Source organism: Populus alba, chromosome 12, assembly GCF_005239225.2.
Source record: "Populus alba chromosome 12, ASM523922v2, whole genome shotgun sequence".
NCBI lineage: Eukaryota > Viridiplantae > Streptophyta > Magnoliopsida > Malpighiales > Salicaceae > Populus > Populus alba.
This window is the reverse complement of record NC_133295.1, coordinates 4,224,242-4,296,330: the sequence shown is the minus strand read 5'-3', so window position 1 is coordinate 4,296,330 and position 72,089 is coordinate 4,224,242. Positions and strand designations below refer to the sequence as shown.

Below are 72,089 nucleotides of genomic sequence, written 5' to 3'. Positions count from 1 at the left end.
TATTTTTTCCCTATGAAGTGGATGCTTCTCTTTTGGAGAGGCTGTACTTTTGTTTTTATTTATTTATTTATTTTATGGGCAGGGCTCTTAGTTCATGAGCTCAGTATGCTGTAATTGGATTTTTCTGTGACCATATATTATCCAATTACCAGCATAAAATCCAGCTGTGCTTTTCTGGGCCTATATTTCTGACTGACATGCATATTGTTCCAAGCCCGTTATGTCGTGTTACAAATAAATCTATCTTCCCTTCCGTGGTCCTTAGATCTTAAAAACCCAGTACTCATTAGATAGGTGGCCCGTCCCTATCGAATTGTTTTTTAACGTAAAGACAAATAAACAAATGTTGTTATTAAAGAAAAAAAAATCATAATCATTGTTTTTAAATTAAGCTTCAATTCTGAAAGAAATCCTAATAATTTTACTGAAGTTGTATTAAAAAAAACATAAAAACCTTAAAAATACAGGTTAAAATGAAAAAGGTTTCAAAGGACTAAAGATGCTAAAAACATGCCTTGGCACAATACTAAAAAACTTGAAAATTTGTTCAAGGTATCTTTGAACTTGAAGTTTTAATTATGTTTTAATTAAGAAAAGTGAATTTGAGTTTTTCAAATTAAGCATTTTTGATGCCACATTGCAAGAAACTCTTGGAAATGGACCCAGATGTGCTTTTTCATAAGGCAAAGTTTTTCACTAATCCCTTTTAATTATCTTATGATAGAATGGATAAATACAAAAATAATATAAACATGTTTAGTTGAAGAAATAGAAGCAAAATAAATATTTCTAATATAAATATTTATTTTTAAATGATAGCCAAACGTTACTTTAAAAAAGACCAAAAATATATGATACTTGTTCAATTTTAAAATTTTTATGTGGAGGTTTTAGGTTTATATTTTTAAAAAAGAGATGTCATGATTTCTTATAATATATCACGTAGTCCAAAATTGATTGGATTCTACATTAGGTTATACCAAAAAATAAAAATAATCATTTTCTTTTTTAAATTTTCACCAAGTGTATAGAAATCGCAAATGGAGACACCCATTTTCTCTCATGCCTTCCACATAACCATGCACCATGTAATGTTAGCAGTTTCTTTCTTTTGTTTGTTTCTTTCTACGATGGTAGTGATTGTCGTTTCGTCTGCTGAGTAAAAGCTTCAAGAAATGCTCATGCTTTAGAGCTTCCTTACATTTTAAAATTAATATATTAAAACAATTTAAAAATAAATAAATATTTTTTTTTAATATTTTTAAAACACAAAAATAAAACAGCATTTTAGGACACACTCATATTTAATGATCTTATCTACTTTAGGATCGATAATTAAAGATTCTTAAATGGAAACCTCACATGGGACGATGTGTGCTTTCTTATGTGGTCCGATCTCATTGGATTTTTGTAGCGCGGAATTAGAATGGAAAAGGAGAACCAACTTGGTTTCTTCGTCATGGTTGCATTAGGACATGATCCTCAATTCACGTTTGGTTTCTTCGTCATGGTTGCATTATCCTCAATTTTATCAATATTTCTCAAAGATTAGACATGTTCTAATTTCTCTTCCTTCCGAGAGACTCGCTTCTCGTGGACATTGGTAATTACAACTTGATCATCATAATTTTTATTTTTATTTTTTTATTCAAATTTTTTTACAAATTTATAGTGTATTATAGAGAATTATATAAGATATAAAAACACACGAGAACATGTATGGATGAAAATTTTAAGAATTGAAGTTATTGAATAATTAAACTAATGTTTTTTAGTTCTTAAAATGATTTTTATAAGTTAATATTAAAAATAAAAAATCTAAATAAAAATTATTTTAATATATTTCAAATTAAAAAATATTTTTTAAAAATACTATACACCACAATATCAAACAAATTAAATTCATCTATGTGCTCCTTGATCACTGAAATTAAGAGCAACCTACTATTGTTGTTTTCTATACAGATAACATATGGTTTAATTATGGAGAAAAATAATGATATTAATAATGGAGGACTATGAGAATATCTTTTAATGCAAGAAAAATATTGAAGAACTATATTATTATTAACAAGAGAAAATGCTAAGAGCATACCCAAAAATATTTGAAATGATTTCTTGCATGATTTAAGGAATTTTCTCCGATCTCGTGAGATGAAATTAAAAAATAAAACTAGAACTACATCATTATTATTAACAAGAAAAAATGCTAAGAGCATACCAGAAAATATACTATTAACCTTTGTTAAATATGGTAACCATCAAATGATCACTTATTATAGTTAATTATCTTCTAACTTTGATAACTTTAATTCGAATTCGAGCCATTTAGAGTTTCGCACAAATTATTTTTAAAGTAATTTTTATTTATAAATATATTAAAATAATATATATTTTTATTTTTTAAAATTTATTTTAGACATTAATATATTAAAAAATAATTTAAAAATATAAAAAAATAATATAAAATTTAAAAATATTATTAAACTGTAATGCCAAATAGAATCTTTATCAGAGGCAGTATAACATCATTTGTTTTTAAGAAAAAACACAACCTTTGTATTAGATTAAAAAAATTGAAAATATATTTTTAGGAATAATGTATTCAGAATCTAAAGAACATAACAAAAAAAATTTTAACCAACTTACCAGCTTTTTATGTGGTCTCAAGTTCAAGCCTTGGAGTTGCTCATATGATGGCCACTGGAGGCTTACATGGTCGTTAACTTCAGGGTTCGTGGGATTAGTGCCCTTTAAATTTCATGATGCAATCACCCTCACTGTACAACATACACTTGCGAGCAGTCTCAACTCTCAATCATAGTTTTTTTTTTTTTTTTTTTTCTACAGAAAAAACCACTAAAGTCATCAATGTAAAGCTGTCAACTGTACAGTTATTTGAGCATCACAATTGCGAATATGACGAGTACCCAGCTACAATCATCACCGAGTACGGGGGATTGTTTTTTACGCAACCTAGGAAACAGCATATTTAATTTTTTTTTCTTTTATTTTCATTCACATAAGACCTAAATACTTCCAAGTCATCCACAAATTTCATAGATTAATATTTTGATTAAAAAAATAAGAGTAAATAAAATTTATTTTTATATGTTCTTCAAAGGTTTTTTTTTTTTTTAAATTCACTGTTTTTTAAATAAAAAATATCAATAATACAATTTTTTTTTATATACAACCATTATTTAAAATATATTTTTAATATTTTGATATTTAGTTAGTGTCATGATTTTATTTATTTTTATTATAAACATTATATAAAAGATTTTTTTTTTGGAGTTAGCAAGCACAGCTTGTTCATCATAATTTCTATTTGAATGGAATAAAATTAAAATTTTATAACTAAATGATCACCAATATAAAATATTAAGATAATAATTATAAATTATGGTTTTGATTTTTTTTACTTTAAATATTTATAATCTTGATGTTTATATAATTATAATTATTAAGGAAAACAAATCCTCTTCATTCTTGATAAATAAACATATTTTTTTTTTCAAAGAAGCTACAAAAGAAAAGAGAAACTAGAAGTGGAAAATGAAAATTATTTTTTATTCCTAGACAAATCCTAAAATTCCCTGCCAACCCTTCACCAAACCTTCCAAAATAAAGTTAGGAGATTCATTAAAATACACCGTATCAATTTGTCCTTACCTAACTCAATTCCAAATTTACATTTCCATTCGTAACATTTTATGAAATAAAGCAATCAATCATAACATTTTATGACAAATAATTCTTAGAATCATGATGTGACATTATAGCTTAGAATTTCAAAGTCATTAAATCATACAAGAAATCATTTCAAACTTTTAAAAAACATATGGTTTTTTTTTAAAATATTTTTTATTTATAAATATATTAAAAAAATTATTTTTTTATTTTTAAAAAACTATTTCTAATATCAATATATTAAAATAATCCGAAAACATAAAAAAAATATTAAATTTAAATAAAAAAATAAAAAAAAAATTAATTTTTTTTAAGTACAAAAATAAATAATAAATATCTTATTGTACCTGGAAAAAAAAAAAAGGATTATCCTAAAAAAACCCCTTTAGAAAATCTAATCATAAATCTTACACGTTACGATCTAGACTACTTCCCATCTACTTGAACATGCTATTAACTTGTGCTGCTCCTCGCCCTTCTCACCACCCTTTTCTTTACTCGAGCATGTCTTCTTCAACCTTCAAGATTACTGAAGCAAGTCAGAATTTTATAATCATGTGACTTATTTTGATGTCTCACTCACGAAACTCTGATTCCGGTTATAATTTCCTTGTTGGAGAGCATATTATATACTACATGTTTGCATGTAAGTATCTTCGTTTTAATCATCTTTTTGAATCAGAACTTGAGCGGTGAGGAAAAAAAACAAATAATTCTAGTTTTTTTTATAGTTTAAAAGATTTGAAGTTGCTATTTGGTGTTTTTTAGTTATTAAAAACCTTAATTAGTATTTAGAGTCTAAATAAAAAGACTAATTATGTATAAAAAAAAATAATATCACCCTTAACACGTCCTACCTAAGATAAGTTGTATTGTTTATTTATTTTATTATTACTAAGTCTCTGATGGTTTTTTTTTTTTTAATCATTTATCTGTTTATTAGTTAAAATAAATCCATCATCACAGTAAGGAGAACTATAACTTTGTAATCAATCTTAACTATTTCAAAACAAAAACATATTTTTTTGGATTTGTTTTTTTTTTAATATCATAATATGTCTTACGTATTCATAATCCTTGATATTAAAAATAAACAAATTAATTTTTTGATGTTTTTAAAATTTAGACCAAGTCCCCATGTCTTCAAGAAACTTGTTATTAAATCTATGATATGTGCAAAATAATTTTTTTTAAATTTTTTTTGTTGGTATGCTAAATTATGCAATATTTTTTTCCTTTTGTGTTTTTTATTTTTTATTTATTAAAAATACAAACATGATTTTTGTTTGGAGTAATTTGGCTATATGCAATTTGAAAACATAAATATATTTTTTTAAATAATAAGTTTGTTTTTTGATGTTTTCATGGAGACTATGGATGGCAATTAAGGAATTGCTGCTTACATAGTTGACTCTAATGATGGAGATTATAGACTTAATTGGTCAAGGAAGGCAATTAAGGAATTGTTGATTACATAGTCGGTTCAAATAATGGGGCTAAGTAGATGGTAACCAAGTGAATTTGATGGTATGTTTATGTTCTAGAGTTAAAAACAAATCTTTTATTTTTCACGTATACGACAATAAAAAGTCTATTCTTTTTCTTATATTAAAAAATTGCATTAATAGTAAAGAACAGTAAGAAGATGAAAGAAAGGAAAAATCATTTAGTACGTGATGCAATCCAATAATAATGCAATGACGAGAGCTTGGAATTGAAAATTTTATTTATTATGTGATCTCAAAATTTTAATTAAAATACATATAAATTGGTTCAAAATATTTATATTAATAAAAAAAAACTATGAAATTATTGATGAGCACATTATAAAAAAATATCTAAATTTGAGTTAAGAGAAATGTTTATATCTAAGTTTTAAATGGTGTTTCATTATATTTTTAATTTTTTTATTTAGAATTAATTTTTTTATATATTTTTAAATTATTTTAATATACTATTATTAAAAAATAAAAAATATTATTTTAATGTATTAAAAAAAACATTATAAAAAAAAAACCATTTTCACACTCCAATCATGAAGGTCTAAGCTAGCGTACGTTTGTGGGTTGGTAACGAGGTAGCTACTATTAACAAGGAAAAGCTAATAAATAAATAAATATTGTTGAAAAACAAACAAGGCCCGACCAAAGCGGTACGGTTTGCATTTAAACTTTTTTTGAAGCAACTATGATATCCTCGTGTTTTGCACCCTAACTATTTTATTTTCTTAAAAAAAGAATTATGAGTCTAAAGCAAAATAATAAATTCATTAAACAAATAAGTTGAGAAATATACCCTTGTTTACAGTTCTACCAAATTTCACAATATAATGGACGGAGGGGGAGCTTGATTCATTCGTTTCAAGGAAAAAACAACACGCTAAATTCAGGAAATGGACAACGAAGAGGCAATTCTTCGTTGCACTCTTATTTTTTCCAATAATAATCTGCACTCATATGCTACTAATTTTATTTTCATTCAATTACGGGGAAAACGAAGAGGCAATTCTTGTACCAAGATGATAATACCATGGGAATACCAAGTTCTAATTAGGCAGAGAGCTTATCAAGGTCCCTCAAGCAAAGACAAGGGCCAATAATCACAATAATCAACCAGAAAACAAGAATGGTGGTGATCTCTTATGGCTTCCAGAGAATGGTCGTGTCTGCAATCATGGAGGTGACAACATAAGGATCCATATTGGAAGCAGGCCTTCTGTCTTCGAAGTAACCTTTCCCAGCTTTCTCTGTATCCCTGCCAACTCTAACTGAAGCTCCACGATTCGCCACACCCTATTCAACGAAGGTAACAGAGCGATTGAGTACTTGAATTTTGAAAGATGAGTGCTGCAAATAACCCACAATGAAGAAAAATTCTTACCCAAGAGAAGGTGTTGATGTCAGCTGTTTCATGGCGACCAGTCAGACGACGCTCATTGCCTTCTCCGTAAGCAGCAATGTGTTCCTTGTGCTTCAATTTAAGATTTCCAATGGCCTTCTTGATAACATCAAACCCTCCATCACTCCTCATGGACTTGGTACTGAAATTAACACGGCAATCTTTTATTAGATACTCTATTGAAATGTGAGGAAAAAAGTAGCAGAAAAAGTCCTTCGCTTTGGTTTGTTTTTCACTGCAGTGCCAAGGTAATATTCACAACCACTTACCTGTAGTTTGTGTGGGCACCAGCTCCATTCCAGTCTCCCTGGCAAGACAAGGCACTCAACAAAGTTAAGAAGACGTGCAAATGCTTAGCAATAAGATGCTTAATCCTCTACTTTTGCATCAGAAAAGAAAAAAGATTTCAGATACAAAATCTAACCGCGATAGGTTTTGGGTCAAAGGAAACGACCACTCCAGCAATCTCTGTGATCCTCTGTTGTCATAAAACCACACAGCATCAGTAACAGCATGTTTGGTTAAAACTTCATATTTATTACAGAATGGTGCAGATCGTTGAGAAGAAAGCTCAAAGTACCTCAAGAATGTAACGGGCAACCCACAACTCATCTCCAGCTGAGATGCCAACAGAGGGGCCAACTTGGAATTCCCACTGTTTAAGCAAGAAATTTCATGTGTTCAGAAAAACAGACAGGAGTACAAATAATGTAAGTCAGCTTGGACAGCTAAAAAGAATCAAGTAAAATCTGTATTTACTTGGCCAGGCATCACTTCCCCGTTGATACCAGAAATGTTGATTCCAGCATAAAGGCATGCCTTGTAGTGGGAGTCAACAACATCACGGCCAAAAGCCTTATCAGCACCAGCACCACAGTAGTAAGGACCCTGATATAACAAGCAAATAATTCAATTCATATTAATTGAAGACAAATCCCTTGAGATTAAGAAATTAGGATATGGTGTTTCGTACGAATTAAGGAAAAAAAAAGGTTAAATAATGGTTAATAAAATAGATTTAAAGGAAAAGTAAATCGAGCTAAAAAAAGAAAGAAAGAAATTGATACCTGAGGTCCAGGATAACCACCAACAGGCCACCCAATTGGCCATTTTAAATCTTTTTGCAACAAGGTGTACTCTTGCTCTATACCATACCTAAATGTTTATATTAAATTATTTCAAAATAATTAAAACAGAATCCACAAAACCTTTAAAAATGAAGAATATTCTTAATTAAATAAGAAAAGGAGAATATCTGAAAATAACTTTAGTAAATAAAGACAGATAGAGAGATACCAGGGCTCCTCAGCAACAACATCTGGATGGCTGAAAATTTTTGCTGCATTGTATCTCTTATTAGTTGGGATTGGCTCTCCTGCTGGAGTGTAAGCATCACACATCACCTATATATATTTGAAGTCATCAAAAGAATTAATTTCTTAGAAACTCCATTAATGAATGAATCGGACAAATTGACTAGAATAAGTGAAAGGGACTTACTAGGATGTTGTTGCCCCTCCTAAACGGGTCCTTGAATATTGCTTGTGGGCTATTTTCATGACATCACAACAAAAGTAAATCCATGCACCAGAAGGACAAGTGCCATTAAAGCACAAGGGGGAGGGGGAAAGGGGGAGAGAGGGAGAGGGAGAGAGAGAGAGAGAGAGTACTATAAGATGACTTCACTGTCTTCTCCGGGAGCTTGGCCGGTGCTTGAACCGTCATAGTTCCACTTTGGAAGCTTATGAGGATCACTCACTACTCCATTAAGTGTCTGTTTCATGTAAATCAACAAACTTTCACAAGAAAACAACTAAAAGGATCGTAATAGAAACATGAACAGATAAAATATTGGTTACCCTGGCTTTGCTTCTAAGATCCATACCAGATCCACCGATCCTGCAACATAAGTGACATATCAAGATCAAAACTTTGAAAAAACCTCAAAACACAGAGCACCCATTAAAGAGGGTGATATAAACACTTGAGGGATCAAGTTCTTAGATTAAGCAAAACGAAAAGGTGCCCTGTAATGATAGAAATGAAAGAATCCAAAAGAAAGAGCAAAATGAAAACTTTTAGATGCAGTCATAAAGAGAAAGAGAAAAACAGAGGACTTGGAAATAACACTGTTTGCAAAACATTGAAGTACAACAAGAGATCAAAACTCATTGGATTAATTAGGAGACGCAAAAACAAGAGTTCCATAATCAACTAAAGAATTTCAGCAATCCCCAACAAAGGAGAAAGAAGGCAAACGCAGAAAGAGGGGACAACAGAGGACTGAGAAAAGATATCATATGCAGTAAAAGGAAATGGATAAAAGACAGAGAAGAGAGACTGTAAAAAGAGAGAAAGTGGAACTGATTGATACCATATGTATTCTGCAATGATCTTCTCAGTAGTATCAGAGAGGTTCAAGTTGATGAGATCAGACAAGAGAGACATGTTTGCAGCAAGAAGAAGGATAAACAAAGAGCTCGACGGTGAAGGCGTTTTACTATGAATCTAGAGAGAGACTGCTCTGTATAGGGAGGCTCGCAGGTACAGCTGAAGAAGATGCAATCTTATTTATAGAAAGGATTTTTGTGTTGGAAAAAAAAAAAAAAAAAACAAATTCTGATTGGTATTTGAAACTATAAGATAGTTTTTTTTTTTCTTTATAAAATATTTATTGATTTATTTTTTCTTATTTTCCCGTTTCTTTAAGTCCGTTATTTAAAAAATTAATTTGTACTCCTTTTATTTTAATAATGGCAACATATCTTCAAGCCATTGTAAGTCCCTGTATATGAAGAGAGCTTATAGAGAATTTAGATAAGTAATTATAAATTTAAATAATTTAATGACATGAGCTTGTAATTTCAAGAATTCTATGATAATTAAGAAGATTTGGTACAAAAAATTTGATGTTTAAAAAACAATTTAGATTAATACATGATAAAAAATATCATTGTAGCAGTTGCATCACGCTAAAAAAAAAAAAAAAAAACACAACTTGACTACTAAGAATTTGTTTGTTTGCATTATCATACCATGTTTTTTAAAAAAATATATATTTTTTATTGTAAATATTATTTTAATATATTTTTAAATAAAAAATAATTTAAAAAATAACTATTATCAAAACCTAACACTACAAAAAAAAAAAAAATTTATCAATCAATTAACTTTCAAAACAATATTGCAAGTTAGGTGAAGAAGATATCATTTCAGCTATCTCTAAAGAAAAAAAAAACTTATTTTTTTTAGTATTAACAAATTTATCTGAGATTTTGATATTCTTCTAGAGTAATTGGAAATTTGAGTATTGAAAAAAAAAAACGAAATTAATTAAAATAATATTAAAACTTAATTATTGAAAAAAAAACGTAAGAATTGGTGTGGTGGTGGTTAGGTCAAATTGTAAACGGTAGGTAATGACTGAAATGGGTTAGTCTTACTGACACCAACCTTAATGCATCCATTTTTGTTTTATTACTAGTATTTTTTAAAATGTAAATTAAAAGTCAATGAAAACAAGATAAAGATATTTATAATAAAAAACATACATTTTACTATATTTATTGAGTTTATTTATTTAAATAAATAAAAGATAAATTTATATATTAAAAATATATAATTTAGAAGATAAACACAAATAAAACTAACTAAATAAATTCACGTCATAAAAAATATTATGCAAGGCCGAATACATCAATAATATAATTTTAAAAATAAATATTTTTTATTTAAAAAAATAAACTTCATTTATATATATAAAAATATAGATGAATTGGAATAATATCTTAAAAAATAAAATAGAAATAGAACAACTAAAAAAAACTTATATTAAAAAAGATATGCAAAAAACATAACTTAAGTCATGAGACTTGGACAAACCCATAAAATACTTGATGATAATCAAAAAACCAATACTAAAAAAAAAAAACTTATGGAGAACAATAAGATTGTACGAAGCTAAATTCCCAACAAATTAAATGTTAAAAGATGAAATTAGAAAAAAAAAAAAAACAACTACACAAAAGGATCGAAAAAAATAAAGGTGAAAAAAAACATTAATTAGAGGATAAAATTTTTAAAATGGAGGGTTTAATTGAATTGAAGAATAACTTTAATAAAAAAAAATCAAAAGAATGAGGATTAAATTGAAAATAAAAATAAAAATTTTGACTGAATAATGAAATTAAAATAAAAAGATCTTCAACAAAAGTGCTAAGGATAAAATTAGAAATTTTTAAAAAATAAGGACCGAAATGAAAAATCAAGCATATGAGAAAATTGCAATTGAATGACAAAATTGAAAAGAATAAAAATTTCTATAAATAGAAAAATGAACGAAATAATAAATTAATAGAATGAGGATTGAAATTGAAAAGTAAGAAACAAAGAGAACAATGGTGTACCTTATTTATCAAGTGAGAAAAAAGAAGAAGAAAAAATCAAACAACCATCGGTGATAATCTGACCACCCTCAATTGTCACGCGCCACTCTAAATAAAAGAAAGCACGATGGGGCATCTAAGGGAACGACGGAAGGCCAATTATGTTCATCGGGTGGCGTCACACGTGCCACTTGAATAATGCAGACATCGCCTATGCACTCAGACAAATTGAGTACACTCTAACAACTTTAAGCATTAAAAAATATGAAAAGTATCAAAATATTCTCCAGGACCGTGACACACAAAATACTCATATAAAAGTATAAAAATACTCTTATAAAAAAATATCCTTAAATGCTAAGCTTATGTTTTGCCTCTTTCAAGGTTAAAGATGTAATTACACTTTATATTAAAATTTAAAAACCACAAAACACTTTTATCTAGCATCACAATAATATTTTGACTCTAGGAGCAAATATATATTTTTACTGTTAAAAAGCTTATGCAAAGTTAAGAAAGTTTTTGGTAAACATTTCTATATTTTGTTGATTTTGAATGTAAAATAATAGTTTAACTATGAAAAAAATAAAAATGATATTAATACCTCCAGGCTTATTTTTTTTTTTGGATCAAATGAAATAAATATAATTTTATGTAACTCAAGATATATTTTACTATAGATTGGATTACGTTAAAATAATGCCATAAAGGTTTTTTAGGTAATACTTCTCTATGATCTCTTTTATATATATACATGATTATAAATCTTTGTATTCATTAAAAACATGTTAAATATTTGACTTGATATAATAAATGTTTTCTATCATAATAATTCTATCATAATAAAAAAAATGAGAGTGGCAAAATAAACATTTTTTTTAATAGAAATTTATTGATGTTGTTGTTGTTTTTGTTATTATTATGAAAATTCAAATTAAAAAATAAAGTCAGCCATTGAAAAAAAACTAACAATGCACATTCGAAGAAGCTTTCATGAACATAAATTAATTTTTTTATTACTATATATATTCAAACTTTTTTCTTGTAACTCTTTTCTACAAGTCAACCCAAATTTAGCAAAAACCAATTTCTCACCAATAAAGATGGTTACGGTTTGAGTGTATTGGAAGACTTTGTGGTTGTGTAAGACCACTCAATTTCTCTTCTCTTATATATATTTTTTTTTAATACAAACCACTCAAATTTGATCATCACTGTTTATCCATTTTTTTAGTCCTCAAATGCATAATCTTATCCCTGTTCTTCCGAATAAGTGGCTGCTTGTAGACTTTATTACCTCAGCCACAGTATAGGCCTTGCCTGTTACTGCTCTAAATCTTATCTTTTTAATCAAAAGCAACGTATCAAGACGAAAAGTAGACCATAGTTTTTAGATGCGGTCCAATTTAAAGCTTGAGTTTTTACCGGGTTATTAAATTATCTGAATTATTTTTTTTAAAAAAATTTAAACGACATCAATTTAGTAAAAAAACAAAAATCAACAGGTTGTAATTGGGTTTGTAGCTGGGTCTTGTTGAGTCAACTAAGTCAACTAGCCAGGTCACATCGGGTTTTTTTTTCCTGTTTTTTTTTCAATTTGATCCAGTTTCAGCCCCATATTAGCCGGATCCTGAGTCGACCCGTCAAGCCAGGTTTTAAAACTATAAGATAAACTCTGCCTCCTGAGTAGTAATTTTTTTTAAAATGACTTGGAACTTAACAAAGTAGCAATGGAGCTCAGAAAATATAGAGGAAAAAAAAATAATGCATTTATGCTGATTTTGTTCATTTTCCACATATGCTTATAAATATCACATATTTTTTTCTCTGTCTAGTAGATTTTAGAATCAAATAGAGAGAATTTGTATTCTTATGAACCCTTTAATTTCCTATAAACTGCGTTATAACACAATTTGTACCCCTACATTTTTCAGAAGAAAGTATCTTCACATAGTAAGAAAAAAAAACAATCATTTTTAGAGCAAAATCTTCAAAAAAAAAAAAAAAAAAAGGTTCAAATAAAATACAATTTAGGTTACAATCGAGCAATAAGTTAATTTATAGTTGGTCTGGAAATAATGTGTGAATACAATTAAGGGTTAAATTAAATATAAATTGAAAAACAGAAGTTGAAATTGGTCACAACCAAAGTAATTGAAAGATCAAGGATCAAAATGAAAAAAGATAACAAAGTTTGAAAAGTACAATTCATTCAATTAGGGGTTTATTTGAAGAGAAAAATAGAATTTAGGGTAAAATTGGCCAAAATAACACAAAGGGACAAGGACCAAAATAAAAAATGGCAAAAGTTGAGAACCAAATCAAAGTAAATTAAGTGGTCTAATTGAAAGAAATTCAAAGTTAAAAGTCCAATTGGGTTTCAAATTATAATCTTCATGAAAATACTTTGAAATTTATATATTGATGATTTCATTTCAATAATTGAACTTGAATGAATACAATCATTAAAATTTGTAGCCTAATCCTAAGACAAGAAAAATGAATTACAAAAAAATGGTTATGAAGTGAATTTGCAAAGTTCTTGACAACGATCATGTTAATGTTTGTGAACCTTATATAGGCGAGTAGAGGTGTTCAAAATAACCGATTAACTGAGAAAACCTTAAAAAAATTAACCGAAAAAACTGAACAGAAATGAAAAACCGATTAAACTGATTGTCAAAACCATAAATTTTAACAGGTCCGGTTCGGTTTCGGTTTTGAACTAGAAACCGGCACAAACCAAACCGGACCCACTAAAAGCCAAAAGTTACACAAATCTTTGCGGTATAAATACTTAAAATGTAACCTAACCTTAAAAGTTAATATAACCTTTTTGCCTCTCACAACAAGCCGCCGCCTGCCCCAAAAAAATTCTCAATCTTTCTCTCAATTAATTCCCAAATCTTCCTTCCCAGTTTCCCAATCTTCCTTTCCAGTGAGTGGGTTGTTGAACGAGCTTTCAATGCGAAGGTCACAGTTTTCAACATTACATACACATCCAACAATGATCTTCAATGAAAACAGAGTAAAGAAAATAGGAGTTAATAATTGTTTGTCTCCCTTACTTCTGTATATTTATAAGCCTCTGTAACTTGAAAATTTATAGTAGCTTGTACTTGCTATATACACTCCATAAGAGAAGAACAAAGCTACAACAATATCTTTGCGCATCTTTGTCACTTGTATCCTTTTCTTGTTCTTATCTTTCCTCCCTTTTCATTCTTGGCTGTCTTTCTTTTGGTAACTATTCGTGGTAATGGTTGAGATCGATGGGACTTATGACTGTGGAAACCATGGCTGTAAAATCTATCTTCTTTTTGTGTCTGTGTTTTCTTCTTGTCATATGAAAAATCTAGATGATGGGATTAGGTTTCTCGTTTTTTTGGCCAAAAAAATCGGATTTAACTGAACCGGACTGGTTCGGTTTTAATCGGTTTTCGGTTTGGTTCGGTTAATATTTCTCAAAATTAATATAATTTGGTTCAGTTGGTTTTTTAAGTCTAAACCGAACTGAACCGAACTGTGAACACCCCTATGGACGAGTAGTAAAATTAGCTCTGGGATAATTTTATGATAATGATAGTGACATGTTTATCTAAAAAATATATATAAATTATGACAATGAGTGTGCATCTCCTCAACTAAGGACAATGCTATTTGAACAACATGGATAAATTGATTGGAAATATTTTATAACAATCATATAGTTGGAATGATGACATGAAGAACTCTATCATAAGATGAAATCAGTATAGCCAACAATTTTTTTATGATTAAAATCGAGCAACAGTTAAAGGAACCAATTTTTCTAAAATCAAAGCAAACTAGAAGGATACATGAAATTATCATTCTCCAAGTAGTAATTGATGGTGTCAACTCTTTAAAAAGAATGAATAAGGAGAAGGATCTGGGGGTAAATTGTATATAAAGTCAAGTATATGATGATGATGATGATAAACACAATGCAATAAGATCCCAAGTTGTGGGGTGGGGGGGACAAACACTCTAATCAATAATAAAAGGTGAAAAGTCTCTTAAAACAACAACTAGGAAGAATCATAGACAAAAGCAAATTGTCATTTTTCAAGTAGTATAAAAATGAATAGATAATGTATACCAGTAAACTTGAGTAGAACAATGAAAATTAAGTAACTGGAGGACACGAGATAGAAGCAGTGAACTTAAATTGATTAATGGAGAAATTAGATAAAAGAGGATATATATCTTTAAAATGTAAGCATTTATTTATTATTGTGCAATGCTCTTATGATATTCATGTGTGAACCCAACAAGGTTTATTGTAATTTTGAACACAACAAGGCTCTAGCAAATTTGAGCCTAGCTAGATTTTAATAAATTTCAGTCTAACAAGACTTTGGTAGGGTTCATTGTAATTTTAAGTCCAACAAGGCTCTATCAAACTTGAGTCCAGTAAGGTTCATTGTAATTTTTTTTTAGCATAGTAAGACTTAACAAATTTAAGCTTGACAGTTTCCTTGCCATTTGTTTAAGTCAAACTTAGCTCGATTTTAATAAGGTAGGTCACCTATTGATTTGATCAATTTCAAATATTTCACAAGAAGGGTTGCCTATCAATTTAAGCAATTTCAAGATTTATAAGGTAGGTCGCCTCTCGATTTGACTAGTTTAAAATTTAAAAGATGGGTTACCTTTTAATTTGATCATTTCAGGAAAAAAAAATTGGTCGCCTCCCAATTTAAACCTTTAAGAAATGAGATTGATCAGCTTTAAGTTTGACAAAAATTCAAAATTCTGCAACAAAGTCACCTATTAAGTATGCTGATTTTTAAAGTTTGTTGAAAAAATATATCATTTTTTCTTTACAAGTTTACTACATAAATAGTATGAAAAACAATTTTCATAATACTTTGTTATGTAAGAATTGTAAAAAGAGAACAATTATAATACTCCAATTCCTCTTTTCAAAAAGAATATCATCAAAATCATTTTCAGAAAAAATCAATTTAAAAAAAAGAAATTTTAGGAAAAAAACAATCACTTTCAAAGAAATATCTTTGAAGGAAAAAAAAAGGTTTTAAAAGAGGTGCAATTTGGATCATAATAAAGCATAATTTAATTTGCAGCTAGTTAAAAAATAATATGGGAATGCAATTAAAAGTTTAGTTGAAGATAATTTTTTTAAAAAAATTGAAATTGGTCACAATCGAAGAAGGATTAAAATGGAAAATATTACAAAGTTTGGAGTCCAATTCATTTAATTAGGGTCTAATTGAAGAGAGAAAATGGAATAAAAGGTAAAATTGGCCAAAAATGGCATAAATTAGACAATCAAGGACCAAAATAAAAAAGTAACCAAAGTTATGGACCAAATCAAAATGAATAAAGAGTCTAAGTCAAAGAAATTCAAAGTTAAAAATCCAATTAGAATTCAAATTGAGAATCTTTTAAACCATCTACGGTTTTTGCAATTTAAGCTACTTAACTTAGTATTAGGTGTTAATTTAGGGTGCGTATAATTTCAATGTTACTTGTTTTCTTGGCTTATTTTGTTAATGTTTGTGCTAAGTATCTTTGATTATGATAAGTGTGAATATTATTTGCTATATGCATGTTTTTTTTTTTTTTGTACTAAATGATGCATGAATGAATATTTTGAGGTTTGGATTCCTTTATTCTAGGGTTTAATTTGTTTAACTAGGTTTTTCGATTAAAATATTAGTTTGATTTAGTGTTTTTAGGTTAACCTTAACTGTTATTAAAATTAATTTTTTTTAAAAATCAAATTTTCTTTTTGAACTTGATCATTAAGAACAATTCCAGCATTGTTCTTGTGCATACAAGCTCAGGAAGCAAACATGCTTCGAAAGAGGTTCTTGGTGCTCCAAATGTCTGAGCATGGTTAAAGACAACAAAGCAGCACAAGAGGTCCGTGCCCTGAAAAGAGTTCTCCGGTATGCTTTCAAATGATTCTGCTCGAGCATGCTATGGAACCAAGCACGTGGAGGTTGCACATGAAGAATACATGGCTATACAAAGCTTCTTCTTCCCTCTTTTCAGAAGAAAAAGAGAATCCTGACAAAATCGACGAAAGGAAACAGAAGAGATCCAAGTGAATGGAAAAGAAAAAACAAAGGATGAATTTCATTTTCACGTTTCAGGAGAGCAAATGGCGCTGCATTCTGCCATTGCTGCAGTCCTTCAATTTCCTCTGCCGGATTTTGAGGATATTGACGTGCAATAAAACGAGTTCCCGTCCTCAAGTTTAAGATTTTATTGTATCTTGTTCAACCAATTCGATAATGGTTAGGGCCTCAGACTACTGACAAGCTATGTTCTCTACTGAAATGGTTTATTCTCTTTTTCTGAAATTTCCCAACTTAATTTTATATCCTGTTAACATGCTAGGGTCATTCTTGGTTTCGAGGTAAAGAAGAAACCGGTATTTGTCTGATAATAATGAAGCATAAGAAGCTCCGATGACCCAAGCAATAACAGGTTTAAACGAGGACCAGACCTGTGAATATAAACGGTGGCAACGACATCGGATATGGGCTCTCATTAATTAATGAGAAATAAAAGAATATGGAACCAAAAATGGAGCACATAACACTAATATTCTAAAACCCTTGCTTGGAACAATAAATACAATCTGATAGTGTTGTAATCAACAGATTGTTGTCAACCTCGGTAACAGTGGAATCAATTCTATGACAAAATCATGCTGATTTGTTAAATCTAAGACAAAAATATAACTGGAAATAATCACAAGAGATTTCCATAAACTATCAGCATCCACCAGCCCCTCTCACTAAAAGTCTTCCTTGGCCTGGATCTGAAGAGTATTTGATGGATGAAAGCCACGCGAAAAATCTGATGCAGTCCAGTAAGGCCGTTGAGGTAAAAGAAAAGAGGGATCGGCCTGACGCACAGCACTCAATCATTGATTCATCAGCACCGATGCTGCGATCCTCTTCAAGGATTCACATGCCTTGAGCAGATCAGAATCTGAATGAGCGGCAGATACAAACAATCTGATTCCCACAGGCAAACGACATTTATCAAGTGTTGATCTCTTTGTGGTTACAACAAATACAGAGTCTTCCTTCAATGCCTGAAAAATTCACAACGGTGGAGACACATGATGAGAGCAAGATGGAAAAACCTAACTGTAATTATAATGGAACCATATAACTCATTCATTCCTTACCCGATCAGCGATAGCTTCAAGGAGTTTAAGGTCATCTTTAGTAGAACCTGTGGACTTTTCTAGTTTGAGAAAAACAATAGGCGATTTAGGATTGCTGGTTATAGAGAGACCCTGTATGTTGGACAATCCTGCAATCACCAAATTAAATTTATAAATTGGAAAATTTGTGCAAAACTGATAACATATAACGTAAGACAAAAAATGTTATTCTGACAACATGATCTCTAGCTCCAAACAAAACCTAACATTCTTGAACCAAACACCAGCATTAGACAATTTCTCAAAACAGAACCTGATTGGTTCTCCAGGTGGCCTATATGCTGCCTAGATTGTAAGCACGAGCTTCTAACTTTTACTTCCAAAAAATTTCATATTACAAATGATTTATATTCATCATAAAGAAATATGCGGCAATTATACAAGTCTACACTGGACAATACCTCTAACTCAACCATAGGAAAAGCAAGTGAAGTTGCAATAAATAAGCAGGACCAAAATATATAATCAGTTTTTCTCAAACTCCAAGTTCAGCCTGATCATGACCAAGAGTGCTCCAACTAATCACATTCTTACACCAACTCATAGTATTATGATGAATTGGGATATGATATTTGGTCTCTGTATCAGTGGTTGAAGTAATTGACATGTTACATGAGGACTGACTCGGATGGCTCAATTTTTCCTGAGAAAAATATTCTGAGGCCAGAATAGACTACTAGAAAGTGAATACAAAGACAAAGGTGCTGTTGCCATTTGTCCAACAAAGAAAGAAAGAATAGTAACACATCAATTAACACAAAAGGAAGACATAAGAATGACAGCAGTGTAATGCAATCAGAATCAACCTTTCCACAAGATGGCAATGTTTTCTTTCAATTTTTCTATTAGAGCAGGATTATCCTCCAGAACATCGATAGCAGTAATTGCAGCGCTTGCAAGATATGGTGGAAGAGAAGCAGAAAACACATATCCAGAACTGCTAAGTCGCTGTCAGAGATCAACAAATAATAAACATTAACACTTTAGAATTGGAAGAGTAATAATTATAATTACCACTACTACTCACTAATACAATGATACTATAGAAGCTGACAATTAATCCAAATTCAATAAAATGATCAAGTTATCAGACACATATTTCCTTACTTGATGATCAACGACTCTGGAACTTCCAGTGCAGAATCCTCCTTCAGTGGCTAATGCATGGCCCATATCTGCAGTAACAATATCTATCTTCTCAATCTGCAAGACCACACAACTATAGATCAGAGAGTTTGAGCCAGTAACAATGAAGAAATGAATCTTTAAAACATACCGGCACCCCATGGTATTCAGTAAGACCTCTCCCAGACCTGCCAAGCACACCAAATGAGTTGCTCTCATCCAACAAAACACGGAAGAGATATTTCTCCTTCAATCTGATGATCTCATTTAAAGGGGCTATTTGGCCAGAGTTCTACAGATTCAGAACAAAAGAATTAATATCCCAGTCAAGCAAGTTCAATTTTCATTAGAAGTATGAGGAAAATAATTCAGTGGTAGAGCAAATAGATAACTACTTGTAACCTCAAGAAATAAATGCAGTTACTAAATTAAAACTTTCAAAGCATAATCATTTTTCAAGAAACTAAATGCATCAGCAATCGAGTCCACTGAATAAAAAAAAGTCAGAAGAGGGAGGAAAACACTGCATTCTCCCATATGGTCTATACTAGCATTGTCAGCTTCAAAACACAGACTCCCAGAAGAAAAGAAAAAGAAAAAGCAAAACCATGCAATCCTCTTTCTTGCTCAATGAAAATGAAGAACAAAGTGAAAGGAACTCCCAGGCTCTGCAATTCATGTTTAAGCGTCAGAGTTATATCTACAAAGTAGCTGCAATATCATGATATGGGATTCCAATGATCCACAACCATCCAACTCTTCCTCGTACAGGAGAGAGACCTGTACAGTAAATCTACTGCTTCTTGACATGGTGAGGCAGATATTAGAAATTAAGGCTCAATCTGAACTATAATTAATGCCGCCCCGCCAAAACCAAGTATTTGATCAGGGTGGTTTAATTCAATATATCGTAGGCACGTATCACTATGCGCAACATAAAAAATGTTTGGTATGATATACCCAGTAATGATTTATAATGTTCCACCATCATTCACTAGAAAATTCAATTCAGCCATTCTGGCGAGGACATTTCCACCTTTCTTAATAGTGATCATGAATATGTTCTGAGTAGCTAAAACAGAGAGTCATGCTATCCCATTTTCATCCATGCATATTATGATGATGCTGACATCTCAGTAGAACAGGAAGAGCACTTGTAGCATAACAATCAGAACAAAAAAGTAAATATCGAGATTCAAAACACAATGGCTGTCACTGGGTTGAGTAAAATCAAGAAATCCAAAAACATGATTTGGTTTTCTTGTGATGATCAAAGGCAATAATCTTTTGGTGCAGGCATTTACAAGTTTTTCTTTAAGTTTTGCTTAACAAATATGTGTATTTGATATGCATGCAGAGCAGAGCAAGATACCTGGTACACAGCTTCAACTACAATATAGCGTCGCAACTCCTTGGCCCGCTTGTTCTCCATTGTAATTTTCTCCAAAGCATTTCGTAGAGATTCCATGTCATTGTGCTTGAAATACACAATAGTGCTTCTGGAAAGATACAGGCCATTCTGTATTCCCCAATGGACTCCCTCATCCCTAATGGAAAATAATATAAGTACAACTTTTATATAGCCATATTTATACTTCCAATGAACAATTTTAACAGAAGGTTTCACTAATGAACCAAAAATTGTAAAATACTGGGATAACTATGCCACAAATAACTACTGCAATCAGATACATGCATATTACAAATCAAAGAAAAATACACAATCAGGGATGAGAAGACTGAGATATTGTTGGGTCATCTATTAGACAAGCATCACTGGTCAAAATCATTTAGCATAGCTTAATAAATTCTTAAAGTTATAAGAACTCAAAGCAATTACCAATTATGTTTATAATCATTTAATATGATAATCAAACCAACATCACTAACATTTCAAGGGAACGGACTAGATGAAAAGAATGAACTTGAGAAAATATGAAAGATTTTCATGGAGTTCACTTACTTGTGTTAACCAGCTGATTTCTACGATGCAGCCACATGGGTAAAACAAATCTTAACAGTTAAGACTAACATACTTACACAACAATTATGTCTCCTTTTTTGCAAAAACATGGAATTGTACTGAACATAGTGGAAAGTCCGTATGAATAGATAATTGAATCTGGAGTTCCCAGAAACTTGGCTATTCTGGTCTCACAATCAAGGTGGACATCTAAGAAAAAGAAAACTTGTCAGAAGGCAAACATTTAAGATAAAAAAGGAAATAATCTTCAACCTGTTTTGTTTAAATTGAGTCTCACCAATTGTTCCATAGAACCCACGAGGACCACAGGAACCAACACCATATTTTTCCAAGGCCGAGGTACTTGAATCCTGAGTTTTTTTTTAAAAAAAACTTGGTTATACATTTTCTAATTTGTGGAAAATATAATCATAAATGGTAAGAAAAAGTGGAACAAATTTTCTCACAATTTGTTTCTCGTGCCCTGTTAGACCAAGATAATTAGCTGAAGCAAAGTTTACAACATCTTTGCCACTGATTATGGTATGTGGCCCAGCAGCACTGCAATAAAAAGTAGCTCATGAAATTACTGTAGAAAACGATTCAGATATCTTCAGAGCAAAGTCATAGTTGGAGCATCAAAGTAGCAACTTCTTCGAGGGGATGCAAGAGGCCATTAATTCAATAACTGACAATAATTGTTTTTCAATACAGCAGAGGGAGGGTATGATAATACATGAAAACACGGATACTTTTGACAAGAATCAAACAAAGGTGTAGAGACAGGAGAAGTATGCTCACCTTTCCAATACTGGTGGCTCATATCGCATCTCCTCTGTAATAGGAGGAATAAGGGATTCAGGAACCCATTCATCACATAGCTCGTCTATTTCCTACAAAAAACACACACTTTTCAGTAATATTATGTTGGCACAGCTTCACACTTCAAAATGGATTCTCAAAACTATAATTTATATATCCAACAAGCTAAACCAGTAAAAAGCACAATTTCATCTGGAAAGCAATATGATGTCACAATAAATCTTAGAATCAGTCTTAAGGAAAAATAAAATAAAATAACGTGGAAGCACTACATGTAGCAGTTTAAAAGGATACATAGAACATGGAAGTCCCTTTGCGCTATCAAGCAATATGCAAGGATATTGAGGACATATATTGACGAATTGATATCTAATAACAGTTTTGTATTCCCGTGTTAGAAGCAGAGCCAAAAAACTTCAGCATATAAAGGTACATGGAACTCTTTTCCATAAAACTTGGACAAAAGCTCAAAATCTGATATTTCAACCTAATGCATTTGCATGTGGCTCCACAAGAAGGAGAAAAGAAACAAAAACATAGCTAACTCTCATGTACAAACATTCCACATGTATTCATCTATCTTTATGTATATGTATGATTTATCATCCTGACAAGATACAAAACTACTAAACAACACAAGGCACATAATGAAAGAAGGCAATTTCTTTCAACTAAGGTACAATAAGAGACAAAAACAAAAGCCACACTAACCTTCTTTGTTAAGGGCCGCTTAGGATGCTTATAACTTTTCTGGGAAAGAAGAAACAGAATGACCACTAAAAGAAGAACCTCCACAAAAAGATGCCCTTTTACAAAGAACAAAAGCCAATATAAACATAAGTTAATTAAAAAATTACGAGGTACAATGACACAGTCAAACTACCAGCATCCACCAGTTTTGGAAGAGATAAAAATCTACCTCCAATATGAACACCAAAAACAACAGCTCTCGCAGATGGAAAATCCAAAGCCGATGTCACCCTCTCCAAAGTGCTATCCAGTAATTGCAAAACATTTGAAGCCATTGTATCCATTGTATGAAATTTCAGATCGCACAAGCTTTTCAACAATAAGTCAAACACAATTCTGATGATTACTCGTACAAAACAACCATGCAATGCAAGTTGTGGATAGCTGTTATGCCCTGTTGGTTTCTCTGGAAACACATCAAGGCACAGAAGCAAACAAAAAAACAGAAAGCAGAATTCAGAAATACCCAATTGAAAAGAATCAAACTTTTTCAAATTAAGGCTTCAAAAAGATCAAATCTTTAGATCATTTAAATTGTGGGTTTTATTCCATAGATATCAATAAAAAAGAAAGGAAAGAAGCGGAGAGAACAGAAGTCTTTTCTCGATCTGTTCTAATTATGATTCTGTATTTCACTTACCTTGATAGATTGAGGTTGTAACGAGAAGACAAGATGAAAGTGAATTTTGAGCTTCTTTGGGCAGTATTGAAGTCCTATCTTCCTTTTTTTTTTTTTTTTTTTTGTGGTGTACACTGTACAGTTTCTATTTTGAATGGGGATTTTGAGATTGAAGAGTCAACTTTGGATGCCTATAGTCATCGATCATACCACACGAAATATCCACGAACCCACCCATCAATCACAATTGAATAATAATAATAATTTTAAGGTTGAAAATAAAAATAAACAATGAGCATAACATTGTTTTCTTCAAAATAATATATTGTATTATAATTACTTCCACCCTGTTTTTGAAAACATCACACTTGACAAAAATAGTTTATAAATTAGCACATTAAAAAAAAAATAAAAAATAGCTCAACTTAAAAAATTGTATTATTCCCGGTAGTGTAATTTAATTGATTGTTGTAATAGTAATATCAAAATTTCAAAGATTACACTATTAAAAAAGTATTTTAATGTAAACCCCAAACCATTCACTTCTCGGCAACAAAATCATAAAATTCAAAAAGATTATTTTAAAAGTATTTTTTATTTAAAAATATATTAAAATAATATTTTTTAAAATTTAATTTTTAATATCAATACATTAAAATAAAAAATAATAAAAAATAATTTAAGACAAAAAAACAAAAAAATATTCAATTTTTTCTAAAAATATTTTTAAAACAAAAATACAAACAAGCTCTAAGTTTTTTTTTAATATTGGGTTACATAATATTTTTTATTTAAAAATATATTAAAATTATAAAAAACATTACAAAATATTAATTTAATATTATTTTAAAACAAATAAATTTCTAAAAAAAATCCAAAAAGGCTTCTAGTTTTATTTTATTTTATCTGGGCTAATGAGAGAGACAGTTCCTCCATTAACAGGACAGGATCACCATAGCCTTATAACATGCTTCACATCTTATTTTTCTGAATTCACATGTAGCCGGACCAGGCCCAGGACCATTACCAGGCCCATTTACAGAGCGAGATGCCCATTAAGTAACCAGCAAGGAAACTCCTCCATCGGTCCATCCATCGAATTTGAATGCGGTGGATGGAGTATTCCCCAAGCTCACACGTGCGAGTATTGAACCGCCGCAGGCTACACGATCCTCAAGCATCTATAAAAGCCAATCACAGATATTTGATTAAACGGGTGGCTCGAGTCAGTTTCCTCTATCTACACAAATTGAATCCATTTCTCTCTCTCTCTCTCTCTCTCTCTCTCAAAGAATCGATCAAACCTTCCATCATCTGCGATTACAATCTCTCCCTATTTCCCAAATTTCTTCCGTTGAAATCAGTTCTTTAATTTTGATTTCCCCCCTAAATTCACCTAGGGTTTATCCGTTTAATTTCTTCTTTTTAAAGGGAAATTTAAGAAGTTAGGGTTTATTTGGTGGTGGTGGATACAGGCAGTAGTAGTGGAGGAGGGGGGTTGTTGTTGATATCAGAGAATATGAGCTTCCAGCCCAGAAATGACGGGGGAGATAATAGTAATGGTAGCAGGTCCAGATTCCCGACCCGACAAACGTGGGTTCCCAGAGGATCTAATCCTTCTCTTCCGCCGACTGGGGATGTAAACCCAAACCCACCTTCGAGTTTCGGCTCTAGAAACAATGGAAATGGTGGGCATTCTAGCCATGGGACTGGAGTAGCTGATTATAGGTATAAGGGTGGTGTGAATGCACCTAGAGGTGGTCAAACTCAAATGGGTCGGGGGAAGGAGAGGGGGGTGGAGACTCGGGAAGTGAAGGACCCGAATTTGCCGCAACTTGCGCAAGAAATTCAGGAGAAGCTTGTGAAGAGTATGGTTGAGTGTATGATTTGTTATGATATGGTTCGGAGGTCTGCGCCTATTTGGTCTTGTTCGAGTTGTTTCTCGATTTTTCACTTGAATTGTATCAAGAAATGGGCTCGTGCGCCGACGTCTGTTGATTTGATTGCGGAGAAGAATCAAGGTTTTAATTGGCGGTGTCCGGGATGTCAATCTGTGCAGCTTACGTCGTTGAAGGATATTCGGTATGTTTGCTTTTGTGGGAAGAGGACGGATCCGCCTTCGGATTTGTATTTGACTCCGCATTCATGTGGGGAACCGTGTGGAAAACAGCTTGAGAAGGAGGTTCCTGGTGCTGATGGGAGTAGGGAGGGTCTTTGTCCGCACAATTGTGTCTTGCAGTGTCACCCTGGGCCATGTCCTCCTTGTAAGGCCTTTGCTCCACCAAGTCTGTGTCCTTGTGGGAAGAAAAGAATCACAACAAGATGTGCTGATCGGAAGTCCGTTCTTACCTGTGGGCAACGATGTGATAAGCTTCTGGAATGTTGGCGTCATCGATGTGAGCATATTTGCCATGTTGGTCCCTGCAATCCTTGTCAGGTATTGGTTAATGCTTCATGTTTCTGCAAGAAGAACACGGAGGCTGTTCTATGTGGGGATATGGCAGTGAAGGGAGAAGTGAAAGCTGAAGATGGTGTTTTTTCTTGCAACTCAGCATGTGGAAAGGTTCTGGGTTGTGGAAATCATATTTGTGGTGAAACTTGTCATCCAGGTGATTGCGGGGATTGTGAGTTTATGCCTGGTAGGGTCAAGTCATGCTATTGTGGAAAAACAAGTTTGCAGGAGGAAAGAAATAGTTGTTTGGATCCAATTCCAACGTGTGCACAAGTATGTGGCAAATCCCTTCCTTGCGGGATGCACCAATGTAAAGAGGCGTGCCATTCAGGGGATTGTGCTCCTTGTTTGGTTTCTGTCACCCAAAAATGCCGCTGCGGATCAACCTCCCGAACTGTGGAGTGTTACAAAACTACTTCAGAGAATGAAAAATTCCTGTGTGATAAGCCTTGTGGTCGAAAGAAGAACTGTGGAAGGCATAGGTGCAGCGAGCGATGCTGCCCTCTTTCCAACTCGAACAATCAGTTCTCTGGGGATTGGGATCCACATTTTTGTCAAATGGCTTGCGGGAAGAAGTTAAGGTGTGGACAGCACTCTTGTGAATCACTGTGTCACAGTGGCCATTGTCCTCCTTGTCTTGAAACAATTTTCACTGATTTGACATGTGCATGTGGGGGAACTTCCATCCCTCCTCCATTGCCGTGCGGCACGCCTTCTCCTTCATGTCAGCTCCCATGCTCAGTTCCTCAGCCATGTGGCCATCCAGCTTCTCATAGCTGCCACTTTGGAGACTGTCCACCTTGTTCGGTGCCTGTAGCTAAAGAGTGTGTTGGTGGGCATGTGATTCTGGGGAACATACCCTGCGGGTCAAGGGATATCAGATGCAACAAACTCTGTGGGAAGACCAGGCAATGTGGTTTGCATGCATGTGGAAGAACTTGTCATTCACCGCCTTGTGATACCTCACCTGGAACTGAAACTGGCTCAAGAGCTTCTTGTGGGCAGACATGCGGTGCCCCTAGGAGAGATTGCCGGCATACTTGCACTGCACTTTGTCATCCTTATGCTCCTTGTCCTGATGTCAGATGTGAGTTCCCTGTCACAATTACTTGCTCTTGTGGCAGGATGACAGCATCTGTTCCTTGTGATGCTGGAGGGAGCAATGGTGGTTATAATGATACTATTTTAGAAGCTTCCATTCTCCACAAGTTGCCAGCACCTCTTCAACCAGTGGAATCATCTGGAAAGAAGATTCCTCTTGGCCAGAGAAAGTTTATGTGTGATGATGATTGTGCCAAGTTGGAGCGGAAAAGGGTTCTTGCAGATGCTTTTGATATCAACCCTCCAAATTTGGAAGCTCTTCATTTTGGTGAGAATTCTTCCGTGATAGAGTTGATCGGTGATCTGTACAGGCGCGATCCAAAATGGGTGCTTGCTGTGGAGGAGAGGTGCAAATATTTGGTTCTTAGCAAGAGCAGAGGAACCACAAGTGGTCTTAAGATTCATGTTTTCTGCCCTATGCTGAAGGATAAAAGAGATGCAGTTAGGCTAATTGCTGAGAGGTGGAAGCTTGCAATTTATTCTTCTGGTTGGGAGCCAAAGCGTTTTATTGTAATCCATGCTACACCAAAATCCAAAACCCCATCTCGTGTGATTGGCATTAAGGGTTCGACAACTTTAAGTGCCTCCCATCCACCAGTTTTTGATGCTCTCGTAGACATGGATCCCAGGCTTGTTGTTTCTTTTCTAGATTTGCCGAGGGAGGCGGATATAAGCTCACTGGTCCTTAGGTTTGGTGGGGAATGCGAACTAGTTTGGTTGAATGATAAGAATGCCCTGGCCGTATTCAATGATCCTGCTCGAGCAGCAACCGCTATGAGGAGGTTGGATCATGGATCAGTATATTATGGAGCTGCGGTGGTTCCTCAAAATAGCGGTGCATCCATGGGATCACCAGCTACCAATGCCTGGGGAACGGCAGGCACTGCAAAGGAAGGGACGATCACAGGTCTGAAGGGAACTTCGTGGAAGAAAGCTGTAGTGCAGGAGTCTGGTTGGAGGGAAGATTCATGGGGTGATGAAGAGTGGTCTGGTGGTGGTTCTGCAGATGTTCAGGCTTCTGCATGGAAAGGGAAAGAACATCCAATCTCCACTTCAATTAACCGATGGAGTGTACTGGACTCCGATAAGGCTGTCAGTTCATCTGCTGCCCCTGTCAGGATCGAGGATCCTGCAAAACGAGTTGCAGAAATTCTTTCCAGTTCAGGTTTGGAATCAAATGTAAGCACTTCGAATATATCAGTGCAAACTGCAATGCAACCTGGAGGGGTTTCAAGTGAAGAAGATTTATCTGAGGTGGTGGATGACTGGGAGAAGGCCTATGATTGAGAACATGCGCGTGGAGTCATCTGATTTTTTGAACATGCTTCCAGGGTATCTTTTGGTCTATACCTATTTCACTTTAAACATTTTGGCGTTTGCAGGAGTATTTTACCCGTTATTTTTTTGAATAGCTATATCATCCACCCCTATCGATACTTGATGGTGGGTGTTTCTTCTTCTTCTTCTTCTTCTTTCCGGCTCTCTACTTGAAATCCCATTAATTTCGGCGGAGACTGGAGAGAGCATACATCTCTGCTGTATGGGAGAATACTTGTTGCTGTAGAACTTTTTCTAAGAATCTAGGAAAAAAACATCGCTGCCTCGTCAGCGGGATATGTTGATATATTTTTGAGAAAGACATTCTATGTGTACAGAGAAAAACTGAGATTTCGCTACTTTTGATTCCAATGAAATATCTGCTCTATTTTGGCAAGACAGGTGTTTCTTCGTTTTCTTTTAAATGATTTGATTTGGTTAGTCTGGTCCGGTTTGTTTGCCTATGTTCAAGAACATGCAATTTTTTTATTTTATTTTCATGCTGTCCCATTGTTGATCTTTGGCATGCTTGTGTCAATCTGTTAAGTTCCCTATGTTGTACAGGGATTAAAAGTTTTTGTTAAGAAACAGGAGTTACTGCTGTTTAGATGTCTCTCTAGCCAGAGAGATTTATCTTCTGGTTTATTGGCAAATACGATGAAGAAGGTCACAGCCCCCTCTGGTTCTATCCCTACTGTTTTTGCGTGCTTGGAACGTCCTGCTTGCTCCCTTTTTCAAATGGAATACTGATATCGCAACAGCTATGCAGAGTTCTCATGGTGATACAGTGTCCCCATTCTATTGAGGTCTGTTTTCTTTTAACTTTATTGTTTATGAACCATTTTGTGTGGAGATAAAATGTATCCCGTTTAATTGTATTGGGATTCTGAACAAGAGGCATCTTCTAAGTTTTGTTTCCAAACGAGATAATTTAATTCTTATTCTTCATATAGATTAGCTGATTATCTGCTCATTATTTCCATTTGGCATCTATTCTGTGCATGTTGAGTGACAAGTGATGATGTTGCTGCATTTTAACTGAACTGCAATCCGTCAGCATGTTAAAAGAAGTCAGTCGAAAGTCGTGTAAATTGCTGTAATGATCGATTATCTAATTCTACTTGAAGCAATCGAGCCTTGTTAAAACAACTAGAATATATATGTTCTTCACTATCTCGAGATCAACAGAAAGCAATTGGTTCAACTGAACTGTATTGAGTTTCCAATTGTTTAGAGGTCCGAAGGCACTCTAAAATGAGCATGAGATTTTGTTACTAGTACAATTTCCTCCTGCTAAAATCCCATTTGAAATAAAAATGCTGGTACTTGGAACCAACAGGAGGAAGCTAGGAAACTCAGTCTCTTGCAGGAACCGAATACTTTCCATGCATCTTATGCAATTTCTCAACTAGCTCTACCCAAGTATTGACAGGAAGAGATGTGCCCTAGCCTTTCACATACCTTAATTAGCTGTTCCTTCGAGTAGCCAGTATAAACTTCTAATGCTTTGCTCCAATTAGACTTCTGGTGTAAGGTGCATGGTGCAACATGCACTGCTTGATTGTGTCGTAATGCATTAGATGAAAAACTACTAAGCTATTATCAACGAATGCATAAAAAAAAAAACTCATCTCAAAGGATTTGTTTTTCAAATCATGTGGGATTTTTACATCACATTTTAGCAATATTTTTCAGAAAATCATATTCCTTTCTTTGGTAATCATATATAATCTATTAAAATTAGTTAAAAAAATTATTTTTTTAATTAACATTTTATCTCAATTCAATAATTTGAGTATTCGCATGCATGCCAAAAATCATCAGTTATTTTTATAAATATTTCTAGGGAATTGGCTCAATTTATCAATATATTTTTTATCCAATCTCTAATATGATTACAAATCTTGTCATAACTCGTTTGACCTCTAATTGTTTTTTAAAATATTTCATAACAATACAAAGATTCTAAAAATGCATTTTTTTTTCTTATAATTTTTTCAAAAATTCAAAAATTAGCTATTTATATATATATATATATATAGCATTTTTGTATATTTTATTTTGGTTTCAAGCAAGCATATGAAAATGAAAAAAAAAAAAAAAAGTGTGAAAAAAAAAATGAGTGAGAGTGGATACCGAAAAAAAATGAGGATTTTTTCAAAAATTCAAAAATTAGCTATTTATATATATATATATATATATATATATATTTAGCATTTTTGTATATTTTATTTTGGTTTCAAGCAAGCATATGAAAATGAAAAAAAAAAATAAAGTGTGAAAAAAAAATGATGAGTGAGAGTGGATACCGAAAAAAAATGAGGAGCGAAAAATTTTATTAGAAAATAAATGAGAAATAAAAATAAAATTGAAGGATAGAATATTGTTTTCTATTAATGTTTTTAACTAGTTTGTTTTTCACTTGTGTATCTGAATTTATGTGTTTTGTGGTATCCTTAACAGTACCCTACTAAGATGTTCATTCGGTTGTCTATCAAGTTGTTGTTTGGTTAGTTAGGTCAATGTAACTTTATTTATTTTATAATTCATTCATATTTTAACATTCAATATATTTGCAATGCTGCATGGTATTTTATTAATTATCGTGTCTCCTAAGGCTGTAATTTAACATTCAATATATCGTGTCTCATAAGGCTGGAATTTATTATTTATTTTAGGGGATGAATTGGTAGTGTATTCATGGCTGGACAATGGTGGTTTTGAGGCTTGTTCAGGTGTGGTCATTTTCATCAGGAATCTAAGATGGTGTGGGCCACGATGAGAGAAGGAGTGGCAGTGTTGATGGTAGTGGAGAGAGAAGTTGGGTGATTGTAGATGGTGGTTTATTGAGTTGTTGATTTTGTTATGGTGCCCGAGAGAAGTTTGGGCTTTTTTGGTTCTCGATTTGGTGGTCTGGGTCAGGTTGTTAATGGTGTCAATGGCGGAAGTGATGATGGTGTTTGTTGACGACGTGGAGGAGATGTTCGGTGAGAGGGATGGTTGCACGTTGATTGTTATGTTGAGTTAGGTTGTTTAGTTTTGTTTTATTTTGAATACAGAGAGGAGACTATGGTAGGTGCTAATGGTGTCGCTGGATTCCGGCAAGAAAATTAAAAAAAAAAAAAAAAAAAGTCGAAGCCTTTTATTTTTGGTGCCTTTTGATGTAGGAGGTTATGGGAAAAAATATTTTTCTTAATTATTTTATTTTTTATTTTAAATTTAGGAAGTTTAGTTTTTTTTTTTCTATTTTTTTCCCATTCAATATTATTAGGATTTTTAAGTTTTTCTAATAAAAAAGAATAGTTTTTGTCTATTTCTAGTTTTCTATTTTATATTAATAGGGTTTTATAGTTTTTTCTATATAAAAGGTTGAAATAAACTTTTTACAAGTGAGATGGTAATGAAATAAAACTTAAATATTTTTGGTATATCCCTGTAATTATAGATTTTATAGTCTTTAAGGTTTTTAACTTGTTATAAATATTATTGGTTTTGAGGATTTTATCTTGTAATAAATTCCTCTATTATTTGCTCTCAAGTTCGTTTGTTAATATTTGAGCCTAATAATTTTTAATGGCTTTTGTTGTGTGTTTTTTTTAGAGGATTTGAGGACCATATATTGTAAAGTAAATAATCTTATAAATAATCTTACAAAGAAAAAGAATAATAATTCTGGTAGAGAGCATTAAATTCTAAGAACAATGTTGTTCATATATTGAATATAGATGTGTTTTTTAATATAAAATCCTAAATCTTTTATCTAGAAAATATTTATAGCCTATGAACTTCTTTTTTTTCCCTTGAGTTGAGAGGTTGAAGAAATATTTTATCTTGATAATATTAATGAGAGATAAAAATTATTTACATATGTATTAATAAGAAAAGATATATATTACACATGCATTAACGAGGAAATATATCCCTTATGCCAATGAGGAAAAAAATAATTATGCTTGAGACACTTGTTGGCCTATAAACGTTATGCCATGTTATTGGAATCAAAATCAAAACTAGGGCTCATGAAGGTCAAGCACACACCTAAACGCCGGGCTCGATTGCCCAGTTTGAGCTTATAGGGTGTTGGGCGCTTGCTCAACACATGGGCTCGGATACGTAGCCTAAACCCACAAGGTACTAAGCACATGCTTAACTCTTAGGCTTGAGCATGTTACCCAAGCCCAAAGGGTGCTTGATACAGGCCTGATAATTAGATCCATGACTATTCTTGAAGATCATTATGGGCTTGTGCAAAAAAATAAACATCTTTCTATAAAATATTAAAAAAATATATCAATAAATCTTGTTCCATCAAGACTTATATGTATGTATTTCTAGAATGAATGAGTGAAATAAATATCAAAGGATATTATTTTATGGTTCTTGACATTAACATCTTCGATTCTTCTTTCTTCATGTTTTTTTTATTCTCAATCAATCTTTATTTTTTGGCTACAGTGCCATATCATGCCAAATAGAGATATAAATTTACAATAAATATACTAAAATTGATGGGTGATTCACTATATCCCCTTAATTTTTTTTTTTTACTATTATAATGTGGTGATTTTTTTGTCCTTCATATGAAATTTTGCTTGTCTTTAAATCAAGGGTGTTTTTGTTTTTTATACAATTCCTTTGGCATTCTAGATTTTTTTTAGGGCATTTTGGCTGATTCAATATATTTATGAATAGTAAAATAACTAAAATACCCCTAAGTGTAAAAAAATAAAGGGTTCTAGGTAGGGGCATTTTGATATTTTTTTTATACATAATTGGATTACACATGTATCTTAGATCCAAGAAATCTAATTCATTAGGGTCAGGGGTATTATGGTCTTTCAACTACAATTTTTTTGTTAATTGTTAGTTTGGTCACATAATTGATCATTAAAATAATATTTTTAATTTGAAAAAACTGCTAGTGTGTTGGAAGTGCTAGCATACATCAAGTGACATGTATATGATAACTCTAGGTGTTTAAAAATGAGCTCCAACCGTCTCATGTTATTCCTCACCATCTCTTTTTCCATTTAGGGTGACACATGGTGTCTAGATGTTGTCAGTTTATCAATTGTGACCCTTCCCCCCTCTCGTTTCTCTCTCTTAACCTGATAAATACATTATGGTCCTCATTATTATTGGTATTTTAGATTCGGTCTTTTTAGTTTTGTTTTTTGTATTTTTTTCATTTTTGCTTTTATTAAAGTTTTTTTGTTTTTCAATTTAACCCCTGCCTTTTAATTTGTATAAATAATGTTTATTGATTCAGTCCTTCTATTTTTAATTTATAATTTTTGTCCTTTGTTTTTTTGTCAAAGTTTTTATGACTTTAAATTTTATCCTTTATAGTTTTTGTTTTTCGAATGATAATAATGATTCCAATTTGGTCCATCTTTTTTATGATTTTTTATTGTTTTTCTTGGCTATTTTATCAAAGTTATTATATTTTAAATTCTATCCTTCAAATCAAGTTAACGACTTTTATTTTTTCAACAATAACAACAACAACAACAATGATGATAATAATACTAATAGTGATGATAATAATTGTAATAGTAGTGGTAATAATAGTTTGTTATGATTATAATAGTTGTGGTAATAATAGTAATAATAATAAATGATAGTTATGATATTAATAATAATGGTATTAGCAGTAATAATAATAGTATTAATAATAATAATGGGAGAAAGGAATAAGAACAACGATGATAATAAAAACACTAATAGTAGTAGTGTTGATGATGATATAATAATAATAATAATAATAATAATGATAATAGTGATGATAATAATAATAATTTTTTTAAGATAGTAATAATACTAATAAAACTGCTACTATTATTACTAATAATAATAATACTAGCAATAACAATAACAATGATAGTGATGTTGGTAATAATAATAACAATAATAATGATAGAAATAATAATAATGTTAATAATGATAATAGTAATGACATTACTTATTAATATTAGTAGTAATGGTGATTTTGATCCCCCATTATTTGAATTGTTATTTTTTAAAATTTTATTATTTAATATATTATTTTATTAAAAATTAGACTTCAAGGTTTTTCTAGATTGGATGCTTCAAGTCTAATGAATCAGATTATAGGTTCAGAAAGTTAATATATTTTTTCAAGGCTTTTATAATTATCTTTATTTTTTATTAGGTTATTTCAGTCATGCAAGCTGGACTGCGGGTTTGGCGTAGTGTCCCGTGTTGGCTTAGCCCTAAATAGTGTTTCTACACATTTATCATGACCACTTTTTAATTTTCTTTTCTTACTATTTCAATAGTTGAATATCTTTTTTTGTACAAAACAATTATTTTCCCTCTCAGCAAAGCGTGAGCACTAAGGCTAGTTAATATTGTTCCCTTTTGCTAGAAAGTGAACATATGAACATATCTAATACAATATACTAGTTTACAAGAGCATAACAAAAATATATTTAGCTCTGGTTTAAAATTAAACAAAGTAAAATTGGCTTGAAATTACTTAGTTGACTTGGTAGGTCAAGATAACCCAACCAACTAATAAAAAAATTATAAAGATAAAATTGAGAAAAAAATAATAATGAAAGTGATATAAAAAACCTCCAGTCATAACTTCTTGCCTAGCTTGGGTTTAAAATTAAAAAAACATGGGAGTTGCCCCGACTTGACTGGTCCAAAGAAAATCTAGTCGACGAGTGAAAAAATCCAAGGAAAATTTAATGAGAAAAGAATAAATTTGACAAAAAAAACCTTTTTTAACTTGACTGTTTATCTCGTATGGGTTTGAAACTAAATTATGTGAGAGTTATTCCAACATGATCTAATTAACTTGGTTAATTCAAAAATAACTTCGTTGATTATAAAAAAAAATATATGAATATGAAATTGAGAAAAATAGAACAAAATTGAACTGAAAAAAAAAAAAAAATCACTATTTATGTCATACCCCAGTTTTGACCCTTGTTTTTCTACAATTTTCTCCATTTTGACATGCACCCACTCTCGATATGAAAAGAAAATAGAAGAAATCTTCTAGGTGGTGGCCTAGTGGTAAGAGCTTGAAACCAAGAGATTTGCTCCCTCTGTGGTCTCAGGTTCAAGCCCTAGGTTGCTCATATGATGGCCACTGGAGGTTTACATGGTCGTTAACTTCAGGGCCCGTAGGATTAGTCGAGGTACACGCAAGCTGCCCAGACACCTAAGTTAAATTAAAAAAAAAAAAAAACCATTGCCCCATGATTGAAGGGAGTCCGGACCAGCCAAACATAAAAGGGGAAGGAAACTCCTCTGATACATCTTTTTGATACCATCATAACCAGAGGGGGGAAGCTCTCTGATTTTTTTCATTAATATCACTGTCAGAGCCCGTGGTCTTCTCTGTTTAGTTAGGGACCCCTGGCCTCTTCCATCATCTTTCTAGGCACAACTCCCACCTGAAACAGGGTACAAAAATGGAGAGTCCTCTTCCATCTCTGAGTTGAAGACCGTCCCTCTCTGTTTTTTTTTTTCAGAACTTTAACTCCCTTTCTTCCTCTCGGGACCAGCAGCAGCCAAGACCCGGTACCACCCGTGAGCCACCATCAGTAATAACAGCCTCCTTCACCTCTTTCACCCGTGACGGCCCCTCCCCACATCCGGCCAGGACAACTCCATCTTCCACCCATAAAACAACCCTCAAACATCCTCGAAACATCCTCCACAAAACAACCCCGAAATCAGCCCAGAAACAGCCCACAAAACCACCTCTAGACAGCTTTGAAAACTCCTACCAAAACACCTGAAACAGACCCCAAACCAGACAAAGCTTTGCCACTAAAACACCATCCAAACAACCACTTTCCATACCAGAAAAATCCAGTTCCAAGCCACCACAAAATTGCCCTACAAACAGTAGCAGTAGGAACCAGCTACGTTGACAAATAAAAAAACAAAAACAGGAGGAGACATCAAACTTCAACATAGCAGGCCTCCCTTCACATATGCTCGTTTACATCATTGCTAGTGAGGAATCTAAGAGGATATATAGCAGTTTCAAACCTCTTTGGATTTTCTTCCAGAAAAAGGAGCAATAACACTCGGCAGTAGGGAGAAAAGACAAACTCAAGACTAAAAAACAGAGAGAAGACTAAAAGTTTAACATAGCAGAGTTCCCTCTACAAGTGTCCATTTGCGACACTGCGAGTGAGGAATCAAAAAGGGCATGCAATGGTTTCAGACCTACTAGAAGTCTCTCCCAGAATCAACAAAAGTAACACCTAGAAGTTAGGAGAAAAAGTAAACATAGATTGAAAAACAGGAAGAAGACTGAAACTTAAATGTAGTAAAGCTCCCTCTACAGGTATCCATTTGCTACACTGCCATTGAGAAATTAAAGAGAAGACAGAGAAGTTTTAAATTCACTAAATGTATAACCTCCAAAAGTAGACAGAGGAATCATCGATGATAATTTTTTAAAAAATTAATCTTCCTGTACATTTCACTTTTTTATATTATTTTGGTTATTTTCCTTTTATATTAAGTCATGTAAAATAATAAATTAAGCTGTCCATATTTTAAACTATTTTATAGAAAATCAGTTTACACGTCACAATATTAAATTTTACTTTTTAAAACTTGGGAAATTTTCTATTTTATAATAAATCATAAAAAAAAACAATAAATGACGTTTAAGATCTTTTTGAAACAAAGGTAAATAATAAGGTTATATTCCCACTAAATTCAAACTTTACTTTCCTAGCATTTGGAACGTTTAAGAAATAACCATAGAAACGATGGAACCCACTATTTATTTATCCATTTCTATTTACTACTTGGGGGTCTGTTCATTAACATAATTTTTTTTTTCAGTTTTCATTTTTAAAGAAAACTTAAAAACTTGTTCATTTGTTTAGAGCAAAATGATTTTTTTTTTTCATAAAAAATACGTTATGATTATAACTACTTTTCATTAAAAAAAAAAAATGAAAATTATAATTTATTATAGTCATCTTAATAATCTAATTATAGAATATTGATTTTATTTTATTTAAATTAAAAATTATCAAAAAGAAGTATACCTGTTAACGCAAAAAGAGATTTTTATATTAGAATATAATAAAGATTAAGTGTATGACACTAAATAAATATAAAAATATTAGATTCCTAAAAATTAAGAAAAAAAATTGTATAACTGATATCTTTTTTTTTTATTTGATAGAGAACTCTTAAAATGTGTTTTTCAAATTCAGTATAAATTTAGAGTTTTCAGAAGAAAAAAAAATATTATGTTTGAACAAAGATTTTCAGTTTTTTTCCTTCAATTTTTTGAAAAATTAAAACATTATCTTATTTCTGAATAATCTCTAAATTTCTCACATAACTAAGGAGTATAAGAAGGAGAAAGTGAGGGGAGTGGAGGGAGGATGTTTGGAAAATGAGATTTATAAAAAGAAAAAAAAAAAAAGGATTCTTACAATAAACTGAATACAATAATGTCTAATACACTTTCTTTGCTTCACTTTTCGATTGAAATTTTCATAAATAGATTTCCAAATTCCATTACTTTCTTAAGTTTTAAGAAACAAACAAATTTTAAAAAAAAAAAATTACAGAAAAAACCACTCCCTGTCCCTTTCTTCCTTCGGTCTAGCATGTCCATTTCCCTTATGAACAACTATCAAGCCCTTTTAAGGAACATGGTTTATCTACCCATTTATAAAAGTGAGTTAAAGACGACGTTTAGAGTATCATCACGATTGTTTTTTAAAAATTCAAAAACATCATAAGAAGAAACCAAATGGTGTGTCTCTTCCACAGTCAAACCACTCTCTTTAAGGGAATCGTTCCTTCTTCGTTGCATCCAAGAAAGCAGCCACACAGCTGCACAAACCTCAACAACAACACAGTTTATTACGTTTCTGTCTTTCACATTGTGCATTGCCTCTATCGCCTTGCTTCGTCCCACTCTGCCACTCAAGTCTTTTTTTCTTTCATTGTTTTTCATGTCCACCACTGCAATACAGTAAAACTTTCTTTGAGATATAGTCTAAGTGCCCCCTTTTTTTTAAATCTGTAAATGGATCATCCACCGAGTCCCACTACATCCTCTGATAGACTTAAGGTAATGAGTTTCTTGCTGATTCTTTTTTAAGCCAAATTCAGTTCTTGTAATTTGTGCTTAGCTTGTATATTTGCATGCTGATGTTTCTTGATTCTCCTTTCACCTTTGGGTTTTCTTGTTTTGGGCTGAAACGTTTCTTGTTAACTTCGTTGTCAGAAATAAAAGAATACAGAAAAAAGATATAAAAAAAAATTGTTGGACATCTTGTTTTCGATAATTTGCTAGTTGAACAGATCAAGAACCATCACAATATCAATTGTATTTTTGCTTGATGAGAACTTATAATGATTTTTGGTCTGGTTTGTTTAAACAAAAGATCAAATCTTTATAGATTGGCTGCTTGAATTCTTCTATGTTTGTTAAAATTTCTATGATTTTCATGAATGATGATGGGTTTTGTTTATCTATTCTTTATATATTACGTATACTGGAGTTGATTTTTATCTTTTACCAAGAAGGTATGTTGGCTTGAAAACTACAGTTTTATTTTTGCTTTCCCCGCAAATTTTGCTTGGTCTTCCATTGGCAATTTTGTGGCCTATGGTCTGCCATCTGTTTTATGATCATCTTCCAGCACATTTCAAAAATTAATCGATGTTGAGCTTCTGAGATTTGTGCTTCTTGAGGAGAAACTGGAGGTTCATTTCATAACCGTTCCTTAGTTGCTCGCTTGTAAGATGGCATCCCAAATATTTCTAGTTAGCAGGACTGACTCATATTGTAACTGAATATGCTAGTTATTCTATAGTATGTGCTTGCCCATCGAGCACAGCAGTTGTAACTTTTTTCTGTTGTTTTGCGTGTATAGATAGCGAAATGCATAGAAATTGTTTTTCCCAGGTGATTTTCATTTGCATTTGTTACAATTTATCTAATATTTATCGAGTTTGAAATCGTTAATGAGCTAATTGAAATATAACTACAGTTGCAGAACTGTCTTCAGATTCTGAGTGATCCAAAACTGTCTTTGCATTTACATTTTTATATGTTAATTTTTACAGGAGACCTGGAGGCACACACTCGTTCTGTCATTTCAAACTCTTGGAGTTGTGTGTGGTCGCTTGAGCACTGCTCCATTATATGTTTTTGGGACGATTCAAACGAAAGATTTCAAATCCAATGAGATTGCATATGAATACTTCTCTTTTATTTTGTGGACTCTCACAGTTGTTTCTTTACTCAAGTATGCCTTCATTGTACTGAGGGCTGATGATAATGGAGAGGGTAATGCTCTTTGCTAACTGAAAACTCAGGATTATTTTTACATGATCATATCATGAAGTGTTATTCACCTCAACAAATTCTTGAAGGTGGTGTTTTTGCCCTGTACTCGTTATTACGCAGGCATGCTAAAGTGGGTCTGATTCCAAACGACACAAGCACCAATGAGGTTATGCAACATGAAGAAGAAAGCACTTTTAGGGGAAAAGTTGAATCAAGGGCAAGAAGAGCCATAAAAAACCATGGAAGGAGTCATTATTTGATGCTGTTCACGGCATTGTTTGGTGCTTGCATGATAATTGGAGATGGGGTGATAACCCCATCTATTTCAGGTTAGGCATTCCTGAATCTTGATAAACTCTAATTTGTCAGTGCAGTTAACTTGCTTAACCTTTAGTTCTCTCCTGTATTCCCTTCTTATATACTAATGCTGTATCCTTTACCAGTGTTATCAGCTTCATCAGGTCTTCAACGTTCATTATCAGAAATTAAATGTAAGAGCTAGCTCTGTGAATGTGTACAAAGAGTACTTCATATTTTATTATAGCCTCGATATCAATATCCCTTCATAATTTAATTTCTAACCTCTGTTTCTCTGCAGACTCCTCCTCGCCAGACGCACAAGGAGCCATATCAGATGCTTTAAAAAAATGTGAGTGACTTAGCATGAAAATAGTTTTGGCATATAGGATGAAAATTTCTGCTTTGGCTACCTTGAAGCATTTACGGCAAAAACTTACCAGTGTAATCTGCAGCATTTGGAAATTTTCATTTCTATATGTGTTTAGAACAATTGTCATTTACAGCATATATATCTTGGTATGAAGCTAGAAGTTTTAATTCTCTAAAAACATAATAATGATGATGCTTTATATTTTCTTTTCGAGATTAATAGTTTCAAATAATTAAAGCTTGAACTGATTAGAATTTTAAATCACTTGCGATGATTATATGGAAGCTGTAAAATTTTGGTTTGCCAAGTTTTGGCTACCTAAGTTACTGATCTGCTTCCAAAATATGTGCCTTTTTCAGATGTACCATTGCCGTCTGCTTGTGTCATAACAGTATGCCTCTTTATACTGCAGCACTATGGGACTCATAAAATCGGGTTTATGTTTGCCCCAATTGTCACTATATGGCTTCTGTTTATTGGCGGAGTGGGTATATATAATATATTCCACTGGAACCCTGAAATCTTCTCTGCATTGTCCCCAGTATACATGTACAGATTTGTAAGAAATATCAACAAAGACCGTTGGAAGTCACTGGGTAGCATTCTTCTCTGCATAGCAGGTCGGTTAACATGCTCCTTGTTCTATACTAGTTCTTTTATTTGTTTGTCCTTTTTGTGTTTCTCTCTGAATATGCTGTTTATGGTAGTAACAAATTGTGTTAACCACTCCGTCTGACTACTTATCCTGCAGGATCAGAAACAATGTTCACAGATTTAGGTCATTTCTCTAAGAGATCAATCAAGGTATTGAAAATAGCTCAATATTTGTTGCCATAGCACAATTATACAGAGTCGGTACAGAATTACAACATAACTTTGTTTGGTGTCTCTGATGCAGATAACACTTGTCTACTTGATTTATCCAGTTTTAATTTTGTGATATGCTGGTCAAGCTGCTTTTATCTCTAAACACTGGAATGGTCCTGAAAATTTTAATCATCTAAGTGAACCCATACCTGGTAAGTCTTTCACTGTTGTCTTATGTTGTTTGATGCTGCTTCACCTGGGATATATGTTTCTAACTTGTGGAAAGCATTGCAAATCCAGAACATCTTCGTCATGTGTTCATACTGCTATCTCTTCTTGCTTCGGCCGTGGGAAGCCAAGCAACAATAACAGCCAGCTTCTCCATTATAAACCAGTGCCGTGCACTTAGTTGTTTCCCCAGAGTAAAAGTTATACATACATCAGATAAGAGACATGGACAGGTTTATATTCCAGATGTCAACTGGTTATTGATGGCCCTTAGTCTCTCCATCACTCTTGGTTTCCATGATGTAACTAGAATTGCAAATGCAGCAGGTGTTGTCCATCAATATTATATTCATTCCCTTTTTCTGAAACTCTGAGGTTCTAAGATCCTTGAATAAGATAATGATGTTTTCTAGGAATCGTTTGGAGAACAGTAAAGTAGTCAACTTTTAGTTGAGAATTTATGAATTACAATAGAGCGAGGAGGAGAGTATGAATCAATTACAAGATAAAGCCTAGGGCAATAGATTTCTTAGTGATGTCAAGCTTTCACCTTCCTAGATCTTACAACAATTAAAGTAGCTATTAATAGTTTTCAAAATATTGACATGTTTAGGTGCATGGATGAATTTTTTCTTTAATACTTCAGATTTTTTATAGTTACATCTAATGTATACTGGTTAAATCCCTATACCGGTATGGCAATTGTTTTTGGGATGATAGTAACAACTTGTATGATGTCCCTTGTGATGGCTCTGTACTGGGAGAAGAGTTTGTTCATATCAGGATTCTTTTTGATGTTCATATCAGGTATCTATTTGTTTCTTCACTGTAATGCTTGCTTGGCATTATGGAACTACGAAGAAATACGAGTTTGATTTGCAAAACAAGGTTTCTACAGAATGGCTCACAGATTATAGCCCAGGCCTAGGAGTTTCCAGAGTTCCTGGAATTGGCTTAATCTACACTGATATCGTAATGGGAATCCCAGCTTTTTTCTCACATTTCATCACAAATCTTCCTGCATTTCATCAGGTGCTGATCTTCGTGTCCTTCAAGCCCAACCAGTTCCTTGTGTGCCTCCCAGTCAGCGATGTTGTGTAGGCAGGGTTGGTGGCAAGGACTACAGGATTTACAGATGCATTGTGAGATATGGGTACTGTGATCAGGTTAGAGAAACGGATGATTTTGAGGAACAGATTATTGGGGCTCAATCGGAGAATACATTTCCTTAGATGAAAGCGACTGTGAATCGCTGACTTCTCCTGAAGGAAGAACGGTGATTGTTGGGACGCCATTGTTGGAAGGACATGCGTTGATTCCAGTAGATGATACCAACCTGGTTTCCGGTTCCACAAATGCAGCTAACAATGAAACAATGGCAATTCCGGTGGGAGATTTGATTGGACGAAATGCTCCTGTGAGGAGAAAGAAGGTTCGCTTTCTAATTCCAGAAAGTAGTCCTAGATTACGGGTGTCTCTGTCAGGGATGAGCTACAAGAACTGATTAATTGCAGGGAAAGCGGCACTGCATATTTCCTAGGTCAGTCGCATTTAACAGTTCGTGATGGTTCTAACTTTTTTAAGAAATTCCTGAATATGGCCTCCGTCTTTCGTGATAAAAATTGCAGGGAACCTCCAGTGGCATTGAATATCCCTCATGCTGCTCTCGTAGAGGTTGGCATGGTGTATATTATATAAACTACATGTATGGTATGAAACTTTGTATACACCACTTCTTTTTTTTTTCATTTGTTTTTGTTTTTTTTGTATTTTGTCTTTCTTTCTTTCTTTCTTTTTTTTTTTTTTTTTTTTCCCATCATTTTTTTTTTTTTTTTCTCTTTTTTTTTTTTGAATTTTACATTTTTTTTTTTTCCAGACAGTCTTCTTCTTCTTTTTTGTTTGTATTTTTTTTTAAAAAATTATTTTTATTATTTTTTTAATATATTAAACTAGTTAAGAATTTAATTTTGTAGTTTTTTTAAAAAAAAATTATTGATTACTACAGTATTTCTCTACATGGTTTTTTTTAATGAGTTTTTTTCATCTTCTTTTTTTTCAAAATGATCTTTGTCGATTTTATTTTTTTTCATATTGAGCTGGTTGAAAAATTTTACTTCATAGTTGTTTTTTCTTTAAAACAATGTGAATTATTACAATGTTTCCCCACATGATTTTTGTTTTGCTACAATGTTTCCCCACATGTTTCCAAAATTATTTTTGTGAATTTTTTTTTTTTTTAATATTGAGCTGGTTGAGAATTTGGCTTTAATTTTCCCAATGTTTTTTTTCCATTTTTTTTTTTTTTTTTGCTTATTTTTTTTTTTCAAAATTGTCTTCTTTTTTTAAAAAAAAAATTGTTTTTGTTGATTTTATTTTTTAAATATGGAGCTAATTAAGAATTTAGCTTTGTAGTTTTTTTTTTTAAAATGTGGATTGCTACAGTGTTTTTCTACATGATTTTTTTATATATATTTTTTTTTTTTCAAAATTTCTTTGTCGATTTTATTTTTTTTATATTGAGCTGGTTGAGAATTTAACTTCGTTTTTTTCTTTAAAACACTATGGATTGCTATAATATTTTCCCACACATTATTTTTTTTTTATTATGCTTTTTTTTCAAAATTATCTTTAATGATTTTATTATTTTTAATATTAAACTGATTGAGAATAACAACTGTAAATTTCCTCATGAAACACTATAGATTGTTATAGTGTTATCCTGCATGTTTTTTTTTTCTTTTTTTTTGTTATGATTTTTTCTAAAATTTTCTTTGTTGATTTTATTTTTTTTAATATTAAGTTAGTTAAGAATTTAGTTTTATAATTTTTTTCTTGAAAATATTATGAATCGCAACAGTTTTTCTCAGCCACACATACACCAAAATACATAAGAGTGGCAACAATAAAATAATGCTTCTGGATTTGCGATAAATAATATACGATTGGATGTAAATTTCTAAATGGGAACCCAGCAGTCTGCCAATATTCATGGGCTAGGTTGGTATATGTATGTGAATCCTTCATCACTCAAAAACAAAATGTGGATTAGTTCTCATGTACGATCTCCAGGAGGTGGTGGTGAAGGTCCAGGCTGGTCGTTGGAATGACCCTAGGTGATGGGGCTCTGATGCACAAGTCCAGTTATTGTCGCAACGGTGGTGCACTAAAAATTTAGTTATTTTTTAAAAATTAGCACAATAATATAAAAATCTTGGTAAAATAACATTTAAGAATATTGCAATTTTAAATTGTGATAATTTATGAGATTATGGTTTAGAACCATGACATCCTTAAATATAACAATTGTGTTGTTTATATGTTATTAATGAACTCGGCCCAATCCAGCAAATGACGTAGATTCAAATGGATAGACTTGCTTGTATGTTATTAATATATTATGTTCTATTGTTTTGTTAATTATAAGTCTTATGTTGTATTATTTTGTTAATTATGAGTTTGCAATTAATTTTAGTGTTTTTAGTATATTTATAACATTGTTTTTATGTGATTTTTTGAGTTGGTTAAGTTGAGATTCAAATATTTTTTTCTCAAATATAATTTGGAGCACTAAAATTCAAAATCAAAATTTTAAAGGTCATCATGAAAACGAAAATAGCATAATTTTTTGTTGAGTTTAATTTTAATTTGAATATTGTTGAATTCTTGGATTTACAACTGTCATTAACCAAAGAATTGAAGTTATTATGTAATTCACCTTAAATTCAAAAGAATTTTTTATTATAAAATGCTTGATAAAAAAAAATAAAAAACAAGAAATGAAAAAAAAAATGTAGCTATTATGTGATTCATCATAAATCCAAAAGAAAAATTGATTACAAGCTATTTTAAAATCACATCAATTATAAGAAAAGAAACATTGAAAAAAATATAGTTTTTATGCTATGTTTAATATATATATATATATATATATATATATATATATATATATACTATATTAGTACTAGTCAACTAGAAAGGTCAATTTTAAGTGAAAAAACTCCATGGATTAAGTCTCCATAAGTGTTTAAACATTTTGTGGAAATGAAAGTTTTAAGCTAAGAATAAACTTGATAAGAAAGTTTAACGTTTAGATTGTTAAGATACAAAATTTATAATTATATTGTTCATAATATTATGATAAATCACTTTATTGTTCTAATGACAATAGCTTAACTGTCCTCATTTGTTGGAAATAGACCAAGACAAACACGATTAGTAATTCCTTTTAATAAAGCAATTAAATGTAGGGGCCATTAGTGTTTTAATCAGTAGCATTTGCATTTCCTAGCACGACATATAAAAAGCAATTTTTTTTTTGAAACAAAATATTTACTTAAAATCATGTTTTTTAATAGTGTTTAAAATCACTACTAGCACAAACTATGTTATTTTACCAAAAAATTTTTTTGTAGCTATGTTATTTTATCAAAAAAATTAATTTTTTTATGCTAATAGCCCAAAACATCAAAAAAAAAAAAAAAAAAGTTGGCTAAATTAACATAAATGTTGGCACTATTGAGTACAAAAGACAAGTAATTATACTAACAACTAAAAAAATAGTTTGGTTGAACTGGTCATATCAATAAAGAACCTAGTTAATATATATTTTTAATCATTTGACAACAAACATTGTGGAGTAGCATGAGTGGCTGAAGTGCTCTAGGGAGAGATGAGGTCGCGAGTTTAATTCTCGGTGATGAAATTTATATTCGATGCATGTGATAGATGATCCTTCATCTATTATACTTTTTTCAACAAATGATAAAAAAAAAAAAAAAAAAAAAAGGAGAGAACGACTTGGCGAAAAAAAAATGGCCCAGGCTTGAAACAGGTTCAGCCGTGCTGCGCCGCTTAGGCCTGTGTCTAGATTCTTTGTATTTGATTCTTTTTATTTTTTTATCTTATTTTTTTTTATTTTTTTATATATAACTTTATCCTTTGATGGGGTTCTTTTGCCTGGATTTTTTTTGTTATTTTTTTAATATATATTTTTAAAATTTATTCTTTAATATATGGTAAGTTGGATGAATCAATCGGCGATAACATAGATCCATAAGGAGACTAATAAACTTTAAGGAATTGATGTGATATAAAACTCTGACAAAATATAAAAACCATTTTTACTGTAACTGGAAAGGAGCAATACTTTGGTGTTGAGATCCTTAATATAAACCATAAATGGATGAAATTCAAAATAAATATTATTATCAAGATAAAATTTCTGAACAGAGAACAATGATTTTTAAATATAGGTACATGAAGAAAATTAGATAAAGTGAAGGTACATTTTGATGTATATAACTTAGTATGCTCAGTATTAGATATAGAAAAGCCCTTACGATCACCAATATGCAAGTAATCATTACCGAAATATGGTTTGGACATTGTTAGATTTGCAAGATCAGATGTGACGTACATGTTGATTTGCACTATTATCAAGAAATCAATCCACATAATTTATTGAGGAAACATTGTTGAGCGCAAGATTGACATTAGGTTGTTGTTCATGGCTTTGAAGTTGAGAACAATAAAGGTTGAATGACCAAAGATTTGGCATAGTTGGCACTTGACATTAGACCACTATGAAGAGCTGTTATTTTGTTGGTTTTGTTGCCAATCACCATGCCTTTAGTCGTTGTTTGAAGACCCATTGAAACCCCAAAAATCAAACCTGATATTAGTGTTATTACGATTGTTGTTATAATTGTTTAGCTAATCTCCATAAGATCGTCCTCTACCACAACTGAAATTATAATTATTCTTATACAAACTAGAGGTCTAACATTGAGCAACATGAGATGATGGTGGATAAGCTGGCGTGGGCAGTAAAAGAGTAGTGACAACAATACCCATAGATTAAAGAGAGGTCTTATGAATGAACTCATGAGTAGAAAGATGACTATGAAGATCAGCATAAGAAAGAGGTTTTTGCTTGGTCACGAGGCTTGTTACCAAGTCCTTGAACTCACCCCGAAGACCACAAAACACATACAAATTAAAATCCCCTAGAGAAACTGGTCAACCAATAGTTGCTAATTCATCAAACAATGCCTTTGCTTTTGTATAAATATAGTAATCGAATTATCACCCGAACAAAGATTTTGAAAAAAACTATGAAGTTGCATAATGCAAGAATTAGATGGATAAACGAGGGTTTGCTTAAGAGTGTGTCAAACACAATGCGAGGTTTGGCAATCGACAACAAGATGCAGTACATCCATTAAAAAAGAAAAAAGCAGTGCATTTAGAATAAGTTGGTCTTGTTGTTTCCAATGAAAAAAAAATATTGACTTCAAAAGAAGAACCATCATCAACAACCATGTGAGGAGGAGGAGGACACGGCAAAGAGCCATCAACAAAAAGAAAAACACCTTATCCAAGAGGATACAGCTTTATCTGCATTCGTTAATAAAAATAATTTGTGTTTGTAAGCTTCAAAGAAATAACTTAATGGGTATTGATTAGGAAAACAATGATTGCAATTGAAGCCTCTATGGTGGCAAGAGTCACGGCGGCAGCAGTAGGGGAAGGTTGCATAGCAGTAGTAAAGGAAGATTCCAAAGTAGAGAGAGAAGAAAAAAATATGAAAATTCACAACAATAGTAGAGAAAGCTTCCAGAGCAGGGGGAGAAGAAGAAGTCTGCACCATAGGCTAAAACAAAGACTCTATTAGAGAAAAAAAAAAATTTAATGTAATAATTCTGATACCAAATTAAAAATAATAGAAAACTTAACTTATTAGCTAGTCAATATATACACACACACAGTACAATAGTTAAATAGTTAATGCAGATATTACATCACAAAATAATACACTTTTCCTAAATATATTCAAGCCTTTCAATATACTATAATACGCTCTGAGAGAGAGATGGAACAGTACATGGGTGGCCCAATATCTGTTACTCTTTGCCAAGCTTTCTTGCTAGAGCTTCATGTGTTTTAACTATTCACTGCCTAGAATGTGTAGTAAGCACAGGTTGAGCTGTCAATTCTCCTATGGAAGGTGAACAGTTCCAAAACATTCTTTGCTCATATGTGAACAAAACTATACAGATAATAAAAAGAGTCCTTCCATTACACTAAAACAGTAACGAATTTGGATGTTCTGCTAGAAAAAGTGGGAGAATGAGCAGTACAAAGGGAAAGATAAAGACGAAGAAGGCACTGGCTACATATACAGAAAATGTACTATCAAAGCTCCCATTATTCGAGAAACCCTTGAACCGTAACTTTCATACATGTAAAAAGACAGATGAGATTAAGCAAAAAAGTCCAGTGTTCTCTGACTGATACCTTTGCATGCATGGGTCAATCCAAAAAATGGGAGCAACAGTCCTGATGCTTCCCTTGTTTTACCGCTAATAGTTGGAGGTGGGCTTCATAAATTTGAACAAATGTGGTAAACAGATAAAATTATTAGTTTGCGCCAAAGGGTTTGAGGTCCTATATTTTGGAGGAAAAATGGAGAGTAGCAGCATGAACAATACTGTTGGGAAAGATGATGATCTCTTAGTTGACACTGCAGAAGCTGAGGCTCTCAAGAAGAGAATCTCTAGCCATCCTTTGTATGGACTTTTGGTCCAAACTCACATCGACTGTTTGAAGGTTCTCTCTCTCTCTCTCTCTCTCTCTTGTGTGCACTGTGTGATGTAAAATTATATCAGAAGCATTAAGAGGTTAATTCAAATTTGTTTGTGAAGTTATTTTTTTCTCAGCACAAGTAGCTCAACTTTTGCCTCATTAATTTCAACTATATTTATGGCAGTGTTACCAAACTTTATTTAATTTGATCGTGATCTTGATGAGGTATCAAAATCATGTTAATGTGCGTATCAGATTATGTTTTTCCTTCTACATTTTTATGGTGTTGTCAAGAGTGCAATGTTAAGTGGCTAAGATAGCACCAACCAACACTTTAGAACATTACACTTGGTCGGCAAAACACAAACGGGAAAACTCTACAACATGATCTTGAGCTTCATGATCCATTTTTTTGTTGTTTTTTTTTCCTTCCTTTTTTGTACTGATGAAAATTCCAAAACATGGTAGTGTGATGCTAGCAAGTTTCAAGAGTTTGAAGTTGAAGCACATATACAAGATTCATCAAATTGTGCAGATATGAATAGCAAATAAAAGAATATATATAATGTCCCCATATATTGATGAGGATTCAGAATCCTACACATATCATTAATTTTCAGAGGCTGCATTTTCTTTTCTAGTTCTGCTCCAAAGATCACAGTGGTCAGATTCTAATGCATAGGACTCGTGCATATGCATGAATGAAAGCAATACATGTCATTCTTCCTTAATTTTTTCTATATGAAATCAAAGATTTGAATACGATTTGCACTGTTTCTTCTTGCTTTTGACATATCAGGTTGGTACCATTGGTGATGTTGACCGAATCCCTAGGGTGAGGCCGAATTTATCCTGTCAATTTCCCAATCCAAGCTCCCTCAGTCAGCCAGAACTAGACAGTTTCATGGTAAAAAACTAGAGCCCTCTCTCTCTCCCTCTCCCTCTCCCTCTCCCTCTCTTACACACAGACACACACACACACACAGAGACATCGACACACAGACAGACACACAGATATGTATTTCCTTTAGAAGACAGACAGCAAAGAACTAGGGTAAATGTTCTAGAAAATAAACGCGCATTCCCTTGCTGTGTGTAGGTGAGTCACACTCTTTCTTATAATAAGTCATTAGTCAAATCCAACATGGAATGACTAGACTAGTTGCTTTAATCACATCACCAGGTTTAAAAGATCATTTTGAAAAGACGAGACTGAGTTTTTTTAATGAAAATAATAAGACAAGACTAGATTCTGTCTATGTTAGTCTGTTCTAGTTTACAGACAACGATATCTTGAAGTTGGGACTGTTCTAACACTGCGCATGGCAGCCAGATCGATCTCATGTAATCATTGAAGGGATATGTTTTTTTCTTTTTGTAGTCATTGATGTGAAGTTTCAAACCAAACCGTGAAAAAAACTATCTTAAATTAGTCTTCTTAGGTTGAGGTAATGAACTTAGGGGATGATTGGTACAGAGAAAATAATGCAATGATTGAAATGAAAATGAAAAATTATATTCTAATTTTATAGATATTCAATTGATAGGAACTAAAGAATAATTGAAATGAAGAATGAGAATGAAAAATCAAATTAAATATAGTTTAATTGTTACGTAGGGCTGATAACATTACTGCGAATATGAAATTTGTTTAAAGAAAAATATATTATTTAAAATTTATTGTAATATTTACTACAAGGTAACATTTTTTTTTAAAAAATATTTTTAATGATTGTTTGTTTTTATAATTCAAATTTTTTAAAAAAATTATTTTTAGATAAAAATAACATTAAATTAATATTATTTTATGTGTTATTTTAATGATTTTGATATGTTGATGTTAATAATTTTTTAAAAAAAATATATAGAAATAAATATTATTTTAATATATTTTTAATTAAAAATACTTTTGCAAAAACTTTTTTTCATTGTGTTACCAAATAAATACTAGTATTTTTAATGATTTTGATATCCTATTATAAAATAAAATATATAATTTATTTTTAAATAAAAATCACTTTAATTTTTATTTTATAAGTTGCCACTTTTAATTTTTATTCTAGTAGGTACCTCGGGACTTCCAATTGGGCATCATTTTAAAGAAGATTTGACAGCTCATGAGTTCAAATATATCAATATTCACTAATGGCCTTATAAGTACTCTTTATTCATAACCACACAACATTTTATAAACTTTTGACTCACTACTGTATTATTAAGTTTTAAATTAACTATTTTACTTAATAAAATAGTATGGACCCGATAACAAAGTTTTAACCATTATCTTAATAAATAAATAAATAAAAGCTCTTTTTTAAAAAGACTCTCCTCCCTTTATAGGGAAAAATGTTTAGAAGATTAAACTGAAGGACAAATTTGTGAATTTATAGGTTTTAATTGATTTTTTTTCATTATAATCAAAGAAATATTATTGGGATTCCAGATCCATTAATAAATGACAAACCAAATTAAAAATATGAAAAAAAAAATTATTTGGTTAGACGAAATTATAAAATATAAAAAAAATGATGAAATTCAAATTCCTAAATATTTAATTAAACAAATTTAATATTATATTAAAAAACTTCTCAATTAATTTTTTTTTAATAAGGCTCCATTATCGATTTATTATTTTATAATATGATGCTATTAAGTAAAAGCAACACATATTAACCTGTATAATATATATATATATATATATATATATAGTAAAAAAATGCATTGCATGCTATATATTTGATGAAGGAAACTAAGAAATGTGTGAATATAAATCCAAGAGAAGTAAGAAGAATGTATGAGTTCGAAACTTTCTTACTGATTTTGTTTCATTAATTTCTCTACTCCTCCAAATTATGTCAGCTGTTAGTAAAGAAAAATTCCAATTATTATCATTACATAGAATCATGTTGTGATGTCTTTTCAACGGATTACTTCTGTCTTAAATGATCCAAAATCAAACGCTAAAATTTAGCTGGTCATATTTAACATTACTCTCTTATAAATTAAAGTATACATACTGAAATCGCTATCTTAAATGATTAATGGCATCCAACTTGAATTTATATTTTATTATATCTATATGAAAAATTAAATAATTAAATTTTATATATATATATATATATAAAATAAAAAAACTTGCTTTGATTTGAATCAGTTCTAGGTTGATGAGAAGATCAAATATTCTGAAATGATCCTTATCCTTTTTCTGAAATTTTATTCATATAGAAAGGTGATAAATATGAAGACGACTCAAATGCATTCATAAAAATAGGAGTATGAATTTAGTATTTTCAATCCAAAATCCAGCCCGATTTGAATTTGAAATAACTCGAAATTCTTGGAAAGGTCAATCCGATTTTTGATAATTTATGGATCAACTATTATACTCTTACATATCTCAGAGAGCTAAGAATTTCCTTTAAATCATTGCTCCGATTTAATTAAAATGAAAAATGATATTATATATTATGGAATGTGTTATTTTATATATAAAAAATATTGTAATTTTTTTATATAAATTTATTCTGTATAATATATAATATATTTTATATTATCACATGTAACCTAGTCATATATTATATGACTAGGTCAACATACATATGATAACGTAAAATATGCTATGCTGGATAAATTTATATAAAAAAAATTATAATATTTCATGTAATATAATAAATTTCATAATATCATACAAATCAAGAAGACCTTTTCAATTGATCAGCTGAAGAGGCAGCATTTGTAATTTTTTTTTTTTGGTTAGTTCTTGCTTTTATACAATGGCACATAACGATATGGTATGATTTAAGAATTTATTTTTGTTTTCACCGAATAATTTAAGCATTTGGATTTACTAACTAATCATTTTATAGCGTAGTAGGGCTTCTATAACTTCGTCTTAGGATCAGTTCAAATTCTGGCTACTCCTTCTTAAGGATTTAATTATTACGCACTCAGCTAATTATATCTTTTGGATTAAGCGATCAATTTGATAAGATATGCATCTGAACCTGGTTTATGCATCTGAACCTGGTTTAGTGGTCTTGATCGTCATAATGTTGAGGCAAAATGCAGGAAGCATACTGCTTTGCACTGAGCAAGTTGAAGGAAGCAATGGAGGAACCTCAGCAAGAAACAGTAGCTTTCATCAACAGCATGCACTTACAGCTTAAAGAGCTCACAAGAACCCATTCCAAGAGCACCGCTGAACACTCCACCTCCACTACATCTTCCGGTGAGCTACTTCACACGTCCCATTATGGTCTCTGTTATGTTGCCAAGCTAGCTATGAAAAATAATGTTTTATTGGTATATAAAACTACTAAATAGTGTTTCATCTCTGGACATATTCTTCTGCAGGAGAAAGAATTGACTAGAGCAAAATGGACCACAGAAAGAACAGAGAGCAGGATTATTTCTTTTTGGGGAAATTAGAAATGACTAGCTAGGTCATGGTGCACCCATTGAGTTTTAAGTAAGTGCTTATTGTAAGCAGTTCTCTTTGTGACTTGCATGTTAGAACAACATCATATTAGTTATTATAAGTGTAAAACATGTCAAATATCCTAAACCAGTTGAAATTATGTGCCAGTAGGTGTTTCTGCATGTGCTATTTTAATTCTGTCTTTAATTCCTTCAAGTGTTTGGTCTCCGGCAAGAGATGCAGATGCTTGAGCAGCATCCTCTTGCCGGAATGGGAGTGAATGGTGGAATCTACATAAACAAACTCAGCTTTTTGTTTTGAATCTATTAATAAATCGCTGTTTTCAATTAATTAAAAAGATACAGTAACCCTAACAATGCTGCTAATGCTAGACCAATTCATTCAATTGGAGGGGAAGAACACAATCTTCGATAAGAATTACCCTCTGAAATCTTCTACTGACGAGAAGTTGTGCATTTTCATGAAATCCTTCAGCTCTTCAAATATCCATGCATCATAACCCCGGTGCAGACCTGTAGTCGAACATCAATGATGCACAGAGTGCAGAAATCCAAAACAGTTATACAGTAGAAGTGAAAGATGGCTTTTAAAAGAATACAAAAGAAAGGCAAATTATGGTTCTCTCTTTTATTCAGGAGGAAGAAAATAGCAGAGTAACCACAAGTCTTGCGAAACACAAACTGAAAAGTATAAATTCTGGAGGCAAGGAGTAATATTTTAGTAGTTTTTCCTACCTCGTACCTGCCTGCAGAGAGATTCTGTGTGGAAATCACAGTCTCTATAAACGATATAGTTTTAGCTAAATGACATCAGAAATTCAGAGAACCAATTCCCATAGCTCACAGTATGAATGCTTTAACCAAGGAACAAGTAATAAAATCGATCACCTTCTATGCGAATGAAGAAGAGTGCCCTGCTTCTTGAATTAACAACTTGAAATGAGGCCTTGAATAAGTAGAAGAAAAGGGCAAAAGCTATAAGGAGGTGGAGCGAGTTTTTAAACATTCTCCTCCAAGTGACAAGTCTAATCAATTTAATCGAAATCTGGTTATGAACAGGTGAATTATTCTCGTTTTTTGTTTTTTTCTAATAAGCAGCTATTCTTGTTTTGTTCTTACAGTCTTTTTCTTTTCCTCCAGCAAATAGTAGTAGTATGACAGTGAAATCCACCTAGTGTTGACCCCAAGCAATTTAAAAATAAATATCAGCATCAGAGTAGATTTACCAACTACGAGGATATCAGCAAAATTCAAAAGAATTATTTTTGCCTACCTGAACTGTATTTGCTCCGGGAAGAATAAACTGTATGGCTGAGCTCTACTTTGCACCTGCTCGGGTATTCTAATTGCTGCATAGAGCATTTTCTGGACCTCTCCAGAAAAAGATCAATAAAAATCGGTCATTCAAAACAAAAATAGTTTCAGTATATAAAAGTATTTTGATTTAATGAATAAATTAAAAAAATCCTAGTATCATCAGGATTGTCCTCTATCCATAAATGAGTCTAAAAACAGCAAAGAATGTTGGTCTCACATGACGGATTAAATAACTGTTTGGAAGTATGATTATAAAATATTTTTTTTATTTGAAAATATATTAAAATTTTATTTTTTAATTTTTTAAAAAAAATTATTTTTTATATCAATACATCAAAATGATCTAAAAACACTAAAAATATATATATTAATTAAAAACTAAAAAAATATTTTTTTAAAAAAATATTTTTAAAATATAAATACCAACATGTTAAAAAAAAAAAAAAAAATACTATCCAATGGTGTCGGTCAACCTCTGGCTCAAGCTAAACTTGGGCTAATTTTACGGGTAGATAGCTCTTCTCTCATGAGGAGCTTTGCTTTCACTAGCCCGAACCTGGTCTCAGAAGACCACACATCAGCCCATGCTTAGGTCATTTCAATAAAGGGCTGGTTTGATATTGTAATAGAAGTGAATTTTTTAAAATGTTTTTTATTTAAATATATATTAAAATTATTTTTTTATATAATTTTAAAATTTATTTTGATATTAGCATATCAAAATGATCTAAAAAAATAAAAAAAATAATAATTTGAAATAAACAAAAAAAATCTTTTTTTTTTTGCAAAAGTGCTTTCCATAGCAAAAACAAAAAGGAGCCTAAGAATGACAATGAACTAGATCAATGGTCACGCTACGTTGCGGGATAGATCAATTTTTTAAACATAAAAAAAAACTCATGACTTACTAGCATGTTTTCTAATAAAAAAAATAATTATCAACTCAAAGTATAATGCATATTGGATAACATCACTTTTTAATATTGATACGGTGACATATTGGATGATATTTTTTAAAAAATATTAAGACGAAGATATATTAGATCGACATGTCTTAATCTACCAAATTTGCAACATGAGTCAAGAAACCGTGATAATTCTATAAAAAACAAATCAAAATAAATTATGAATGTTAGTTTCTAATCAATCCAGTATTGAAAGATGTAATTAAAAAAAACTATTAAAGTATAAAAAGGACAAAAAAAACTACTTGAATCAACCTAGATTAACCTGTCAAACCAATGATCTAGATCATAAAACCGGGATAATCTCATAGAAAGTAATGGGAAAAAAATTACAAAGTCCAATCTCCACCTAATATAAAATTTAAGGATGAAATAAAAAAATCAATTAAAAAAACATAAAAAATAACCAAAGTCAACTTGGACTAACTTGGTTAAATTCGTGACTTTGATCATGAAATCAATATAACTTTTTAAAAAATTAAAATGAAAAAATTATGAAATTTCATTTCTAACATATTTGATGTTGAAGATCAAAATTGAAAGAGAAAAAAGCCTAAATCCCTCATATCGAGTAACTTCATAGAAAATAAATTGAAGAAAATAACAAAGTCTAATTCTTAAATAATATAATATTAAGGATGAAATCGAAAGAGAAATAAAAAAGATTGAGTTGTTGGACAATGAAATTATATGCCCGCGCGCATTCAATTAAAAAAATCATCCAAAAAAATAAATTAAATCAAAACATGCAATCTAAATTATGAGATTTGGATAATTGAATAGAAAATTAAAAAAATAATATAGAGCACAATTAAAAAAATCCAAATTAAAATAAAACAAAAAATAAATAAAGTTAGATATGAATCATGAGATTGAGATAATCTCATAAAAAGTAAATTATAAAAAATTATAAAACTCAATTTTAAATTAACTCAATGTTTAATAAAAAAAAATAAAAAAAAAACTTGAGTTAACATATTAAACCCACAACATGGGTTATGGGTTAAGATAAAGATAAATTCATAGAAAAAATAATTTTTTTTTTTCAAATCCTTACCTGTAACAAATCTAAAGTTAAAATCAAGAAAAAAAAAACTAAATTCATAAAACCATTATAACTTAATAAAAAAAATACAAGGCAAAATCAGGAAACAACCTAACATTAAATAATTAAATTTTAAAAAAATTATAAATAAAAAAAAATTGTCAAGTAGAGAAAAAAAAAAACTAGTGTTGATGTGACTACAATGATTTAGTCACACCAGTGTTTTGTTAATATTCACAAGTTCAATTTCTATTATATTTATAATATTGAGCCTGCATAGTTCTTTGATTAAAAAAGTAAATATTTATATTTTATTTATATTTCAAGTATTCATTACTCTATTATTATGTATAATGTCAAGTTTAGATTGAATTTTAGATCAGTTTTCATAATATTTATGTATTATTTATTATTCATCAAATAAAATAATTATTAAAAAACCCCATATATTTAAAGCAGTTCAATCAATATTTATAAAGTACACGTTAAATTGTCATCTTTAATCCTCTACTCTTCATATGCTCAGGAATATAGTGTTTCTTTCTTTCTTTCATGTTTTTTTTTTTTTTTAATCCAATATTTCACTATTTTATCTCCACATCTTCTGGAACTCAAATATAATTTCGAATGTCACTTTCCAGAGATAAAGCTAAATTTCATATTATCATTTTATATTTGATGAATGATATTATTAAAAAAAAAAACAAAACATCTCTCTCTTCATTATTAATTAAAATAATATTTTTTTAATCAAATCTTTTGTAAAAAAATTATATTTTAATATTAGATTTATTTTTTATTAGGTTATTTTACTTTCATGATATGAATCATAGCTTTGTGGGTTGAATTTTTTAAAATTATTTTTTTTTAATTTCATGTTTTAATATTTAATTAATTAAAAATTAATTTTTTTTGTATTGATTTGGTTGAATTTTTAATTAAAATTATTTTATAAATTAATATTGAATTAATTAAAAATTAAATATTTTTCTTATTTTTTTATTACACTACTCAGGCCTTGTGGGCTGAAAATTACTTGAGGAGAGTCGTGGGTGATGACGTCATTCTTCATGATGACAGGCAGTCTAGCAGCATCTTGTTTGTTGCCTAGTGGGTGTTATGTGAAGTCACGACGTTCATGCATCTGAACAGGATCTTCTATTAAGATATTTGGTGACTCCTCATGCAATCAATTATTCGGCCTCTGTGGGCCCATTCAGTCCAGAAAATGTTTCCATTACTTTTAGTCTATTTTCGGGACCCCATTAATGCGCGTATGGATAAGTTCGTCTCAAGAATTAATTTATACAAGTAATGTCTTTTGTGAACTGTTGGCTTAAATTTTAAAAGTTTTAAAATTTAAATAAGTATATATTATCTTATATTATTAATTAATTTTAATTTAAAAAGTATAGATAATAAAATTTAAATTTATAATCACTTGATGATTCTGATATTATATCAATTAAAAAATTTTAAATGTTTAAATAATATTTTAAATTATAATTTATATTAATATCTCATGTTTATCCAAAGAAAAATTAGACAAAGAAACATGCGATGTGACGTGAAGATTGTGCATCTTGCTCGGAATAGACAGTGAAACCAACTAAATTTAAATATTTTAAAATTATAAAAAATAATTATTTTTAAAGTATTTTTTTATTTTAAAATATATTAAAATATTTTTTTAAAAATATTTTTTGATATTAGAATATTAAAGCAAATATAAAACCGTAAAAAACTAATTTAAAATAAAAAAAGTTATAAAAAAATCAAATAATTTCAGAAGTGTTTTTAAAAACAAAGTTTTTAAACCCGGCTCAGTGGTCGACCCGGCTCAAGACCGAGGTCATAGGTTTTGCTCGGGTCTCAGGATTTTGATCGGGTCATCAGATCACTCGAGTCAACCCTAATGTTTTTATAAAACAAAATAATATCGTTTTAGTTAAAAAAATAAATAGTCAATGAATTGTAACGGATTTTGCTAGGTTAACTAAATTACCAAATTAACCCATCAAATCACCCGTATTTTTAACTTTTTTTTTTATTTTTTTTTAAACTTAATCCAATTTCATCTCCGGATTAATCAAGTTTCAGGTTAATATGCTGGCCGGGCCAAGTTTTTTTAAAAACACAAAAAGAAGCAGGCGAAAACAACGTATTAAAGAATTCTTCAAGGACAAATCACAAATCTTATCACGATTTAGATAGGCTTGCAAGCCAATAGTTTATCAAAGTGCACGTGAAAATTAATGGGATTAAAGAATGTTTGGGGCCCACAGCCATGATCTCAAGAGTAGTCACCAAGATCTGCTCACCCCAAAAAAACGTGACCATGTTTTGTAGAAAGACCTTGAAAAAAAAATAAAAAACCGAAATACTCTATAAGTATTCAAAATTATATACTTCTTTTTTCTTTTTTCCAAAATATAAAAAGAAAAAGAAAACAAGTCTTGGATTCTTCCAGTTGTTTTCTTACGAGAAAGAATTTCAAAAGATCCTGTCCTTTACACCAAAATGAAAACAAGTAAAAAAAAGATCTTGGATTTTATTTTTTTCTATTAAAAAAATATTCAAGTTATGAAAGTTCTTCTTGATATGTCAGCCGTGAAATCTCATTAACAGTTTGATTAAAAATGAAAAAAAGGATGAAATAAGTAAAAAAACACTTAAAAAGGGTGATATTTTTTTAAAAAAATTATCTCAACTAAAACAAATAAAAATATAAAAAACATAATCAAGCATCAGTAACTTTTTTTTAATAATATTTATATTTATTAAATAACATAAAAAAATGAAAATTCAAAAATATCCCTACAATCTTAAGAAAATCCAACTTTTAAGGGTTTTTAAGTCTATTTATTGTTATACAAAAAAAAAAAAAAAACAACCTGGGCATCGGCCTTAAAAAAATTAATTTGATTGCCAATGTGGTGATTTTATTATGTTAAGAAATGCACGAATAATAACTAATTTTTAGCATGAAATTTCAAAGAACAGTCACATATTACTTTATATTTAATTTTAATTATATAAATAAAAATAATAAAATTTAAATTCATGACTACTTGATTATTAAAATTTTAATACTATATTAAAAAATTATCTAAACACAACTTAAATTTTAAAATAAAATTTTAAGATATAATTTATATTATTATTATTTGAGTAACAATTATATCTTATATTATTATCTAAGTAACGATTTGATATCATGATTAACATTTTCAAGAAATAAAAATTATTACCGGTGTAGATGAACCAAAAATGAAAATATAAAGTATGTAAAGAACAAGAAAATGAATAATAATAATAAGTTTCATGTTGAAGAGCAGATTTATTGCTTAATGGAACAGAGCTACAAAAGATTCAGATTAAGAGAATGTACAAAAGAAAATCCCAAATCCAGATTCCAGAAGTCTGTACAAAAAGACTCAAAATTATGCTCCCAACCCACAAATTTAACTGGGCGTTCGGGTCAAATCACAAGTCCACTAAATCGGATCTTGGAACTTTACATACAAAAGGGTGAGACAACAGCTGAGCTGCTGTCCACCTCTTACCAGACTCTTTCTGCAGGCAACACTGAATGAAGTCCCGAAACTCCTCCGACGCTCCCTCCGGCGAGCTAGGCGGATCCCCAAAACAAATAGCACACATAAGAGCAGCCCAATCGGGTCTTTGACCCGGAGGAAGAAATGGAAAATGGCCCAAATAAAGCTCCAATAAAATAAGCCCCAGGCTCCAGATATCAGCAGCATAACCATTATAATTGCCACCGTAGGTATCAGGATCAAACCTCTCCGGACTCATGTAAGCACAAGTACCAACATACGAATTACAGGCATCTAACGTACGCTGCATGATTTTACTGACACCGAAATCAGCAATCTTCACTTCCATGTCCTTGTTAACCAGCAGATTTGAAGGCTTGATGTCTCTGTGGATGATTTTCTGGGCGTGCAAGTAGCTAAGACCATTCAGAACCTGACTTGCAACATGCGACAGTTTGGACTCGTTGAAAGTACCATGTTTTTGCAGAAGTGAATCGAGTGTGCCTAAATCCATGTACTCCATCGTAATCGCTATGTCCCCGGATGGTTTTTCATAAACCCCATGGCACTTAACGATGTTGGGGGAATCTGTACGGCGGAGAATCTCGATTTCTCTGTAAATTTGGCGGCGGACTAATGGGTCACTATCTCCATGAACAACTTTAAGTGCATAAATTTGTGAGTTTCTCTTGTGACGTACTTTATATACCGTGCCACCGTTGCCATGGCCTAGCACGTGTATTTTTTCAATATCATTGCAAGATATGGTAGAGGTGGTGTTGTTGTTGTTGTTGATGGTGGAGGCGGGGGGAAGAGGTAGAGGGAAGCGGGGGCGGCAGTCCGAGAGTTCGGGGAGACGGAGGTTAACCTGTCGGCGTTCACGGACAAGGGCCATTAGCTGAAGAGGAATATGATTTTTTTTTTTTTTCCGGGAAGGTTAGGAGGAGGTGAAGAGACGGAGGGCTTGTTATATAAGTGGAAAGAGTTGAAGCACGTGGAAGATTTTTTAGGAAGGATGGTGGAAGGATAGGGGGAGGAAGGAAGGACGTGGTGGGGTTTTAAAATTGAAAAGAGCTTTTGTTGGAGAGTGATGATCGCAATAATGGTGGCTATGTTTTTTTAAGTGGACTGTATGCATTTCTTATCTTCTCGTGACCAAGTAGCCAGTCTTTTGATTTTGTTTTCTTTTTCATGGTATTTCTTTCTTTTTTCTATTATTATTAAAACAATTGCCATCATTTTGAGATATATGATTTTTCAGGCCTATTTATTTTTATATTTTAAAAGTGTTTATATTTTTTTTTACTTTAAATTAATAATTTTATAGTGTTTTTAGATCATTTTAATATATTAATATCAAAAATTATTTTTAAAAAATAAAAAAATATTATTTTAATATATTTCTAAATAAAAAATATTTAAAAAATCATAATTATACTCTCAAAAAACTCTTATTTTATTCTATTACTATCTTACGAGACATCATATGATGTGATAAAATGTTTGGTATTTATTGTGTATGTTTATTTATAAATATTTAAATTTTTAAGTATTTTATATGTGATGCAACAGAATCATTAATATTATATATGCTGATTAAAAGTAAGATTTAACACCATGATTATAATGTAATTGTCACGTAGTGAACACCTTGAAGTATCGATTTGTGTAGATGCCAAATATTTCAAACTACTTGATAGATAACCAAAAAACATCAATCTGAGTATAAGTAGGAATAATTTAATAAGGGTATACCCGATAGAATGAATATCTTATATTTTTTAATTTAGATTTTAGATTTGTTTTTTATAAATCATTAATTCGAGTATCATAAATTTTAAGATCAATAAAAATATATATATAATCGTTAACTTCAAGGTCTCGAAGGATTAATTGAGGTGCGCGTAAACTAATCCGGATAGACCAGAAGCAGCCAAAGTGCTTACCTTCCCCTCATTTTTCTAAGAATTATCACAAGCTGCTCACCTCTTCAATGGATATTCCAAATCTCCAGAGAAGAGAATCTGCAAGACTAAGCAGAAGGCATCTCACCTTCCCTGCAAGTGATCAAGGGATGCCTGCATAAGGACTACACAAACAAGCATAATAATGCAAATGGACCCATGAATATAACATATGAACAGTGGTAGATACTTGTATTGGGACATAGAATTGGTTAAAGGTTGGGATTCTCTTAAATGTCGTGGTCCTCGTGGAGCCGGCACCAAGTTGGCCAAATTGGAAGTTATTGCCATTAATAATGGATTAGGTTCAACATGGTGGCAACTTAACCACCCAGGTGACTAGAAATTATTCGGATTGTAGTTGGAGTTTTTTTTTTTTTAATTATTTTTATTTTAAAATATATTAAAATAATTTTTTAAAAAATTTTATTTTTAACATCAATATATAAAGGGCTTGTGCAACCACATAATTTATGCAACCACAACTCTTTACAGGCACTATGCATTAAGAAGAGCATTCCTACCTTAACCAACACTATCCTTCAGTTACTCAAAATATCTTTTTAAGAGGTGATTAAAAGTCTATTAGAGAGTGGTTTAAATATATCAAAAAGAATTTTTTTATTTTTTAAAAATTTATTTTTAATATTAGTATATTAAAATAATAAAAAAATATAAAAAATAAAATCCTTCATGTTAATATACTATAAATGTATTCTACAATTGGGTTGCGAATGTAAAAAAGAAATCGAGAATTGAATTATATAAACATTGAAATATATAATAAAAAAAATTACATATATAATTAAAAAAAAAAAAAAAAAAACATCTGAGCTACTGCAGATGATGGGTCAAATAGGTGGTGTATTTTTCAAAGCCCGTGCACAAAGATCTGCTTGCTGACTGATTTGAGCATGGAAGAGTATCAGAAGCTGCTGCATTTTTCCGTTGAAGATGCTGACAGAGGCGGCTATCTATAGAGTATAGGCATATTGTGTAACTTGAATCCAGCCGTTTAAATGCATCTTTCATGACTCGGAGTTTCGACGATTTATATAAAATCAACGATGATAATGATGCACATCTGGCATCACTCATTTCTATAAGAAAATTTTTATATTATTGTATAGAAAAATTAAGAATTATTTTTGTTTGTTTTCAGCTTCTTTTCCATGGTGACTGTTCTTCCCTCTTTCTTCCAATTTCAAGTTAGAGTCCAGTGTTTTAAGTCATATCAGTTGTTTTTAAAAAGGTTTTTTTTAATATATTAAAATAATATATATTTTTAAATTTATTTTTAATATCAACATATTAAAATATTCTAAAAACATAAAAAAATAATTTAATTAAAATATAAAAACAAATAGTTTAGATTTTGTTTGTTTTTATAAAGTGAAGTGGTACTATAATTTATGTTTTGTTTTAATTATAAATTTTAAAAAATATTTAGTTAATTAATACGTAACTTATATAGCTTGTATAAACCTCACTTAAAATTCTCTTTTTGAAAACTTCGGTTTAAAGAAAAAATTATCTTTTCAAATGATAACTTTATATTAAAATTATAATAATATCAAACATACAATATTATATAATATTTGATGTTGAATTACGAAATGGATGTAAAAATGAGACCTCCATGGTCTCCATCAAGTCATCAACATCTATGGAATGGAAATACGTAACTGATTCCCTTTTGTCACCGCCATTAAAATGGTCTTCTTGCTTCTCAAAACAAGAGTGGACAAAAACTATGGGAGGAAAGGACAGACGAAGCTAGGTAATCAAGGCACCTAATCTGGTCCATTTATGCCTCCTTCATTTATGATGAACTTTTATTAATGATTTTACGCTTGTTTGTTTTCTAAAAAGTAGTTTTTGGAAAATCATTTTTCAAACTTTCTTGTGTTTGTTTATTAGTAGGAAAGTTGGTCAACGGAAAATAATTTCCGGTCAGCGGAAAACACTTTCTAGTCAACGAAAAACACTTTCCAGTCAATTTTAGTCAAAAAAAAAATTGACTTGGTTTTCAGGAAAGTGTTTTCCTTTTAGCTGTGTTTGTTTTCCGGAAAGTGGTTTCCGGGAAAGCACTTTTCAAACTTTTTTGTGTTTGTTTGCCAGTAGGAAAGTTGGTCAATGGAAAACACTTTCCAGTAAAAGGAAAATTTGGCTTGGTTTTCAGGAAAGTGTTTTCCTGAAAAATTTGAGGGGAAAACACTTTCCGGAAGTTGTGAAAAATTTAGAAATGTCATTGTTTGCTGATTATATCAAATTTGATCCTCAAACTTTTGATTGCTATATATATTTTATTATTCAATTTCATCTCTTAAAATTTTATTTTTATATTAACTTTGGTCCTTATTTTTATAATTGTTATTTGCTTTTTTCTTATGATTTTTTTATTGAAATTTTTTATTTATCAAATTTGATTCTCATTCTTTTTATTGTTACTTATTTTATTTGAAATAATTTATGAAATGTTGATTATTATTATTTTAATTTCTTCATTTTTATTTTTTTTTAATTTTTTAGATTTGATCCCTATTATTTTGATTATTATTTGTTTTATTTAAGATAATTTATGAAATTATATATTTTTTTTAATTTCATTCTCATTCAACTTTTTTAATTTGTAAGATTTGTTCCTCATTATTTTAATAAACTTGAGAAAAATAAAATATTAATAAGTTATTTTCCAGCTCATTTTCCATGACATAACCAAACACTAGAAAGTGTTTTCCAGTTTATTTTCCATAACACTACCAAACATCGGAAAATACTTTCCCGGAATTCACTTTCCAGGAATTCACTTTCCCCGGAATTCACTTTCCAAAAAAAAATTCACTTTCCTGCAAACAAACGGAGCCTACATGATCAAGTTTTATCAAGGAAAACACGCGAGCTATGAAAACAAATTAAATATTTTATATTAATTGAACGGTATTAATTAAAACAATCCTCTAAAAACTACACAAGTTATATATATATATATATATATATATATATATATATATATATATATATATATATTGAAATTATAGATGTAATAAGTTGTTTATAATAAGAAGATTTATCGAAATAAAATTTAATTTACCATACGAATAAGTCAAATAGTTTTACTCTTTTCTTTCCCTTATATCTATTTTCATTGTAATAAATAAATAAAAAAATACAATTGGTATCCCTAAGACTTTTATTAATCATTTTTGGTTCGAGGTTTCAAGAGTAACCCTGGAATAGCGTAGTTCTACGTCACATGAATTTAAAATATTTGAAATTATAGTAATAATTGTTTTTTAATGTTTTTTTAATATATATCTAAATAATATATTTTTTAAAAAATTATTTTTAATATTAGCATGTCAAAACTATTTAAAATGCTTCAAACTTTCAATGTAAAAAAACTCCTGTAAAACGTGAAATAAAAATTCTTAAAACGGCGCCAAATATTTGAAAATAAGCAAATTCCTAGAAGACTAGAAGGGAGCAAATGTATGCTAAAAACACATGTTAATTAATCATGTGACAAATATTCTTTCATCTTTCTCAAGTCTCGGGTCAATTTGTCTCTCCAACTTTCTTGTAATTTAGCACAACAAAGACCACATGGATTTTTTCAGTTTTCTTCAATTTAATTTCAATAATTTAATAAGAAGTATTACTTACGTTAAAGAAATAAAAAATATTTTTTTTCTTAAATTATTGGAATTCTTGTTGAAACCCACAATTTGTTGCCCATTTGGACGTACCATCTTGCCGTGGCTTTCCATGGAAAAAAACCGAAAATATACTTTAATAAAATTAACATAACTGTTGAATTTATTATTAAGTTAATTAGGTCAATATGCATCTATTATTTTTACATCCAAAACGACCTTATTTATTTTTTTAAAAAAAAATTCTTAGCTTAAATCAACTGAAATACATATTTTATTTATTGGATCTCGTAAATTTACATGATCAACTAGGTTTAATAATAACAATGAAAGCGAATTTCAGCAGGACTCATCATCAAGAAAGATCTGGTGATTATTCTAAATAAAGGGTGATCAAGTTTGTTAGTTTTAATAATTAATAAATATTTTTTATATTTATATTAATATTTAATGGAAATATAATGGGTATTTAAAAATGAAAAATTTTGACTTTTTTATCTCTAAAAAATATGTTTGTTAGCTTTAATTACTTTTATCTTCATCCTTTCCAGGTTTCTTTCCATGAGCTGTTCCTTCTGCCGACGTTCCTACGATGGAATTCTATCTTAAAATTCAACTCTCTACGGCGCTCCGCATTAAACATCTGACTAGGACAATGAGGGCCAAGCGGACTCCATTAATGGCCAGAGATAATTTGCAGAGATGCAGCAACTTTCACCTGTCAACTTGTTTCTGTAATACTTTTTTTTTTTTTTTTATCGAGGAAACTCTATTTTTTAGGAACCATACTTTGTGGATTAAGATAAAAAATAAAATTTTAATTTTCCTAAGTTTTTACAAGAAATGTACTGACTCGAACTCAAAACTTGTTATGTAGATTTCGACTCGAACTCAAAACTTGTTGTGTAGATTTCAAATCCCTCTTCATCACATTGAAACGTTTCTGTAATACCAATCTATGTGTAATACAAGCTACCATTTTAGCTGAATTGTACGAAGTTGAATGGTAGATATACACTCATGATTGCTTCCTCGACAGGGGAATTGAAGAAAATGGGGCATTTCTTTGTCTCTTACAGCAGCAGGTCCCTCTTGCCTTCTGGGTTGATTGGATCAACGGGAGACCAGTTTGTTTCTTCTTCCTTTTCCCTTAAAGGAGGCCCCAAATTTCAAAATTTACAAGCCAACGTGGGACCTTCTTGTATATGAAATTAACCGAGATTCAAAAGATGAAATTGCACCTCAATCATCAATGGATTTAGCCAGGATATTTATAACACAATCCAAATGCGCCTTACTTACTGGTATCTGAGCAATTTTTCCTGTTGCTTTTAAAAAACTTCCTTCTTGTATCATCAAGCTGTCACCCATTAATACAACACCAATATTATTTGATTTTAAATTAAGAAAAATATCTATAATAGCTTATATTATTTTCTAACACACTACTTTAAATAAAAAAATTTTAAATTTGAAATTTTATATAAATTTATATTATTTTATAATTGATTTTTCTCAAATAAATAAAGATGATTAGATTCAAATTCATGACTACTTGATCACCAAAACTCTGATATCATGTTAGAGAACTAATTTAACCCAATAATTTAAATTTTTAATTAAAATTTTAAAATATAATTTATATTATTCAGTTTCATGACCCCAGAAATCATAGGTTAACGTACACAGCAGTTGCAGAAACAAGAAATTAATGGTTCAGACTTGCATATTCATGATTCTGTGGCACAGAGAAGAAATAATGCAGACTTGAATAAATGTTCAAATGTCGATTATTCAACCATTCAAATGAAGAACAAATGGGAGAAAAATCATGCTAGAAATTAGTTAAGGGACCTGAAAAGAGGAGGGAGGATATTCACCATCCTAAAAAAAGGACTCTGTTCAAAGAGTTCCTAAGACTGCATCGACTCGATCTCTCACCAACAAAACGCCCGATCAACTGCGAAGGTCCAAAAAACAAGTATTTGACTACTAACAGTCCGTTTGGGAATGCAGTAGCCGTTTGGTTAAAAAAAAAACATTTTACTGTTCATGGGTCCCACTTAAAATCTGCGTTTCTAACGCGAGAAATGAGAAGCAGCTAATTCATGCTTTTTCTCTACTGTTCATGTAATTACACTGTTCAATGAACAGTGTAATTACATGAACATTATTTTTTTAATACAGTTGATATGAACAGTGCTGGGAGTTGCACTGTTCACTCAAGGAAGAGTGAACAGTGCAATTCTCTTGCACTGTTCACTGCCTGCGTTGTGTTTTTTTTTTTTTTTTTTTTTTTTTTTTTTTTTTTTTTTTTTTTTTTTTTTTAGTGTGTTAGTTTTTTAATATATTTTTTTAAAAATTAGTTTAGAGTTAATTTTATACCTGATAATATTTTATCTAATTTTATTACATGCTAAAAATATTATGAAAACTGTAGTTTTTTGTTGAATGAATCTCGTACGTAATGGAATTATAAATGGTTTTATGGAATAATAAAAATTATATTTATATAAAGTATGATTTATTTCATGATATAATAGCAATAGTTAAATTCACAATATTTAAATTAAAAATCATAAGTACTAATATATATTTTTTAAAATTATTTTATAACCTCAATTTTAAAAGTATTCTTAACCAAACACATTAAATTACTTTTTTTTCAACTTCAATTTCAACCACAGTTTTAACCAAACACCAATTTTCTCAAACCAAACTCAACTAAAAGCACTTTTTATAAAACAACTTTTTTTAAACCACAACCACAACAGCTACCACAATACCAAACACACTCTAAAGCAAAAACATTCCAAAATTTAATTAGAAAAAAAAATTGAATTTCCTGGCGAAGTTACCGAGAAACAGACACGTTATTAATAACTGGAACAATGTAATTATAGATCACTGTAAAAACTTCGAACTGGTTAATGGGGACAATTCGGTCTTTTCATAAGAATCCATTGGTCTATTGTCAGATTGATCAGAGTCAGTTCATTTAAAAAAAAAATTAGTATAGTAAAATGATTGAAAAAACTCTTAAAAACAAAAAAATAAATATTAAACTTGCATTTAATGGTGTATCCATCTTTTTTATTTTTCAAAAAATGATTTAAATACCCTTACATTTAGTATTTTTACTGCCATTTAAGGGCTTTTTCATCCTTTTTATATTGGTGTTTTTTTTGTTACAATCAAGTTGATTTAGAAAAAATTTAATCATTTACTAAAACCAAATATTAATAAAAAAATAATTAACACATGCATTACACACATCAACAAATAAGTTAATCCTATATTATTTGGACGATGATGAGTCTATAACATGATTTTTTTTAGTGATTCGTGCAACAATTATTGATGGTCAAACAGTTGTTTTTAAAACAATATTCAAATCATCTTGACTAACTTTTCATATTTGACAGTAATAATTTTTATTTTTTTTCTTTCTCAACCTTGATTTTCATGCTTAACTCTTTATATTTTCAAACCAACTTTTCAATTTATTTTTTCTTCATATTTGATTACTATTTTTTTATTAATTTTTTTTTTAATTTGAAATAATCTATATAATTGATTATTTTTTTAAATGCATTCTCTTTTGATTTTTTATTTGTTGGTTTTGGTCTTTATTTTTTTTTATTATTATTATTTTTATTTGAGATGTTTTTTAAATTAATTTTTTTACAATTTCATTCCCCTTCAATTTTCTTTCCTATCAAAATTGATTCTTATTATTTTAATTACTATTTTTTTTATTTAACAAATTCTTGAAATTAATGTCTTTTTTAATTTCATTTTGTAACATTAAATTAACTGGAAATTAAGTTTTTTCATTCAATTTAGATTTAAAATTTTAAGAATTACAAGTTAAAAAGATTAATTCATGTTTAAAATATTTATCATGTTTCCTTGTCTTTGTTTTCTCTTTTGTTTCTTTTTAGTTTTGTCTTTCCAATAAATTGAAGATTAAAAAAAAAAAAAGCATGAATTTGAATGGAAGAAGTCACGTCAGAGTGGGAGAGGATAATTATATATATATATATATAACGTCATGAATGATGCAAGCAATGACGGGGATGCAGTTTCGACTTTCGAGATCAATTACGGGTGATTTTGACAGTGGCAGGACTCCATCATCTCATGGTGATATAAGAAGACGTGTCAATGGAATAATGGGATTAGATGATTGGATTTCCCCCCTTGTTCTTTGTATAATAAAAATAAAGTTTGCTGAATCGCTATAAATCACATGTGTGTCTCTGTTTTTCTTTTCCTTTTTTACTATTTTGATGTGAATTATACAAATAAACATGTAATATGCTTTAACACGAGGGTATATGATTTTATTTTTTAACATTAAATTTATTATAATTAAGTTTTTTTTGTTAGGTTTAAGTCTAAAATTTCATGAATTAAATGATTAATAAATAATCAAGGTTATCTAAAATCGTTTTATTTATTGTTTTTTTGTTAAATTTAGTTTTTTTATAGATAAAATCTTGTTTTTATAAGACTAAATTAATTGATAAAATCTAATAACTAGATGGCCATATCATGATATTTATTTGGTTTGTTTTCTGAGTCATTGTTCTTACAGTGCATTGAATCTCTTTTGGTGTCATCATCTAGTCTTTTATAGTAGCAATATAACCATTTAAGCGAGCTCTTTCTAGCGACAAGGTAATGTTGAAGGCAGAGTAATTATGAGTCTCCGACATACTTTTTTTTTTTTTTTTTTTTTATCATCTAAGTATTATACTAGCAACTCATTTTCAATACCTAACTATTGGTATTTTTCATTTTATTTATATTCAATGTTTTTTTAATAATATGTTAAATTAATTGAGTTTAGTGAAATAAGTTAAATCAATGGCTCGGGTTTCAAAATTTTTTTTATTATTTAAAAACACTAACGTCGCTGAATATCTTTTTTTTCATTGTCATTTTTTATTTATTTATTTATTATATATTATTTGATTTATGTTATTTAAATTAATCAAGCTTATAAAAATACATATATTTGAGACAATGACCCGGGTTTTCTTTTATTTTAAGCACTTGCATTACCTTGAAAAAAGATTTTATTGAAAAAATTTAAGTCCATCCACAATCCAGTGCAAGCCACCCATACAGTGAAAACTAATGTTAAAAACTAATGAGAAAAGGATGGTGGAAGATTTTGTTAAAAAAAAAAAAAAAAAAAAAATATGGGGCAGCAGCCTGGGTTGGGCTGGATCCAGCCCAATTGAGGCTGCCATTTTTTGCGACCCTGTTTAGGCTGTCATCCAGCCCAACCCTTGCACCAACAACAGGTCTACCACCCACTAAAACACAAGCTAACTCTGTTATTTATTGATTCTAAATTTCTATTTATTTTTGTATTTTAAAGATATTTTTTTAAAAATCATTATTATTTTATTTTTTTTATTTTAAATTAATATTTTTTTTGGTGTTTTTAAATCATTTTAATACGGTGATGTCAAAAATAATTTTTTAAAAAATAAAAATATTATTTTAATATATTTCTGATTAAAAAATACTTTAAAAAATAACCATAAGAATACTTTCAAACACGCTTTAAAACATCTAAAAATAGTGAGGATGGTCAAGTTCGACTCTCATGAATAACAAATACACTTGCATTAAAAATTGATGCTGCTTACACTCTCTAGTTTCTGACTTCTTTTCTATTTTCATTAAACTCATTTAAACATCGGAATATCTTTCTATTTCGCCACGTAATTTAATAGCCAATTCATTACCAATTATGAAGGGAATATTTAAGAGGATGGTAGAAGATACTTTAAAAACTAATGTTAAAACCAATGAGAAGAGTGATGGTGGAAGATTATGTTTTTAAAAAATATGGGGCAGCAGCCTCGGTTGGGCTGGATCCAGCCCAATTGAGGCTGCAATTTTTGCAACCCCGTTTGGAATTTGGAATTCTAGCTTAAAATTCAACTCTCTACGGCGCTCCGCATTTAACATCTGACAAAGACAATGAGGGCCAAGCGGACTCCATTAATGGCCAGAGATGATTTGCAGAGATGCAGCAACTTTCACCTGTCAACTTGTTTCTGTAACACCAATCTATGTGTAATACAAGCTACCATTTTAGCTGAATTGTACGAAGTTGAATGGTAGATATACACTCATGATTGCTTCCTCGACAGGGGAATT

General features: G+C 30.8%; 6 protein-coding genes across 6 annotated transcripts; 3 read left to right on the top strand and 3 right to left on the bottom strand.

The window, feature by feature from the left end:
* Positions 1 to 5,941: 5,941 nt before the first annotated feature.
* Positions 5,942 to 9,148, bottom strand: LOC118044297 (glutamine synthetase nodule isozyme). Its single transcript, XM_035052541.2, has 12 exons — positions 8,966 to 9,148; positions 8,451 to 8,490; positions 8,262 to 8,365; positions 8,092 to 8,140; positions 7,888 to 7,994; positions 7,659 to 7,746; positions 7,351 to 7,479; positions 7,172 to 7,246; positions 7,016 to 7,069; positions 6,861 to 6,898; positions 6,574 to 6,733; positions 5,942 to 6,485 (listed from the first exon to the last, which is right to left on the bottom strand). Exons 1-12 carry the CDS (start codon positions 9,037 to 9,039, stop codon positions 6,333 to 6,335), a joined length of 1,071 nt encoding a protein of 356 aa, XP_034908432.1. The 5' UTR covers positions 9,040 to 9,148; the 3' UTR covers positions 5,942 to 6,332.
* Positions 9,149 to 17,556: 8,408 nt separating this feature from the next.
* On the bottom strand, positions 17,557 to 23,659 carry LOC118044300 (long chain base biosynthesis protein 1). The gene is made up of 13 exons (XM_035052542.2): positions 23,508 to 23,659; positions 23,037 to 23,273; positions 22,829 to 22,923; positions 22,097 to 22,188; positions 21,763 to 21,856; positions 21,594 to 21,666; positions 21,373 to 21,505; positions 20,705 to 20,879; positions 19,484 to 19,624; positions 19,315 to 19,410; positions 19,014 to 19,155; positions 18,169 to 18,296; positions 17,557 to 18,072 (listed from the first exon to the last, which is right to left on the bottom strand). The coding sequence occupies exons 2-13, from the start codon at positions 23,149 to 23,151 to the stop codon at positions 17,899 to 17,901; spliced, it is 1,458 nt and encodes a 485-aa protein (XP_034908433.1). The 5' UTR covers positions 23,152 to 23,273; positions 23,508 to 23,659; the 3' UTR covers positions 17,557 to 17,898.
* A 1,044-nt stretch (positions 23,660 to 24,703) lies between these two features.
* On the top strand, positions 24,704 to 28,753 carry LOC118044301 (NF-X1-type zinc finger protein NFXL1). The gene has a single exon (XM_035052543.2). The coding sequence runs from the start codon at positions 25,006 to 25,008 to the stop codon at positions 28,324 to 28,326; it is 3,321 nt and encodes a 1,106-aa protein (XP_034908434.1). The 5' UTR covers positions 24,704 to 25,005; the 3' UTR covers positions 28,327 to 28,753.
* Positions 28,754 to 37,931: 9,178 nt separating this feature from the next.
* Positions 37,932 to 43,128, top strand: LOC118044258 (potassium transporter 2). Its single transcript, XM_073412925.1, is given in 14 exon segments — positions 37,932 to 38,452; positions 39,454 to 39,676; positions 39,763 to 40,005; positions 40,120 to 40,167; positions 40,275 to 40,325; positions 40,706 to 40,966; positions 41,098 to 41,150; positions 41,245 to 41,365; positions 41,454 to 41,703; positions 42,070 to 42,174; positions 42,176 to 42,435; positions 42,438 to 42,589; positions 42,592 to 42,849; positions 42,852 to 43,128. Coding segments are annotated over 14 exon segments (2,298 nt in total). The 5' UTR covers positions 37,932 to 38,407; the 3' UTR covers positions 43,080 to 43,128.
* Positions 43,129 to 48,758: 5,630 nt separating this feature from the next.
* Positions 48,759 to 53,557, top strand: LOC118044309 (homeobox protein knotted-1-like 12). Its single transcript, XM_035052559.2, has 4 exons — positions 48,759 to 48,989; positions 49,765 to 49,872; positions 53,034 to 53,193; positions 53,319 to 53,557. Exons 1-4 carry the CDS (start codon positions 48,846 to 48,848, stop codon positions 53,333 to 53,335), a joined length of 429 nt encoding a protein of 142 aa, XP_034908450.1. The 5' UTR covers positions 48,759 to 48,845; the 3' UTR covers positions 53,336 to 53,557.
* A 6,475-nt stretch (positions 53,558 to 60,032) lies between these two features.
* Positions 60,033 to 61,367, bottom strand: LOC118044308 (mitogen-activated protein kinase kinase 9). Its single transcript, XM_035052557.2, has one exon. The coding sequence runs from the start codon at positions 61,179 to 61,181 to the stop codon at positions 60,216 to 60,218; it is 966 nt and encodes a 321-aa protein (XP_034908448.1). The 5' UTR covers positions 61,182 to 61,367; the 3' UTR covers positions 60,033 to 60,215.
* Positions 61,368 to 72,089: the final 10,722 nt, after the last annotated feature.

Bases quoted from the DNA above. Each gene is read 5' to 3' on its own strand.
- LOC118044297 (XM_035052541.2), bottom strand. From the start codon at position 9,039: ATGTCTCTCTTGTCTGATCTCATCAACTTGAACCTCTCTGATACTACT. The intron at 7,480-7,658 runs GTATCAATTTCT...TTGTTATATCAG, and splicing joins GTGGTTATCCTGGACCTCAG to GGTCCTTACTACTGTGGTGC. The intron at 6,899-7,015 runs GTTAGATTTTGT...TTGTCTTGCCAG, and splicing joins TTGACCCAAAACCTATCGCG to GGAGACTGGAATGGAGCTGG.
- LOC118044300 (XM_035052542.2), bottom strand. From the start codon at position 23,151: ATGGATACAATGGCTTCAAATGTTTTGCAATTACTGGATAGCACTTTG. The intron at 21,506-21,593 runs GTGAGACTCAAT...TCTTTTTCTTAG, and splicing joins TGGGTTCTATGGAACAATTG to ATGTCCACCTTGATTGTGAG. The intron at 20,880-21,372 runs GTAAGTATGTTA...ATTTTCCATTAG, and splicing joins AAAGGAGACATAATTGTTGT to GGATGAGGGAGTCCATTGGG.
- LOC118044301 (XM_035052543.2), top strand. From the start codon at position 25,006: ATGAGCTTCCAGCCCAGAAATGACGGGGGAGATAATAGTAATGGTAGC.
- LOC118044309 (XM_035052559.2), top strand. From the start codon at position 48,846: ATGGAGAGTAGCAGCATGAACAATACTGTTGGGAAAGATGATGATCTC. The intron at 48,990-49,764 runs GTTCTCTCTCTC...TTGACATATCAG, and splicing joins CTCACATCGACTGTTTGAAG to GTTGGTACCATTGGTGATGT. The intron at 49,873-53,033 runs GTAAAAAACTAG...GGCAAAATGCAG, and splicing joins CAGAACTAGACAGTTTCATG to GAAGCATACTGCTTTGCACT.
- LOC118044308 (XM_035052557.2), bottom strand. From the start codon at position 61,181: ATGGCCCTTGTCCGTGAACGCCGACAGGTTAACCTCCGTCTCCCCGAA.